At 44.4% G+C, this 72,089-nt stretch overlaps 1 protein-coding gene across 1 annotated transcript; it reads right to left on the reverse strand.

Annotated features, from left to right (window-relative positions):
• Positions 1-2,327: 2,327 nt before the first annotated feature.
• LOC125509371 (pentatricopeptide repeat-containing protein At5g04810, chloroplastic-like) lies at positions 2,328-6,003 on the reverse strand. Its single transcript, XM_048674339.1, has 3 exons — positions 5,277-6,003; positions 2,698-4,093; positions 2,328-2,567 (listed from the first exon to the last, which is right to left on the reverse strand). The coding sequence occupies exons 1-2, from the start codon at positions 5,695-5,697 to the stop codon at positions 4,062-4,064; spliced, it is 453 nt and encodes a 150-aa protein (XP_048530296.1). The 5' UTR covers positions 5,698-6,003; the 3' UTR covers positions 2,328-2,567; positions 2,698-4,061.
• Between the last annotated feature and the right edge of the window lie 66,086 nt (positions 6,004-72,089).

Consider the following 72,089-nt stretch of genomic DNA (forward strand, 5'->3'; position numbering starts at 1 on the left):
GATGAATGCTTGCGATGTATGAGTTGGACCGTGTGTTGCTCCGTGTCCGAGTTGTTCCTTGCACGAAGCCCCTCTTTTGCCTTGCCACCATCATGTGGGAACCCGGAATCCGGGAGCACCCCATCTGTTTGCATGACACACTCGCACCCACTTCCTTTTGCACCGGTATCCCCGTGAGCTACCGGATCATCGGAATGTTGCCGCGACATCATTTCCGTTTCGTCGCCGTGGCACCCCTTTCTTTCTACCACGATGACACAAATGCTCTCATCACGCTCATGTCAACTTTTAATAAAAATTGCATTAAATTTGCACATGTCATCTTCATCATGTTAATAACATTTAAAATGTTCAAAATTGTTGTTTGCACTAAATTGCTAATGCATATGGGGTTTTACCGGAATTGTTGTTTGATGTTTCCGGCCCCATTTAAATTGCTTAGCTTGTGTAGTTTTCTTATGATTCACCCTCTTGCCATGTTTAACAACATTTAATATTGTTGAGTACCTAACCGAGAGAGAACTAAATAATTGATGTGGTGTTTCGTCAATATGCATCCCGATGCATATTGAGCTCCATTTAAAATATAGTATTGTTTGTTGCACTTTGCCATGCCATGCCTCATTAAACCGGACATGCATCATACTTGGTTGTGCATCATGCCATGTTTACGTGATGGTTGTTTACTTTGTTGGTTGCTTCTTTCCGGTGTTGCCTCTTCGGGCTAGTTCCGATAACGTCGCGTTTGTGAGGATCCGTTCGACTACAACCGTTTGTCTTCTTCATGGACTTGTTCTTCTTCCTTGCGGGATCTCAGGTAAGATGACCATACCCTCGAAATCACTTCTATCTTTGCTTGCTAGTTGTTTGCTCTTTTGCTATGGCGCGATACCTACCACATGCTTTATCATGCCTCCCATATTGCCATGTCAAGCCTCTAACCCACATTGTCCTAGAAAACCGTTGTTTGGCTATGTTACCGCTTTGCTCAGCCCCTCTTATAGCGTTGCTAGTTGCAGGTGAAGATGGAGTTTGTTCCTTGTTGGAACATGATTATTGTTAGGATATCACAATATCTCTTATTTAATTAATGCACCTATATACTTGGTAAAGGGTGGAAGGCTCGGCCTTATGCCTGGTGTTTTGTTCCACTCTTGCCGCCCTAGTTTCCGTCATACCGGTGTTATGTTCCTTGATTTTGCGTTCCTTACGCGATTGGGTTATAATGGGAACCCCTTGACAGTTCACCTTGAATAAAACTCCTCCAGTAAGGCCCAACCTTGGTTTTACCATTTGCCACCTAAGCCTTTTTCCCTTGGGTTTTGCAGACTCAAGGGTCATCTTTATTTAAACCCCCAGGCGAGTGCTCCTCTGAGTGTTGGTCCAAACTAGAGCACCGTGCAGGGCCATACCTTGGCAACTTGGGTTACTCGGCTCCTGTACGCTTAGCTTACCCCATGTGCCCTGAGAACGAGATATGTGCAGCTCCTATCGGAATTTGTCGGCACAGCGGGTGGTCTTGCTGGTCTTGTTTTACCATTATCGAAATGTCTTGTAACCGGGATTCCGAGTCTGATCGGGTCGTCCTGGGAGAAGGAATATCCTTCATTGACCGTGAGAGCTTGTGATGGGTTAAGTTGGGACACCTCTGCAGGGATTTGAACTTTCAAAAGCCGTGCCCGCGGTTATGGGCAGATGAAAATTTGTTAATGTCCGATTGTAGAAAACTTGTCATTTAACTTTATTAAAATGCATCAACCGCATGTGTAGCCATGATGGTCTCTTCTCGGTGGGGTCCGGGAAGTGAACACGGTGTTAGAGTTATGCTTGAACGCAAGTAGTTTCAGGATCACTTCTTGATCATAGATTCTCGAACGTGCCTTGCCTTTTCTTCTCGCTCTCATTTGTGTATGTTAGCCAACATTTATGCTAGTGCTTGCTGCAGCTCCACCTCACATACCTTTTCCCTACCCATAAACTTAAATAGTTTTGATCTCACGAGTGTGAGATTGCTAAGTCCCCGTGACTCGCAGTTTACTTTCAAAATCAGTTGCAGGTGTCGATGAAACCATGTAGGTGACGCAACCGAGCTCAAGGAGGACCTTGATGAAGATCATGTTTGTTATGTTGTTTCCATTTCCAGTTGATCAGTAGTGAAGCCCAGTTAGGGCGATCGAGGATCTGTAGCATTAGGGATAATCTTCTTTTATTTTGGTTTCATAGTCGGACCTTGTTTGTATCTGAATGTTGTAATGCTTTATTCATATATTGTGTGAAGTGGCGATTGTAAGCCAACTCTGTACCTTTCTTATTCAGTACATGAGATGTGTAAAGATTACCCCTCTTGTGACACTGCCTTCAATGCGGTTAGGCCTGTCGTGCTCCGACACGTGGGAGATATAGCCGCATCGAGGGTGTTACAAGGGGTTAGGAAAAGAATTTGTACACGGGGGTAATTTTTCTGGACTCACAAAAATATGAGGAATTTGAAACTAGCAGCTCTGCTTGCTCCTTTGGCCCAGAGCACCTTGCTATAGAGGATGGCTAAAACTCAGATGTGGAGTTCCCTGCACATGACATACTGTGTCAATGCTTGCAGCAACAGAAAAAACTCACATACCATAGAACTTGCACAGTAATGTATCAACCACCAAACAGTATGAAGCAAATACAAACAAGAGGGGGAGGAGTTTATACCTAATCTTCTTGAGCCCCTCCTTAAGAAAAAGCATCATCCAAGGTAATCGTCTAAACAAGAACACTCCTTAAGATTCTGGAAATGGACCAACACAGTAGTAGTGAAGCTATGCGGGGATCTTTGTGAAGCAGTTTATCGCTTCTTGGAGACACCAACAGTCTTTCCTCTCCTTCCCCAGTAGTGATGCAGACCACGATGGTTCCTGGGAAAGAGAGCAAGGTTTCAAGCATAAGTGATCGCTCATACATCCATGCACTAAGGGAAAATGCTACTGCTGCAATAGTGAAGTTTTAAGGAATCAGCCATCAGGCATCAGCATACATCTATTGGAAACAGAGCATTGATATATGGATCAGCTGGGTCACATACAAGGTACACTAGAATGGTATAAATGAATACATTGACAATCATCAATACCAGATTGCAAGACATAACAATTATGTACCTAAGAAAGTCGACAATGGCATATGGCAGGATATGAAATCTGGATACAAGTAATGGACAAACTAGTTCCAACAGATTGACTGAATTGAACTGCTATATAACCAAGTTAGAGCTGGCAGAAGTTGTAGGTAAATAAACATCCATAGAGCTAACAGTAGCAAAAGATGACTTCGGTCTCTGCTTGGCTAATGAATCAGTACATCTTCAAGCGAAAAATCATGAAGATCACACTACGATGTCCCTAACAATAGTACAAGCTCAGAGGTGTAACAATATTTCGTAATATACAAGCCTTAGCTACAACTTTCTACTTAACATGCAAATAAGAATCAGCCACTTATTGCTTATTTCATGCTTCAAATTTTATTTTCAGTTTTGTTAGGATAATTTGTATGCATAGGTACAGTCCTATACTTGTTTGGGAAGTCAAGATATTCATGTCAACAATTATATAGAGCCAAACAATCATTTAAGCATAGAATGCATGTCATTTCTATATATAACTAAAGCATATTCAGCAAGCTACCGAAGCCAACAACTATGATTACTTAAGAAGGAAAATAGTCATCATAAGCCTATATTTCTTCAGGTTGGGCTCATGCACCACGAAACAACTTTAAAAATATAGAACCAATCGAGTAGGGGAAATTGATATGTACTAGAGTTGCCTTAACTAATATATTGTGCTAGCTAGTGTAATGAGATGGATGTAAACTCAGAATCTTTCTTAGCTTAAATAAGAGAAGATGGAAAAAAGCAGAGTCGAAGCAGGGGTGGATTGGAAGAAGTATCGCTTTGTTGAAGCGATGCGAGGCTTGGCTTGGGTGACTAGCAGGTCCAATGCTGAAATGTTATTGAACATCAGGAGCGACAGCGACAGCCCCACTGAAGAAACCACATATGATCCTTTGTTGCGGCATCAGAAAACATGTGAGTAGCGAGCGCAGCATCCTGTAAGTATGAGGAAAACGAAATTGTTACAAAATTCAGTACATATGAAAGAGATATGCATCCTTGAGAGGCCAGACAGACAGACACAGAAATAGCCTGGCGTATGTATGCATCTATGTAATGTATAATAAGAAAATAGCAGGGGCGGATGTATCTGTACTTGTGCATTCCAGATGCAGATGTGCAGACTGAATTTTGTTCAGACTGAATACATACAGACAGATAGACGGTAAATAATACTAGATGGGATGGGATCGACCATGAGAGTAGTTGATTCATTCTGTAGTAATATATTAGCTAGCGATTCCAGGGGATCCTGCTTTTCGTTCGGCGTCGAATCGGTTCACCACCTTAATCATGACCGAGCGCATATATTTGTGCTGCTACAACATTCATCGCTGCCACACTCCACAATTAAAAAAGCAGAGCCCAAAAAGGCACAAAAGAAAGACCCTATCTCCCCAATTCATTTATTTATTTATAGATACATACATATATATATATATATAATATGTGATCGATTATTAAACAACAAGGCCACATTCTTGCGCTGCTCGCTGCTGCCTTGTCACCAAGACAAGAGGAGCAGTGCTGCTGATTACTCTAATATCAGTGTGGCAGCAGCAGATGGGTGATGATTACCTTCAAGACATACTTTGACCATCAGTCCCTATGAGCAGTGCTTAACAAAAGGCACTGCTGCTGCTATAGAATAATTTCACGCTTAAACTAGTGGGGTCAAATTCTTGACACAAATATGGGTAAAATGTTCCTATAGTGTTGCTTATGCTTAAGATTGTCTGACTTGGCTATGCAGCAAATTGTGCTCCTTTGGTCCTCAAAGTTATCAGTGAGAGACTGCTGATAAGCCAACCTATACTATAAGCATGTACCAAAGTGGCAAATGATCAACCTATACTATAAGCATGTAACAACTCCCAACTGCTGCTTCTTTCTTGTACTAATAACTGTACTAAAGAACGCTGGAACAAAAGAGCCGGGTGGGCTATCTGAGGGCGAGAGGTTTGGAATGTCCTGCGATGATTCATGTGGGTAGCAGACACGGATGATCAACTGAACGAATTGGTTAAGCAACCAACCAGAATCTTTTACAGCGGGGAAACCAAAGCAGCCTGTGCATGAGGGAGGGAGGGAAGGGAAGGAGAGCAGATCGGAAGAGTACCTTGGCGGCCATGGCGGCGTCGGCCAAGCAGAGTGGAAGCAGACGGACGGAGGTCCTGTCCCAGCGAGAAGCCGCCCACCTTGGGGATCCTCTCGAAGGCGGAGACGATGGCCTGCCAGTCCTCAGGCCGCGACTCCACCACCCTGCGGAACTCGCAGCAGGCCTCGTCCCTGCCGTGATGCCACGGCGACGGCGCCTCCTTCCCTTGGCCGTGATCCACCCAACGCGCCCGGTCTTCCACCCCTTCCTCCCGTCGTCGAGCCGCACCATGAGCGACATGCCCTGGAAGTACACCCCGTCGACCTTCGCCACGCGCTCCGTCGCGGGCTCGGTGTCCGTGTATGTAGAGGAAGCAGAAGCCGGCGTTGAGCTCAGGATCGTCGTGGGTGCGCACGAGCTCCACCTTGTCGAGCTCGGCCATGAGCCCGACGACCCCATCCCCCACGACGACAAGGTCAAGGCAAGCGAAGGTGGAGGGCCTGGTGGAGAAGGAAGCGAGGGGCTCGGGCTAGCGGAGGGCGGGGAGTCGTGAGGAGAAGACGACAGGGGGACATGATCGAGAGGAGCGGTTCGGAGTTGCGATGCTCCGCCGGAAGGGAGGGGATCGAGAGGAGCGGGTGAGGATGGCAGCGAGCTCCGCCGGATGTAGTTGGCGGTGGATCTGGAAGGGGAGGAGAAGAGCACAGAGGGAAAGAAAGGAGGCGGGGGGTGGATGGAAAATGACCACGGGGGAAGAAACCTAGGGTTTTGTGGTTGGTGTGGAAGGCTGAGGACTGCCGTTGGATCCCGCAGCATCCGACGGTGCTTGATGCATGATCCACGTGAGACGTCTACGGACCAATCAGAATGTAGTATGACGTTATGACCATCTAAATTGATCATAGTTGACTAAAAATAATGTGTTAAAATTATGTCAGCTATTTTATGACTTGAGAAATTCAAAAAGAAAATAGAAAACCTTCACATTGTGTTACCAAAATGTGAATAAGTTTTCAGAAAAAAATAACAAACATGAAAAAAGATAAATATCTTTAAAAAGGTGTCGTGAGAAAAGTGTTTTTTGGCAAAAAAATCATTTTCCATTTTCTGAGAGCCAAAAATGAGCTTTTTGTGAAGGACCTACCAAATATTTGTTGCACAATTGGACCAAATCAATTTTGTAAAATACTAGGCCATATTTAATGAACAATTTACCAAATTGTTGGGTCTCAAAAGTTTTGATCCACCTCTGGTGAAAAAGACAAATTTCCGCCGATTCAGTAGGAAGTGGGTCAAATTTGAATTGCAGCCGCCTCATAGTTTGCTCTTTATTTTTTCTAAAAATCATTTCTAGGTACATAAGTATCTATTTAATCAGACAAACAATAAAAAATTTCCAAGATTCAACCACTAGCTACGAATGGTCATGCCCGCAATTTTGACCACATTTTGAAATGGGTGTGGAAAATTCAAAAAAAAATAAAAAAAAAATTGGAAAACCTTCGCATCGTGTCATTATATGTGACAAAGTGTCCAGGAAAAATAATAAACTTGTAATACTGCAATTATTTAAAAAAGTGTTCTCAGAAATGAGCTATCATGCGTGAAGATTCATGGTTTTCAAGCCAAATGATCAATCTTATGGCCACATTCATGGCATAGTTTGTTCAAATGATCTCATATTGTGCACAAGGGTGCATCTTGGAATTCCAAACAATGTTGCCTAATGGAGTTTTCATTTTCTTTTCATGGAAAATACATTTTCCATTTTCCGAGTGCCCGAAATGAGTTTTTTTTGTGAAGGACCTACCATATATTTGTTGCAAAATTGGACCTAATCAATTTTATAAAATATTAGGCCATATTTAATGCACAATTGACAAAATGGCTGGGTGTCAAAAGTTTTGATCCACCTCTGGTGAAAAAGACAAATTCCCGCTGATTCAGTAGGAAGCAGGTCAAATTTGAACTGCAGCTCCCTCATAGTTTGCTCTTTATTTTTTCCAAAAATCATTTCTAGGTACATAAGTATCTATTTAATAAAAGAAACATCAAAAAATTTCCAAGATTCAACCACTAGTTAGGAACGGCCAAGCCCGTCGTTTTGACCGCATTTTGAAACAGGCATAAAAAATTCAAAAAATTCTGAAAAATTGGAAAACCTTCGCATTGTGTCATTATATGTGACCAAGTTTATAGGAAAAATAATAAACTTGTAATACGACGATTATTTTAAAAAAGTGTTCTCAGAAATGTGCTATCATGCGTGAAGATTCATGGCTTTCAAGCCAAATGATCGATCTTATGGCCACATTCATGGCATAGTTTGTTCAAATGATCTTATATTGTGCACAAGGGTGCATCTTGGAATTCCAAACAATGTTGCCTAAGGGAGTTTTCATTTTCTTTTCACGGAAAATACATTTTCCATTTTCCGAGTGCCCGAAATGAGTTTTTTTGTGAAGGACCTACCATATATTTGTTGCAAAATTGGACCTAATCAATTTTATAAAATACTAGTCCCTATTTAATGCACAATTGACAAAATGGTTGGGTGTCAAAAGTTTTGATCCACCTCTGGTGAAAAAGACAAATTTCCACCGATTCAGTAGGAAGCGGGTCAAATTTGAACTACAGCTGCCTCATAGTTTGCTCTTTATTTTTTCCAAAAATCATTTCTAGGTACATAAGTATCTATTTAATAAGAGAAATATCAAAAAAATTCCAAGATTCAACCACTAGCTTGGAACGGTCAAACCCGCCGTTTTGACCGCATTTTGAAACGGGCATAAAAAATTCAAAAAATTCAAAAAATTGGAAAACCTTTGCATTGTGTCATTATATGTGACCAAGTTTCCAGGAAAAATAATAAACTTGTCATATGACAATTATTTTAAAAAAGTGTTCTCAGAAATGAGCTATCATGCGTGAAGATTCACATTCATGGCATAGTTTGTTCAAATGATCTCATATTGTGCACAAGGGTGCATCTTGAAATTCCAAACAATGTTGCCTCATGGAGTTTTCATTTTATTTTCATGAAAAATACATTTTCCGTTTTCCGAGTGCCCGAAATGAGTTTTTTTGTGAAGGACCTACCATATATTTGTTGCAAAATTGGACCTAACCAATTTTATAAAATACTAGGACATATTTAATGCACAATTGACAAAATGGTTGGGTGTCAAAAGTTTTGATCCACCTCTGGTGAAAAAGACAAATTCCCGCCGATTCAGCAGGAAGCGGGTCAAATTTCAATTACAGCTGCCTCATAGTTTGCTCTTTATTTTTTCCAAAAATCATTTCTAGGTAAATAAGTATCTATTTAATCAGAAATACATGGTTTGGTGGCGAGACATCGAGGTTTGTACGGTGGCTGAGGGCTCCAACTCTAGAGCACGTAAGCTCGCATGCCCGCCGCATGGTCACCGCATGAACATGGCGTTGCCATGCGTTCTGGGTGGCCTAGGAATGTCTAGTGGGTTGGGCACTCCCCAGGTAGGTGGTCGGAAGAAAATTACAACATAAGATTCTCATGACTATGCTGAAAGATGAATTAGTAGCCAAAGTTTGATTAGCGGTACGGGAAATGCACATGGCCAATGGGCATGAGTTTTGGCTAAGGATGATCATCTACTAAGAAGAATGTCTTCACAAATTTTCAGCTCAAAAGGAGGATCCTAGGTGGTACTTCCTTGACAATGCTTCTAGGTGGACAAAAACTTTGGAAATTCGCCAAGGAAGATTTACTAGGCAAATGGAGCTTAATTTTGTCATGAGGCAATGATTTGGATAGGAAATAGTGCCCAAAATTTTTGAGGGCAATCAAGAATATATAAATAGCACTTCCTTCACAAAGTGTTTTTCTGAACAGAATAGGAAAATGAATATTGTTGAATTATTTTTGAACTAGGAAAGGAAGGTTTTCTACATATTTGACAAAGATATGACCCAAAGAATTTATGAGATTTTTTTGGGAATTTTGGGAATGGCAGAAATATAGGTTGCTTCACAACCTAGGGCAAAAACTGACACATTGACATGACACATAGGCAAAACTGATGAGGTGGCGCCTAGTCATAGCAACCCACCATAACTTACAAGGTTATGACCATCTATATTGGTCATGATCAGCCACAAATAAGGCAGCGGACCAGTGCTATCTGCTTTATGAGCATTTCGTGTAAGGAAATTACGACCTTTATAACCAAAATGGTCGTTATAGTTTAGGGTTTGGAGCCCCCCGAACAGCTTTTGACCAATTGGTGTGAAATGGTCATAGATCTATGACCAATTCTTTCAGGTTCACTAACAGAAGGTCACTAGTTGACATATTTCTTGTAGTGTAGATAGGTTGTCTGTAACGGGATTCTCAGCTCCCTTTCTACCAATAATATGCAAATCAAATTCTTGTAGCAAGAGAACCCATCTAATAAGTCTAGGTTTTGCATCTTTCTTTTCCATAAGGTATTTAATAGCAGCATGACCAGTGTGAACAGTTACTTTGGAATCAACAATATAAGGTTTGAACTTAACACATGCAAATACAACTGTTAAAAATTCTTTTTCAGTGATAGCATTATTTCACTGGGCACTGTCTAGAGTTTTACTAGCATACTGAATAACATTTAGATTCTTATCAACTCTTTGTCCTAGAACAGCACGAACAGAATAATCACTAGCATCACACATAATTTCAAAAGGTAAATTCCAATCAGGTGACTGAACAATAGGTGCAGAAATCAAGGCTTTCTTAAGTATTTCAAATGCTTCTACACAATCATCATCAAAAACAAAAGGAACATCTTTTTGTAAGAGATTAGTGAGAGGCCTAGAAATTTTAGAGAATTCTTTAATAAACCTCCTATAGAAACCAGCATGACCAAGGAAACTTCTTATACCTTTGATATCTTTAGGACACGATATCTTTTCTATAGCATCTACTTTAGCTTTATCAACTTTAATACCTCATTCAGAAATTTTATGCCCCAAGACAATACCCTCATTAACCATAAAGTTGCACTTCTCCCAATTCAAGACGAGATTAGTTTCTTCACATCTCTGCAAAACTCGGTCAAGGTTGCTTAGGCAATCATCAAAAGAAGTTCCGTAAATGGAGAAATTATCCATGAAAACCTCAACAATCTATTCACAAAAGTCAGAGAATATAGCAGTCATACATCTTTCAAAGGTAGCAGGCGCATTGCATAAACCAAAAGGCATACGTCTATAAGCAAAGGTACCGAAAAGGCAAGTAAAAGTGGTTTTCTCTTGATCATCTTTTGACACAGGTATTTGAGAGAAATCAGAATAACCATCTAGGTAGCAAAAATGTGTATGCTTGGATAATATTTCTAGCATTTGATAGGTAGAGGGTAATGATCTTTTCTAGTAGCTTTATTTAATTTGCGAAAATCAACTACCATTCTATAACCTATAACAATTCTTTGTGGAATCAATTCATTCTTATCATTAGAAACAACAGTAATACCTCCCTTATTGGGGACACAATGAACAGGACTTACCCATTGACTATCAGCAATAGGATAAATTATACCTGCCTCTAGGAGCTTTAGTATTTCATTTCTTACAACTTCCTCCATCTTAGGATTTAAACGATCAACAACCCATTTAGCATCTTTCTCCAATTTAATTTTGTGCTGACATAATGTGGGACTAATACCCTTAAGATCATAAAGAGTATATCCAATAGCGGCACGATGCTTCTTCAAAGTTTTCAGTAATTTATTTTCTTCATGCTCTTAAAGGTTAGCAGTAATAATAATAGGATATATCTTCTTTTCGTCAAGATACACATATTTCAGAGTATGAGAGTAACATTCCAAATTTTCAATTAGGAATGTTATACATAGGTAATCATATGCATATCATATTTTATTTGCATTTTGGTTTTGTGATCCTAAAATCTTAAGCAACTCAAGGACCCACGGAGAGAGTTGGGGATTTTATTGTTTTCATATTTGAATTTTCTCAAATATTGAAAAGTGGATCACTTTGGTTTTAATTATTTCTCTCCAAAAATATTTCAATATCAAAATATATGAGAGGGGATAATATGACTTCTCCAAAACAAAAGAAATATGTGAGGAAAAAATGTTAAAATCAAATAAATATTTTTATTTGGTTTTTATCGCTATTTTGTTTGCATTAGAAAAATATGCATTTTAGGCCAAGAAAATGTTCAATTTGTTCTAAATATTTTATTTAGACGGCGAAAATTGTTTTTGGCATTTTTAGTTTTTTATTTTTATTTATTTAGGATTTTTCTCAGCGGAACCTTATTTAAAAAAACGAACCGACCTTGGGCCATGCCCGAGCCGGACTCTGTCTGTGCTCAGGCCTTATAAGCCGTCGAGGTCCGCCCGAGCCGCCAGCCCGCCCGCGCTCCCGAACCCTAGCGCCACCCTACCGCCGACCGCCACCGCACTGGCCAGCACCGCCGCTGCAGATCTCGCCGGATCCGCCGCCGTCGTTTTTTCGGTTAGGTAAAAACCGATCGGTTTTATTTTACAAACCCTAGATCTGTTAATTTTTCTGTTATTCGGTTTATTTATTTAGCGGACGTTCGTCCTTTCGTTCGTTTTAATGAACGTTGTTCGCCGGTTAGGTTCAGACAGCAAACGTTCGTTCGCTAGTCTTTTCTTTTTATTTTATTTTTGGCCAGGGACCTATCCACGATTATTTTTATCGTAGATTGGCCCCTGAACTTCAAACCCTCGCCGTTTCTAAACCATTTCTCCAAATCCAGTGAAACCAATGCCAAAATATTCGTCTCGAGCCCCTCTTTCTGTTTAATCCACTTGTACAAGGTTTTGACAATTTAAAATTTGGTTCCAAGCAGATTTGGATTCAAAGTTCTTTTGACCATAGTTTCAGTTCCGTAGCTCCGATTCGATTGATTCCTTTCTACAGATTGAATCTCTTCAGTTGAACTTTCAGATTTGATCTTCTTATTTGAGTTTTACCCGTTCGTCTTTGCTTGATTGCTTATGTATGCTATTGTTGTTTGCAATAGAATTCCTGGAGTGCGCATCGTCCTACTATGAGTCTCTAGGTTTTGCGGATCATCAGCAAGGCAAGTAACACTTTGATCATAACCCTTTATTACCCAGCTTTTATGCATTAGCTCAAACCCTCAAACATTGCATGAGTAGGATACTTAACATGTGGGTATTGGGAAGTAGATGATGAGGTAGAACCTATCATCCTTTTTATTATCAAACCCTTGGGAGTTACTTCTACGTTATGCTTATATTGCCATGCTATGCTCGTAGACGTGGATTGGTTTGAGTTATCCATGACAGATGTGAGATTGTTAATTAATGGTTAACTTAAGGTGGCTACTTAAATACACATCTGGGTGGATTGGTTGCGGGCACCTAGAGAATCCAGTGTTGTCCTAGGATATCCCGGAGTACCTGTGTGATCATCCTATGGTTCGCCACCCAGGCTCAAAGCGTTCATAAGATTTTCATGCTAGAAACATTCGTGTGCAGCCACAAGCCATTATGGGCTCTGGCATAGTTGAGTATGTTGCACGACCTCTTTCGGTGGTGGGCTAGCAGATGTAGGGGAAAGTAGGTGTAACTGTCCACCCGGAGTAAAGAGTTAATGCCTCTAAAAGACTGTGTCTCGGTCATCCATTTCTCAAACACCATGTAGTGCGAGAAATCCAACGGAGGAGATTGAGTCTTGTGGGGAAAAGTGCGCAAACCTCTGCAGAGTGTAGAAACTAATCATGATAAGCCGTGTCCCCGGTTATGGACATCTGAAGTATCTGGTTCTTGGATTATCATGTTGATCTCATCACTCTAAATTAATTTGTTGGTTTGTTAATACTGCTTAATTGGGATTGAGTTGGAGCAACCTTCTCAATGTTTAACAACTACCATGATAGTTAAACAAATTATATTACATTGTTGTAGGAAAAAATTGGGTTTTCGCAGAACACTGTAACCATAGAGCCTCCACCGGCCATATATGCATGTAGTGATAGCTTTTATTCTGTTCGTTACTCTACTATGCTACATTGCGAGCATATTCCCTGTGCTGACCTATATTCGGGCTGCAACATATCATGTTGCAGACTTTTCAGACGAAGAGTAAGGTGCGCTAGGTCGTTGTCGTGCACTCAGCTATGCCGTTGGAGTTGATGGACTCACTTTATCCTCCAAGCCTTCCGCCGTTATCGTAATTAGATGGCCTTGAGCCATATTTAGTGTAATAAGTTATCTTTTGAGACATTCGATGTAATAAGTGTGTGACTGCAACTCTGTTATAAATCCTTCGAAGTACTGTGTGTGTCAGCATCACCGATCCAGGGATGACACTTATACACAGAGATCCGGCGCCGATGTCGAGTCGCTACAAGATGGTATCAGAGCACACGCTGAATGTAGGACACGACCACTAAGATGAGCCATAGGTCACTCTTCTCTACTCATTTCTGACTTCTCTCCATCTTCTACTCTATAGGATGGCGGACACAAGGTACAAGGTTGCACAACCGGATGAAGACACACCTTTTGGACGACACTTGAAGGAAGTCACTAGGTACCTGAACATAAGAATACCAAGCTTCACCGGGACCTACACCGCCACTTTACCAGAAGAGGAGCGTTTGATGATTTGAGTTCAAGTTCCAGGAAGGACATTCATGCCAGTCACTGAGCCCATAGAGTTTTCCTTTGATGCACCAACCTAGAGTCTAGGAAAGAGCATGGCATCCCACATCGCCATAGGATGCATCGGCAAAGTTTATCACAAGGATCTTAAGGACACTATCTACCACATATGTGGGCACTGAGATGAGCAATGGGAGATGATCAGCACCAAGAAGGACATGACCATTGCAGCTTACATCCAGGAGTTAAACCAGCAGATTCGTCGCCAGGAGAACCAGATGTGCACTAGTATGATAGATCAGAAGAAGGTGATGACCCGGAACATGGAGCTAGAAGAAGAACTCAAGTCTACACGCGACGGATACGAGGAAGAAATCACAATACTAGTGGAGAAGAATGACGATCTGACAAGGAAGATAGGAGTATTTATGGGAGACCCTGCGCTAGGAGGAGATGACGACCATCCCAAGGACTACATCATCATCGAAGACACCGACTCCGATCCCAATAGTAGTGATGATGATTATGAAGACGAAGCTGGAGTGGATATCATGGAGTCTTCCACCGATCAAAATTTCTCGTGGACCACCATATTATTAGTAATATTTCCCCCATGTATATATTAGTACTCCGAGCACTGTAACGGTAGTTAGATCGATTATATGCCCTTGTTTGAATTGATTTGCTGTGATATGAATGTGTTTGTCTCATGTGCATATGGGTAGTGTTTTCTCACTAGACCTCATTTGATTCTAATCTCTTCCCTCTAACCCATCAGATGCCTCCGAGACGTGAACCCGAATTTGCTTTCCCACCGGAGCTCACCCAGTTGATCTAACAACAGAATACCCTGATGTAGTTGTTAGTCTAGAACCAAGGCAAATCCAACAACAATAACAACAACCCGCCACCACCACGTCCAGTTCACAACTTAGCCCATTTTCTAAGGTTACAGCCGCCGGTGTTTTCAAGTAGCACCGAGACAATAGTTGTAGATGATTGGCTACGCAGGATTGGAAGGGAGTTGACCACCGCAGGTTGCACAGATGCTGAGAAAGTGTGTTTTGCCGCACACCAATTGGATGGACCTGCAGCCTCATGGTGGGAGAACTACACAGCCACTTTCCCTATAGCCAATGTCACTTGGGAGCAGTTTCAGCAAAGCATTCTGCATTGCTCATGCCTCAACTGGAGCTATGAGCATGAAGAAGCGTGAGTTTCGCAACTTGCACCAAGGAAACCGTACTGTGGGGCAGTAGGTGGAAGAGTTTAGCAAGTTAGCTCGCTATGCCCCGGATGATGTGGCCACAGATGCCGCGAAGCAGGAGAAGTTTATGGAAGGGCTGAATGATGAGATGAGTATGCAGTTAATGGCGGCAACATTTAACAACTACCAGGATTTGGTAGACAAGGCTCTTATGATTGAAGGGAAGCAGCAGCAGATTGGGAGTCACAAAAGGAAGAATGGACAAGGGAAGTGTCGGTGTCAAAACCGGCGGATCTCGGGTAGGGGGTCCCGAACTGTGCGTCTAAGGCGGATGGTAACAGGAGGCAGGGGACACGATGTTTTACCTAGGTTCGGGCCCTCTCGATGGAGGTAATACTCTACGTCCTGCTTGATTGTTCTTGATGATATGAGTATTACAAGAGTTGATCTACCACAAGATCAGAGAGGCTAAACCCTAGAAGCTAGCCTATGGTATGATTGTATGTTGTCCTACGGACTAAAACCCTCCAGTTTCTATAGACACCGGAGGGGGCTAGGGTTACACAAGGTCAGTTACAAAGGAGGAGATATCCATATCCGTATTGCCAAGCTTGACTTCCACGCCAAGTAGAGTCCCATACGGACACATGACGAAGTCTTCAATCTTGTATCTTCATAGTCCAACAGTCCGGCCAAAGGATATAGTCCGGCTGTCCGGAGACCCCCTAATCCAGGACTCCCTTAGTAGCCCCTGAACCAGGCTTCAATGATGATGAGTCCCGTGCGCAGTATTGTCTTCGGCATTGCAAGGCGGGTTCCTCCTCCGAATACACCATGGAAGAGTTTGAATGCAAGGATAGTGTCCGACCCTGTAAAATAAGTTCCACATACCACCGTAGAGAGAATAATACTTCCATAAATCCAATCTGCTGACATGTTTTGATAGTATGACATCACTTCATGGCCCGGTTATTATTCGAACTGCTTTTCTCAACCAGCTCCGCACACATCGCGAGGCGGTTTTCTCGATACGTCTTGTCAAAGCAGAGATCGTGTTCCCCTTACCACGGGATTCTCATCAATACGAACGTGGGTAACCCAACTGCGCCATCAATTACGGCGCCTGGGGCATAAGCGGTTTTGCTAGGCAAGTGGGGAGACTCATCGCCTCCTCTGCCCTTATAAAAGGGACAAAGATCTACCTTTTTCACCCACGCCTTCTTCTTCCTCGCTTACCCATTCCCGCACACTCGAGCTCCAGCGCTCAAGCTCGTGTTCTTCTTCTCAAACCACTCCAATCATGTCGGGAGCAGGAGGCAAGTGGATGGTATCCTCCGCCACGGAGGAGAATGTCAAAAAACTACGGGAAGCTGAATATCTGGCCGCGGATATCGCGCACCGGCTGCCCGATGCAGGGCAGATCGTCCCAATGCCCGAACCCCATGAGAGGGTAGTTTTTCTTACCCATTTCGTCCGCGGACTGGGATTTCCCCTCCACCCGTTTGTCCGTGGTCTCATGTTCTACTATGGGATGGATTTTCATGATCTGGCCCCCAACTTCATCCTCAACATCTGGGCGTTTATCGTCGTGTGCGAGGCCTTCCTCCGCATCAGGCCCCACTTCGGCCTATGGCTGAAAACCTTCAATGTCAAACCGAAGGTGGTGAGCGGCCAGCAAGCAGAGTGCGGAGGCGCCATGGTGGGCAAGATGTGTAATGTCACCTGGCTCGAGGTAGCCTATATGGATACCATAAAGGGGTGGCAATCAGGGTGGTTCTAAATCACCGAGCCGCGCGACTCCAACTGGGTGGCGGCCCCCAAATTTCGATCTGGAATCCCCGCGCGGCTTACCTCCTGGAAAAAGAAGGGCCTGTCCTGGGGATCTCCGATAGAGTTGACCGGAGTCCATACCTGCATCCAGAACATGACAAGCAAGAAAATCAAGCTCGTCAACGTGGTCCAGGTTATGCTCTTCCGCCGGATCCTTCTGTGTCAATGGCGGGCATTTGTTTTGTGGGAGTTCGACTCGGCCAAACACCAGACGCTGCGAGAGCTCTATGACACGACGCACGAGGATGTCTGGAGGGTGCTGTTTAAGAGTGCCGAGATCCCTCCCCCCCTCAATGAGGACCGCGGACTCAGCGCAAAGCACCGCGCCAATCCGATAAGATTTTTATATTTCTCAGGGTATTTATTTACCCCGGTTTAGTTGTGTGCAGGATCTGAACTTCCATGTCATTAACAGGACTGGATAGAGACGCGGAGTAGCTTGATAGCCCAGCCCCGCTGCCCAAAGATCCTGTAGACGCTCTTCTGACGAAGATGCTGACTCCGGCACCCTACGAGGTGCTGGAAAAGACCAAGAAGAAGGCGCCGGGGACCCGAAAGGGTCTTTGGCGCAAGGTTGTATCGAAGTCATCGGACGATGACTCCGACGCGCACTCCTCCCACGAAAACGAGGAGGAGGAGAAAAGTTCTCCACCCTCAGCCAGGGGAGACAAGAAAAGGAAGGCCGACCCATCCGGGAGGCCGAAGGCTCCAAGAAGGGAAGGACCCTCCTTCCGGACTGTGCCACGACGGCCGCCGACAGCGGCGACGAGTGGCTGCCCAGGGACAAGCCCCTGGCGAAGTCGTAAGTGTCCGGGCACCATAGTACTTCATGATATGTTTTATTGTACAGCCTTTCCTCATGCCGAACATGATTATGCAGTCCGTCCCGAGCTCATCTCGACATACCCTCGTCGAGCGGCTCTTTGAACTCGTCGGATATGAACAGCGGTTCTGTTCCGACCGCTTCCACCCCTCGCCCTACGGACAACGCCGAGGTGTTGTCTAAATAGGTACCAAGCCAACGGGAGGTGGTCCTGGGGGCGCCCCACGGCGACTTCCTAGACCCTGGGTACCAAGGGAGCGAGGCTCCTACGGGCTTCGAGTTCGGGCCCTAGCCGGACACTGCGCCGGAACCCTCGATGGTTCCGGACTCCGGCAGGCGGTCCCCCGTCAAAGGGGGCCAGCCATCCGTGCCAGTGTCCTCTGTCCAACCAAAGGCACCGGACAACCTGCTGGAAGCGCTTCGCAGCGCTTCCATCGAAGAAGAGCACCGCACTATCATAAGTGCGGTTGTTAAGAAGGTTCAGTCCGCCAAGAACGGGCTGGCCAAAGCTTGCACCGGCCTCCTAACAGGCTTTGAGGTAAGCATTCAAAATATAAAAATATTACCGCATAGGTAGTAGCCCCTGATGCTCTGTTCGGCATTCACGAGGAAAAGCCGAATAGAGTATCAAATGATAACTCAGGAGTATAATCAAAGTATGTCTATGTGTACATGCAGGCTTCCCTGCTGGCCGCTGCCGCACGTTCTGCAGAGGTCTCTACGCTGAAGCAGGACTTGAAGCGGTCCGAGCATGAGCTCAGCCTGACCAAGAGGCAGCTCGAAGAGAGCAAAGGTAAGTAATACCCCTGTCTATATAGTGGAAGAGAAGTTCTGGTATAAAGTAATAGGATCATCATGGATTTTTCAGGGGCCACAACCGAGGTGGCGACCCTGAGGAAGGTGTTGTCCGAGGCCGAAGACAAAGCGGCCAAGGAACGCATTGAACAGGAGAAATAAGAAGCCCGAGTGGGCGAGGTGGAGCAAGAGCTCGAGGCTCTCGCCAGAAAGCACGAGTCCTTGGAGCTAGACTCTAAAACGCGAGAGTCCGAGCTCGCGCAGGCGCTTGAAAGCGTCCGGAGCGCCAAGGCCGAAGCCCACAAGGTCCTCCAAGAGATTGATGAGGCGAAGAAGACAGCAGCGGGTAAGGCATTCAATTTGCAAAGCAAGCATGTGAAGGAGAATTTCCTTTTTCTTACCCGAGTTCGGAGCTCTCCAGGAGCATTTGCAGATCTTCCCCGCAGTGTGCTGGATGCCACAGAATTTTATCGGGCCGAGGAGGGGAGCTCAACGGAGAAGTTGTTCTGGTCTCAGTATACTGGGACTAAACACCCCATGGCCTTGAGCGACCAGCTGAAGCAGTAGGTCGAATTTCACAAGGCGGCTGAACAGGCCATGAGGGGCCTTATAGTCCGGATGTGGCCTGGCGAGCCCCTGTCTGGCAGCTACTTCGGTCTGGTGCGACGGCTGGTGGAAGCCTGCCCATGGCTTGAGGTCATCAAGCGGTCCGTAGATGTGAATTTTATCTCTCGAAATAATTTCAACAACAATGCTTATAAAGGCAATTTTAATCCTAGGACTTTTCCTTATAATTCTCTAATAATTATGGTAATTCCTATGGAAATCCTTCTTATAATAATAATAGGAACACCTATGATCTTGAGAATAATATTAAGGAATTTATCAACATGCAAAAAGTTTTCAACACTACCATAGAAGAAAAGTTGAATAAGATTGATGATTTATCTAGAAGTGTTGATAGAATTTCTCATGATGAAATTTTTTGTGCCTAAGGTCGAGGAATCAATTAAAGCTCTTTATGTTTCTAATAATGAAAGTAAGAAAAGAACTGCTATGCTTAGAGCTAAAAGAGAATTTAAAAAAAAGCGTTTTCTAGTGATTACTTTCGCAAAAGTGGTGATGATCTTAAAATGATTGGTGTTTCTTCTATTGATTCCTTGTTTAGTAAAGTTAAGATTGATAAAAAGGGACTGGAGAAGAGTCAAATTTAGCTAGAAGGCGTCCCGATAATTCGGAGGGTGAAAATCTTGTTGAGAAAATTGATAAAAGTGGGTTTGAAGAGGTCAAAACTTTAGCTAGTGATGTGCGCACTCTTTTGGATTACAAAGAATTTAATTATGATAGTTTCTCTTTGATTGATTGTATTTATTTGTTGCAATCCATGATAAATTCACCCCATTCTTACGAACAAAATAAAGCTTTTACTAAACATATTGTTGATGGTATGATGAAAGCTCTTGAGTAAAAATTGGAATTAGAAGTTTCAATTCCTAGAAAATTGCATCATGAATGGGATGAAGGAAATATAACCTAGAGGCAATAATAAAGTTGTCATTTATATTTTCTTATACCATGATAAATGTTTATTATTCATGCAAGAATTGTATTAACTGGAAACTTGATACATGTGTGGATACATAGACAAAACACAGTGTCCCTAGTAAGCCTCTACTAGACTAGCTTGTTAATCACGGATGGTTAAGTTTCCTAACCATAGACATGTGTTTTCATTTGATGAACAGGATCACATCATTAGGAGAATGATGTGATGGACAAGACACATCCGTAGCTTAGCATAATGATCGTTAAGTTTTATTGCTATTGCTTTCTTCATGACTTATACATATTCTCTGACTATGAGATTATGCAACTCCTGAATACCGGAGGAACACTTTGTGTGCTATCAAATGTCACAACGTAACTGGGTGATTATAAAGATGCTCTACAGGTGTCTCCGAAGGTGTTTGTTGAGTTGGCATAGATCGAGATTAGGATTTGTCACTCCAAGTATCGGAGAGGTATCTCTAGGCCCTCTCGGTAATGCTAATCACTATAAGCCTTGCAACCAATGTAACTAAAGAGTTAGTTGCGTGATGATGCATTACAGAACGAGAATAGAGACTTGCCAGTAACGAGATTGAACTAGGTATGACGATACCGATGATCGAATCTCGAGCAAGTAACATACCAATAACAAAGGAAATAATGTATGTTGTTATGCGATTTGACCGATAAAGATCTTCGTAGAATATGTAGGAACCAATATGAGCATCCAGGTTTGTCTATTGGTCATTGACCGGAGATGTCTCTCGGTCATGTCTACATAGTTCTCAAACACGTAGGGTCCGCACACTTAACATTCGATGAAGATTTGTATTACGGGTTATATGTTTTGGTGACCGAAGTTTGTTCGGAGTCCTGGATGAGATCACAAACATGACGAGGAGTCTCGAAATGGTCAAGAGGTAAAGATTCATATATTGGAAGGTTATATACGTGCACCGGAATGGTTCTGAAGAGGTTTGGGGTTTTCTCGGAGTACTGGGAGGTTACCAGAACCCCCCAGGAAAGTTAATGGGCCTAATGGGCCATAGTGGAGGAGAGGAGGTAGGCCACGGAAGGTCGCGCCCCCCTTTGCCCAATCTGAATTGGACAAGGGGAGGGGGCACGACCCCCTTTCCTTCTACCTCTCCCCCCTTTCCTCTCCCCCCTCTCTGTTGGAAGGAAGGGGGGCCGAATCCTACTAGGAGTAGGGCTCCCCCCTAGGCGCGCCTCTCCCTGGCTGGTGTAACACCCAAGATGCGGCTATATATATCTCCCACGTGTCGAGGCATGACTTAGAGGCATAACAGCATTGTGGTATTGTCGCAAGAAGGGTCATCTTCACACAATCCCATGTAATGAACAAGGAAGTAAATAGATAGTTGGCTTACAATCGCCACGTCACACAAAGATCAAATAATACATACACCATTTAGAGTACACACATAGTCCGACTACGGACGGATCCAAATGAAAAGAAGACAACACCAAATGCTAAATCCCGATCGTCCCAACTGGGCACCACTACTGATTGTCTAGAAAGGAAACGTAGTAACGACCAAGGTCCTCATCGAACTCTCAGTTGAGCTCGGTGGCATCACCTGCACTGGTACCATCAGCACCTGCAACTATTTTGGTAGTATCTGCGAGTCACGCGGACTCAGCAATCTCAAAACCTGCGAGATCAAGACTATTTAAGCTTATAGGTAGGATGTGGTTATGAGGTGGAGCTGCAGCAAGCACTAAGCAAATATGGTGGCTAACATATTAGTACAAGAGTAAGGCGAGAAACTACGTAACGGTCGTAAACTGGAAGTGATCAATAAGTGATCCTCAACTACTTACGTTCAAACATAGCCCCACCGTGTTCTCTTCCCAAACCTCGTCGAAAAGAGACCATCATGGTTACACACGCGGTTGGTGGCTTTTAATTAAGTCAAGTGTCAAGTTCTCTACAACCGGATATTAACAAATTCCCATCTGCCACATAACCGCGGGAACAGCTCTCGAAAGTTTAAACCCTGTAGGGGTGTCCCAACTTAGCCCATGACAAGCTCACGATCCGCGGAGACAATCCTCCATCGCGGGCCCCCCCGATCAGAGTCGTAATCTCGATGCACAATATATTTTGACAATGGTAAAACTAGTCCAGCAAGACCTCCCGATGGACCGACCTAGCCTGATAGGAGTAGCGCGATCTTGTTCTTAGGGTACACCGGATGAGCTAAGCGTATAGGTACCAACATACCCCAAGTTGCCAAGGGGCGGTCCCGCACAGTGCTCTAGTTCGGATCAACACTCATGAGGAGTGATACGTCTCCAACGTATCTACTTTTCCAAACACTTTTGCCCTTATTTTGGACTCTAAATTGCATGATTTGAATGGAACTAACCTGGACTGACGCTGTTTTCAGCAGAATTGCCATGGTGTTATTTTTGTGCAGAAATAAATGTTCTCAGAATGACCTAAAAGTCAACGGAGATTATTTTTGGAATATATAAAAAATACTGGCGGAAGAATCCACGTCAGGGGGCCCACACCCTGTCCACGAGGGTGGGGGGCGCGCCTACCCTCTGGGCGCGCCCCCTGCCTCGTGGGCCCCCTGATGCTCCACCGACCTCAACTCTAACTCCATATATTCGTGTTCGGGGAGAAAAAAATCAGAGAGAAGGATTCATCACATTTTACGATACAGAGCCGCCGCCAAGCCCTAATCTCTCTCTGGAGGGATGATCTGGAGTCCGTTCAGGGCTGCGGAGAGGGGAATCCGTCGCCATCATCGTCATCAACCTTCCTCCATCACCAATTTCATGATGCTCACTGCCGTGCGTGAGTAATTCCATCGTAGGCTTGCTGGACGGTGATGGGTTGGATGAGATTATCATGTAATCGAGTTGGTTTTGTTAGGGTTTGATCCCTAGTATCCACTATTTTCTGATATTGATGTTGCTATGACTTTGCTATGCTTAATGCTTGTCACTAGGGCCCGAGTGCCATGATTTCAGATCAGAACCTATTATGTTTTTATGAATATATGTGAGTTCTTGATCCTATCTTGCAATTCTATAGTCACCTATTATGTGTTATGATCCGCTAACCCCGAAGTGATAATAATCGGGATACTTAGCGGTGATGACCATAGTTTGAGGAGTTCATGTATTCACTATGTGTTAATGCTTTGGTCCGGTACTCTATTAAAAGGAGGCCTTAATATCCCTTAGTTTCCAATAGGACCCCGCTGCCACGGGAGGGTAGGACAAAAGATGTCATGCAAGTTCTTTTCCATAAGCACGTATGACTATATTTGGAATACATGCCTACATTACATTGATGAACTGGATCTAGTTCTGTGTCACCCTATGTTATAACTATTGCATGAGGAATCACATTCGACATAATTATCCATCACTGATCTATTGCCTACGAGCTTTTCATACATTGTTCTTCGCTTATTTACTTTTCCGTTGCTACTGTTACAATCACTATAAAACCAAAAATATTACTTTTGCCACCGTTACCTCTACTATCCTATTACTTTGCTAGTAAATACTTTGCTATAGATATTAAGTTTCCAGGTGTGGTTGAATTGACAACTCAGCTGCTAATACTTGAGAATATTCTTTGGCTCCCCTTGTGTCGAATCAATAAATTTGGGTTGAATACTCTACCCTCGAAGACTGTTGCGATCCCCTATACTTGTGGGTTATCAAGATTATTTTCTGGCGCCGTTGCTGGGGAGCATAGCTCTATTATTTGAGTCACTTGGGATTTATATCTGCTAGTCACTGTGAAGAACTTGAAAGATCAAAGAACCAAGATTTTTCCCTCAACTACGAGGGGGGGGTAAGGAACTGCCATCTAGCTCTACACTTGATTCACCTTCTGTTTTGAGTAAACTTGCGACACCTACTGCTGCTATTGATTCCGATAGGTCGCATGTTATTGATGATGCCACTTCTGCTATGCGTGATATTTATGATGAAACTACTTCTATTCTTGATACTACCGTGCCACTAGGTGAATTTCTTGATGAACAACTTGCTAGGGTTAGAGAGAATGAAATTATTGAAAGTGATAATATTGATGAAAGTGATGATGAACATTCTTCCCCTATATATGAATTGCCTGTTGTGCCTGAGGGTTATGTTATGGATGAAGAAACTGCTAGAGATTTATTAGCTTGCAATGATAGATCTGATCTTAAGAAATTATTATCTAAGCTTAAAGAAAAGTCTTTGAATGCTAGAATGAAATATGACCCTGCTTTTGCTACTTCACCTATCTTTATTACTAATAAGGATTATGATTTCTCTGTCAATCCTGAGTTAATTACTTTGGTTGAATCTGATCCTTTCTATGGCTATGAATCTGAAACTGTTGTGGCACATATTACTAAATTAAATGATATAGCCACCCTGTTCACTAATGATGAGAAAACTCATTATTACTTTATCCTTAAGTTGTTTCTGTTCTCATTAAAGGGTGATGCTAAAACATGGTTTAATTCTCTTGATCCTGGTTGTGTGCGTAGTCCCTAGGATATGATTTATTACTTCTCATCTTAATATTTCCCCTCTCATAATAAACAAGTTGCCTTAAGGGAAATATATAATTTTGTGCAAATTGAAGAAGAAAGTCTCCCACAAGCTTGGGGGAGACTTCTCGGATTACTTAATGCTTTGCCTGATCATCCTCTCAAGAAAAATGAAATACTTGATATCTTTTATAATGGACTAACCGATGCTTCCAGTGACTACCTGTATAGTTGTGCTGGTTGTGTTTTTAGGGAAAGAACTGTTGATCAAGCTGAATTGCTATTGAATAATATGTTGAGTAATGAAAATGATTGGACACTTCCTGAACCAACATCTAAGCCAACTCCAAAGAAAAGGGGTATTCTATTTCTCAATCCTGAAGATACCTAAGAGGCAAAGAAATCTATGAAATAAAAAGGTATTAAAGCCGAAGATGTTAAGAATTTACCACCTATTGAAGAAATACATGGTCTTGATAACCTGACACAGGTAGTAAAGGTAAATTCTCACTATATATTTGATGAAGGTGATATTCCTCGTTATAAGTCTGCTAGCCAGTGCTTAGATGAGTTTGATAATTTTATTGTTAAACAAGAAAACTTCAATGCTTATGTTGGTAGACAATTGAAACGCAATGCCGATATGCTTGAACACTCAATTGATTATATGTCTAGAGTTAAAGGTGAACTTAAACTTACTAGTAAACATGATTCTATGGTGACCACTCAAGTAGAACAAGTACTTAAGGCTTAGAATGATTTGCTCAATGAATTGAACAATAAGAAAAATGATAATGCTGTTAGAGCTATGACTAGAGGGGGTAAAATGATTTAGAAACCTTTGTATCCTGAGGGCCACCCTAAGAGAATTGAGCAAGATTCTCAGAGAACTAATGTTGATGCACCTAGTTCTTCTAAGAAGAAGAAAAAGAAAAATGATTGGAGTTTGCATGCTTCTAGTGAACCAGTTTTTGACACACCTGAGAATCCCAATGATATTTCTATTTTTGATGCTGAAACACAATCTGGTAATGGACATGAACCTAGTGATAATGTTAATGATGATGTTCATGTTGATGCTCAACCTAGCAATGACAATGATGTAGAGATTGAACCTATTGTTTATCTTGATAACCCACAATCAAAGAATCAATGTTATGATAAGGGAGACTTTGTTGCTAGGAAGCACGGTAAGGAAAGAGAACCATGGGTTCAGAAACCCATGACTTTTCCTCCTAAACCATCCTAGATAAGGATGATGAGGATTTTGAGCGCTTAGCTCAAATGATTAGACCTATCTTTTTGCGTATGCGTCTGATATGCTTAAAATGACCCTTATGCTAAGTACATGAAAGATATTGTTACAAATAAAAGAAAGATACGGGAGGCTAATTTCCACCATGCTTGATAATTACACTTTTAAGGGTGGAATACCAAAGAAACTAGGAGATCCCGGAGTACCAACTATACCATGCTCTATTAAAAGAAACTATGTTAAAACCGCCTTATGTGATCTTGGAGCCGGTCTTAGTGTTATGCCTATCTCTTTATATCATAGACTTGATTTGAATAAGTTGACACCTACTGAAATATCTTTGCAAATGGCTGATAAATCAATTGCTATACCTGTCGGTATTTGTGAGGATGTGCCTATTGTGGTTGCAAACATTACTATTTTAACGAACTTTGTTATTCTTGATATTCCCAAGGACGATAGTATGTCGATTATCCTTGGTAGACACTTTTTAAATACTGTAGGGAATGTTATTGATTGCAACAAAGGCAATGTCACTTTTCATGTTAATGGTAATGAGAATACGATACACTTTGCGGGGAAACAACCTCAAGTCCATAGTATCAATTCTATTGGAAAAATTTCAACGATTATTATTGGAGGTTTTGAATTTCCTCTTCCTACTGTCAAGAAGAAATATGATATTCTTATTGTCGGGGATGTGCATATCCCCATTGAGGTAACCTAGTGTTATTCGAAATTTCTCCGGTTTCATGTTATTCGAAATGAGTTTGTTAACAAGACCTGATCAACCTTGTTAGTGGATTCCTTTTGATGAGCATGAGATGGATGAAGTTAGAAAGCACAACTTTCTGTACCCTCCTTTTACTTTCTGTTATTTATATTAAATAAAGCAAAAATAGTATTTTCTGTCTGTTTTCTGAATTATCCATGCAATAAAAAATACCCTAAAAACAAAAGTTCTCCAAATGCCCTGAAAATTTAATATGGTTTTTTCTATAATATTTGAGAATATCTGGCACTGAGAACACACCAGGGGGACCCACCACGTGCCCACGAGGGTGGAGGGCGCGCCCCCTGCCTCGTGGACCCCACATGGGTCCCCTCCACTTATCCTTGCACCCACACACTTCGTCTTGCTCTAGAAAAAATCATCCACCAGCTCAAACCCAAGTTCTTGCTCATCTTGCTGCCATTTTCGATCTCCTTGCTCAAAGCTCCATTCACAAAACTGCTTTGGGGGATTGTTCTTTGGTATGTGACTCCTCCAATGGTCCAATTAGTTTTTGTTGTAGTGCTTTATTTATTGCAAATTTTTGCTTCTTAGGTGACCCTCTCTTGAGCTTGCATGTCAAATTTATGTGGCCAAAAGTAGTTTTAATGCATGATATAGCCTCTAGGCACCTGTAGGAGTAGTTGCTATCAATTTTGTTGAGTTTGATTCACTTTTATTTTGAGTCACTACAAATTTCAGAAATTTTTCAGAGGAAGAAATATGTTTAGGAAAATGTAGCAAGGTGGTTCATCAAGGAAGCAAGGCCCAAGGCCCGCAATACGCGAGCCGTATAATGAACTACCAAGGGAGGCTCAAGTGCGGCCTTGTGAATGGCCGTCAGAGGATTTCATGGTCCAGGAAGGCATCAAGGAAGAATTTGACGCAGATGTGCATAACGCTGATCTTGAGAGCTTCGAGGCAGATAAGTGCCGACAATACCTCTATTTAACTGATTCATTTGTGAGAAGGTTTAAGTTTACATCCTCGCGCAATTCTCACAATGTCCTATTTGATCTTTATGATAAATCTTATACCATGGACCTAGAAGATTTTAATACTGCTTGTAAACTCCCGCAGTGGGGTAGTGCTACTGAACCTCGCAAATCTGAATTTAAAGAATGTCTTGCTAGTATCACTGTGGGGGAATCTAGAGAAATAACACAAACTACCATAGGGAGCATTCATTTTCCTACCATACATTATTTTGCTCTCTTCGTGGGTAGATGCATTAACGGTAAGGATGAGCCATGTCACATGTGTGTTCCTGATCTTAGTGTTCTCAGGAGTATTGTATTAGGAGATAGACAATATAACTTGGGGGCCATTGTTGCACATAGGTTGCATAATAATAGTATTAATGGAGATTTCTTTGGTGGAATTTATGCAACCCGTTTAGTTGATTTTCTTGAGATACCCATACATCGAGATGATATTGAGTTGCCTCCTGCTTATTTAGATTATAATGCTATGGTTCTTCATTAGTTTGTTGAGAGGGACGATCAGTCCCTCCAGTATCGACTAATCTTTGACAGACGACGTACCTATCATGTCGCTCTCCCTGCTCCTACTTTCTTTGAATTTCAGGCAAAAGGGAGATATGTTCTAACCAGGGAGGAGGCGAACGAGTACGAGAGGAGGACGGAGGCAGCCCACCTCCAAGCTGCAGCCCTTCAGGCAATAGCCGATGCATCTCAGTACGACCCCAGCTTCAACTTCGGATATCCACCAGGCCATGCATGGGCATAGACCAACTTAGGACAAAAGCCTAAGCTTGGGGGTGTACGTATTTCTCACCGACATTACATTCATGTTCACACACTCATGCCAGTTGTCAGTGCTCATACTTTTTCATTGTATGATCCATGCCAGTTTAATTTCTTTTTAAGCTTTCTTCTTGTGTGTTTGAAAAACCTTAGGAAAAACCAAAAAAATTAGTTGTAGCCTTTAGCTACTTTACTTTACATGCCTATAACAGTAGTAATTAAAAAGAAAACCCCAAAAGATTTCTCGTTCTTCTTTTGCTTGTTGGGAGCTTTCCCATGTAAATAGTTTTGTTTTTTTCTTTTTCTTTGGGGGTCGAGAGGAGAAGACCATGATGAAATTGTTGACTGGCTCTCATATGCATTATTGTTGATCTAACAAAGAGCCCATATTACCTTGTCTTCTCTCGTGAGTTGAATGCTTGCAGATTCCAGCTTAGTCCAATGCACGTGCACTATTATTATTATCCACACTATTCGATCATGCAAGTGAAAGGCAATAATGACGATATATGATGAACTGATTGAGATGAGAAAAGCTGGTATGAACTCAACCTCTCTTGTTTTTGTAAATGTGATTAGTTCATCATTCCTGATTCAGCCTATTATGAATGAAACATGTTTGCAATGACAAATAGAGATTATAGTTGCTTATGCCATGCTTAATTTGCTAGGAGTTTATAATGGTTTACCTTGCGTGCCAACATGCTATTAAAATGGTTGTGATGTGGTATGATAGGGTGGTATCCTCCTTTGAACGATTCGAGTGGCTTGACTTGGCACATGTTCACGCATGTAGTTGCAACAAAATCAACATAGCCTCTACGATATTTATGTTCATGGTGAATTATATCCTACTCATTCTTGCATTCGGTGTTTATTAATTTTAATGCATGTTCATGATTGTTGTCGCTCTCTAGATGGTCGCTTCCCAGTCTATTTCTAGCCTTCACTTGTACTAAGCGGGAACACTGCTTGTGCATCCAATTCCATAAACCCCAAAGTTATTCCATATGAGTCCACCATACCTTCCTATATACGGTATCTACCTGCCATTCCAAGTAAATTTGTATGTGCCAAACTCTAAACCTTCAAATAAACATTCTGTTTTGTATGCTCGAATAGCTCATGTATCAACTAGGGTTGTCTGTATCCTCCATGCTAGGCGGGTTATTCTCAAGAGGAGTGGACTCCGCTCCTCACTCACGAGAAAATGGCTGGTCACCGGGATGCCTAGTCCCATGCTCAAATCAAATCAAAATAATTCCAAACAAAACTCCCCCAGGATTGTTGTTAGTTGGAGGCACCCGTTGTTTCGGGCAAGCCATGGATTGATGCTTGTTGGTGGTGGGGGAGTATAAACTTTACCATTCTGCTTGGGAACCGCCTATAATGTGTGTAGCATGGAAGATATCGAGATCTCTCGGTTGTTATGTTGACAATGAAAGTATACCGCTCAAAATATTATTCATCTCTATTTCAAAACCAAGCTCTCGCACCTCTACAAATCTCTACTTCCCTCTACGAAGGGCCTGTCTATTTACTTTTATGTCGAGGCATCACCCTTTTATTAAAAAGCACCAGTTGGAGAGCACCGTTGTCATTTGCATGTATTACTATTAGTTTACATTGAGTATGAATTGACTGGATCTCTTTTACCATGAATTACAATTTCCAGTCAGCCCTTGATCTTCAGGGGTGCTCTGCATTTATGTTTTGCAGTCTCCGAAAGGGCTTGCGAGATACCATCTTGTTATATCATATTGTGATTTTTTGAGAAAGTGTTGTCATCCGAGATTTATTATTATTGCTCGCTAGTTGATTATGCCATTGATATGAGTAAACATGAGACCTAAATGTTATTTTGAATATGGTTAGTTCATAATCTTTGCTGAAAAATTGAATGCTGGCTTTACATATTTCTTCTGGATAACCCATGCAGAAAGGTAGAACTGGCAGATTCACAATGTAGAACGGAGAACTCATCAAGAGCACTCTGGTTGTGATATTTTGGTTCGAATAGCTTCTGCCATATTGGATTATGGTATTGGAAGAACGATATACCACAGACCTCGAGGACTATCACAAGGTTACTAATATCTTAAGGGAACTAGCAAATACTAACAACGTGAAGTAGGGTGAATCTCGGGTTCAAAACCCAGGAGTAGAATACCTACTAACTAAATAACATCACGAGATGCTTTCGAGAATGGTGGCCAGAATCATCACACTGGGGATACGAAAGCATTGCTAAATTCTCGTGGACACCTAGGGTCATAATACTAACTCCGACATACACGTCAAGGCAACGGAGTACCTCAACACACCGATTAGTGTGGTTAATCTGGCCGAAAGGGGCCGCGGGAACGGAAATAATGGATTTGCAAATGCATCAGACTATGTAGAAACCTGGGATGACTCGGACAGCATAACGGCTGTAAATGCTAAAAAATATTTGAGACATCCTGCAAAATAGTGGCATAACCACTCAACATCACAATATCAAGGTTTTGAGACCAACTATGAACACACGGAAGTAGTAGAGACTAAACTGAGGCTTGAATCCATCAATCCTATAAGTCTCTATCATAGTAACTCATCATCCTGATAGATAGATGAGAAGGCCTAGTTCTTAATCCCCGTAGAAGAGAAGAGGATGACTTAGATTAGAAGGGCATAAGGTAAAGGAGTAAAAAGAGCCTTACGTTCCCTTCCACAATCAATTCCCTTACATAACTAATGCATTTCTAGACACAACTTCGACCGGTTTGGCTTGGTAATCCTACAGGCAGTTAGGCTCTGATACCAAAGCTGTCAGGACCCCGATTCTAGGTCACACCGATCTAGCCTGTAACACCTCATATCACTTTGTGGCTTCATGCACGGTATTCCCACGGTGTCGCCTTACCATGGCCCGGGACTGTTTGCGCCTTTTGGCTCACGTATACGATAGTGTCGCTAGCATCCATATGACAAAGAACTCGGGCCGACATGACTAGTCGTAAACCCAAAGTGGCACTAACTTACGGAGATAGGCATACATGAATCAACATTGAGCATGTCGGTCAGCAGCGTGCGAATCCAGGCTGTAGCACTGGGCTAACAGGACTCCGGGAACCCGGACTGTAGCAGGCTAGGTAGGACTCCGGATGTCGCCGCATGACATTTCCCCAAAGGGACAGATAGAGGAACGAAGTGAATCACATGCCGGCCAGTCAAGTGTTCCGGAGCAGTAGTGTTGGGCTAGCAGGACTCCGGTGAATCGGGCTGTAGCGGACTACTATGGCTCATGGAAGCACAAGACTACATTTCCCCATAAGTGAGGCTACCAAGGATAAACAACTAGGTTGTCGGATCCCACACATACCAAGCATTTCAATCATACACACAATATGCTCGATATGTGCAAATACAACATGGCATCACAACAAGACTCTACGACTCAGAGTATTTATTCATTACGTTCCGAGGAGCGAGATATTACAAACATGGGTCTCATGACGCAACATACAGAGCATACAAGCAACAAGCACAAGCGGAAGCTTAACTTGTCTGAGTACAGACAACTACAAATGAAGAAGGCTGAGGAGCCTGACTATCTACAAGACCTTCCCAAGGGTACAAGATCGTAGCTGAGGTAACGAGCTAGACGTCGAAGTCCACACGGAACTACTAGCGAGACTAAAGTCTCTCTGCAAAAACATAAAATAAGCAAACATGAGTACAAATGTACCCAGCAAGACTTACATTAGAACTAACTACATATGCATCAGTATCAACAAAGGGGTGGTGGAGTTTGACTGCAGCAAGCCAGCTTTGACTCGGTGGCTATCCTGAACTACGACTGCAAATAACTCTTTGAGGTGGCGCACACGAGTCCACATGTTCACCATATCAATACACCACTATGGATCCGCTCCCCTACGAGAACGCCATCCATAGCACTCACACTTATCTTGCGCATTTTAGAGTATCCACTTTCACTTGTCTATGAACTATGCAAGGGGTCCAAGTTTCCATATCCCGAGGAATCCGGCTATTCGAATAGATAATGATAACCCTGCAGGGGTGTACTTCTTCACACACGCTCTCGCCACTTACCACCATGTACACATCGTGTATCTCGGCAACCTTCAAGCGGAAGCCTGGCGAGGGAGTCGGCCACGACCTGACTAACCAACAAGTCTCTAGTCCAGGTTTATCGCCTATTCGGGTTCCATCCGCAAGGAGATCCGTCCGGGGTGTCGCTCACGGCCCCAAACGATGTGAGCAGGGTTCCCAAGCCCACCATCCCGGTGCCACTTGGTACACCGTGCCACTATTCCTAGTCTGTCCCAAGCCCACCTGTACCGAGTGCCACTTAGTAGACTACTAGCACTACATACAAACACCAGAAACTAGTTGCAACTCCTGGACAGAGATCAGGTTGATTAATAAGTCGAGAGGGGCACTTAAGCATTCCAACGTGTGGTAGTAACTGTTCATGGATCACAAACACAGAACCCAGTTCCTGAGGACGGTTTCAATGAGACATGGCCTCTCATCGCTACCTTTACCAAATCGTGTTCACACACTTAGCTCTCAACAGTAGGACATGTTCACCACATTCCAATTCATCCCCGATGAACCAGACCTGACTCGACTCTAAGCAGTAGCAGGCATGACAACAAGCATGAATGAGTAGGCACATCAGGGCTCAAACAACTCCTACTCATGCTAGTGGGTTTCATCTATTTACTGTGGCAATGACAGGTCATACAGAGGAAAGGGTTTCAGCTACCACCGCATGTAACAGTTGAAACGTTGTTGTCCTAATGTAGTAAAAGAGAGCAGGAGTGAGAGAGTAGGATTGTATCAGAATGAACAAGGGGGTTTTGCTTGCATGACACTTCTAAAGATAATATAGCTCTTCATCGGTGTCATCAAACTCATCGTCGGAAGCACATTAATTGAGAGGGGACAATCACCGGCAACTAAGAAAGAACACAATCAATGCAATGCCACAATATGATGCATGATCATGACATGGCAATATGCTGTGATTTGAGCTAATGCTGACTGGGTTTGACCCTGTAGTAGGGCCCGCTGTCAGTGGCTATTAGGGTTGCTTAGGTGGCGGGGTTAGCGTCTAATGACGGCCACGTCGACACTCGCCGGAGCATGGCCGGTGATGTCCACAGCCGACGGCGGAGGCACGCCAGAATCGCGGCTCTGACGTCCATTAGACACGCGGATGGCTGCTGAGGGTGGCTGGCGCTCGCGCGCATCTAACGGAGCAGGTGGGAGGCCGTGGGGTGGACGGAGCTCGCCGGAAGTGAGCTCGCGGCGGCGCAGGAGTTCGGGTGTGGACGGGGTCGATGCTACGGGGCCCTAGGGGGATAAACTGGCAGGTGCTACGCGCTCCTGGGGGATCACCGAGCATGGTGACGCGCTTAGGCGCGGGCTGCGGTGGCCCTAGCCACGGCGGTGAAGAACCATGGCGGCAGTGAGCTTTCAGCTCCGGTGGACAGCGGGGCTAGAGGAGGAGAACGACGGCGAGGAGAGAGGGGTTCGGTAGAGGAGCTCACGGCGGGGTCGTCGGTGCTCTCAGCGTGCTCGGGGATGGCCTGGTGACGACGAATCGGTTGACGACGACCGTCGGTGCAGAGGGCGAAGATGGCGTCGACGACGGTGCTCCAGGCGTCCGGCGTCATGTGGCTCAGCGGAGAGGACCGGGGCGTCACGGCGTAGCTCGGGGGCGCGTCGGAGAGGCTCGGAGATGGTTGTGGCCGTGGGGGAGCCGTCGGTGGCAACGGTTGCGTTCGGTCGCGCTCGTGGAAGGGACTAGAGGGCGAAGGAGAGAGCAGAGAGTGAGGGAGAGGAGCGAGGGGATTCCAGGGGGTGCGTGGCGTCGTATGGAGTCGTCCAGGGCGTCGGCAGAAGCAGGAGGTGGCCGGAGTGCGACGGGCACATGCCCTCTACCTACTGGCAGAGGTGGAAGAAGACCTCGGCGCCCCTGGTGGGCTGGGCCGATTCTCTCCTGGGCCAGGTTAGCAGGTAAGATTCTGCTCTGTTTTATTTTTCTGTTCTGTTTTCTTTTATTTATTTATTTGCCACTGTTTAAATTCAAAATAGAATTTAAACTCATGCCAAATCTTTCTGAAATATTTTATGTTGCAGAAATGGACCTAGCCACATGCCCATAAATTATTTCAGGAGCATTTGAAGATATATTCTAGGTATATGAATATAAATTCAAATTCAAAATACAATATGATTTAAAAATCAGTGCCCAAAATTATTCTTCAAAAATGTTCATTATTTTGGTTTGGATCAAGACCATTGCCAAAAATATCAAACATCAATGAAGAGCACTTTGGGTTCATTGAATGCAATTTTTAGGGTTATTTGCCCTTCTTTTAATTAAATTTTTGAGGCTTTAAAATTTCCTCAGTTCAACTTGTTAGAATTTAGACATGATGCAACACAAGATGCTAGCACTAGGCATTACCCAAACTAGGGATGTGACAAGCCCGTAATAGAACATGAGGTCGCGGACGAATGGATGGAGGGGAAACCCCAATCCACGGACGAAATGGGGGAGGAAAACCACCCTTTCGTGAGGTTCCGGGGTAGGGACGATCTGCCCCGCGGCTGGCAGCCAGTGCGCGATATCCGCGGCTAAGTATCCGGCTCCATGTAGCTTTTTGATGTGTCCCTCCGCGACGGAGGAGGCCATCCACTTGCCTCCTGCTCCGGACATGTTTGGAGAGAGTTGAGGAGAAGGATGCGGACTTGGGCGCTGGAGCTCGAGTGCGCGAGAATGGATGAGCAAGGAGGAAGAAGGTGTGGGTAGAAAAAGGTGAGATCTTATCCCTTTATAAGGGTGGACGAAACTATGCGCCCCCCACCAGCCTGGTAAAACTCGCTTATCCCCCAAGCGCCGTAATTGGTGGCGCGGTTGGGTTGCCCACGTTTGTATTGATGAGAATCCCGTAATAAGGGGAACACGATCTCTGCTTTGACAAGACGTGTCAAGAAACCGCCTCGCATTATGTGCGGGGCTGGTTAAAGAAAAATGGTTCAAATAATTACCGGGCCGTGGCGTGATGTCATGCTGCCGAAACGTGTCAGCAGATTAGATTTGTGGAAATATTATTCTCTCTACGGTGGTATGTGGAACTTATTTTGCAGGGTCGGACACTATCCTTGTATTCAAACTCTTCTGTGGTGTATTCGTAGGAGGAACCCGCCTTGCAATGCCGAAGACAACACTGTGCACCGGACTCGTCGTCATTGAAGCTTGGTTCAGGGGCTACTAAGGGAGTCCTGGATTAGGGGGTCTCCGGACAGCCGAACTATGTCCTTTGGCCGGACTGTTGGACTATGAAGGTGCAAGATTGAAGACTTCGTCCCGTGTCCGGATGGGACTCTACTTGGCGTGGAAGGCAAGCTAGGCAATACGGATATGTATATCTCCTCCTTTGTAACCGACCTTGTGTAACCCTAGCCCCCTCCGGTGTCTATATAAACCAGAGGGTTTTAGTCCATAGGACAACATACAATCATACCATAGGCTAGCTTCTAGGGTTTAGCCTCTCTGATCATGTGGTAGATCAACTCTTGTACTACTCATATTATCAAGAATAAATCAAGTAGGACGTAGGGTTTTACCTCCATCAAGAGGGCCCGAACCTGGGTAAAACATCGTGTCCCCTGCCTCCTTTTACCATCCGCCTTAGACGCACAGTTCGGGACCCCCTACCTGAGATCCGCCGGTTTTGACACCGACAGCCACATAACCGTGGGCATGGCTCTCGAAAGTTTAAACCATGCACGGGTGTCCCAACATAGCCCATGACAAGCTCATGATCCGCAGAGACAATCCTCCATCGCGGGACACCCAATCAGACTCGGAATCCCGGTGCACAAGACATTTCGTCAATGGTAAAACAAAACCAGCAAGACCACCCGAATGTGTCGACAAATCCTGATAGGAGCTGCACATATCTCGTTCTCAAGGCACACCGGATGAGACATCCTACGAGTAAAACCAACCCTCGAGTTTCCCCAAGGTGGCCCCGCAGTCTACTCGGTTGAGGCCAACACTCAGAGGAGCACTGGCCCGGGGGTTGAATTAAGAAATCCTCGCGGTTCAGAAAATCCCTAGGCAAGTTTTAGTTCTTATTAGGCAAATGCTAAAACCAATCTTGGGCCTTGCTGGAAGAGTTTTATTCAAAGCGAACTGTCAAGAGGGTCCCCTACCCCTCACCATGTTAGGGACGCAAAATCAAGGAACATAACACCGGTATGACGGAAACTAGGGCATTAAGAGTGGAACAAAACACCAGGCATAAGGCCGAGCCTTCCACCCTTTACCAAGTATATAGATGCATTACTTAAATAAGAGATATTGTGATATCCCAAGATATCCATGGAACAACCTGCAACTAGCAACGCTATAAGAGGGGCTGAGCAAAGCGGTAACATAGCCAAACAATAGTTTGGTAGGAATGGTGAAAAGGTTAGGGGCTAGCATGGCAATTTGGGAGGCTTGATAAACTAGTGGTAGGTAGTGCGACATAGCAATAGCATCGAGACAACTAGAATAGCAAAGATAGTAGTGAGATCCAAGGTGACGGTCATCTTGCCTGAAATCCCGCTAGGAAGAAGATCGAATCCATGAAGAAGAAGATGAACCAACGTAGTCGAACGGATCCTCACAATCGCAACTTTACCGGCAACTATCAAGGAGAAGCACAACCGGAAAGAAGCAAACGACATGGTAAACAACCAAGCATAATCATGGCATGATGCACAATCAAGTATGATGCATGTCCGGTTTAATGAGGCATGGCATGGCACGGCAAATTGCAACAAACAATACTACAAATTAAGTGGAGCTCAATATGCAACGAGTAGCATATTGACGAAACACCACAACAATTATTTAGTTCTCTCCCATTTATGTACTCATCAAAATTAAATGTTGGTTAACATGGCAAGAGGTGAAGCATAAGTAAACTAGACATTTAGGCAAGTTTTAATGAGGCCGGAACAATAAACAACAATTCCGGTAAAACCCCATATACATATTTAGCAATTTAAAGGAAACAACAATTTTAAGCATTTTAAGTGTTGTTATCGTGATGCAGATGACCTGTACAAGTTTTATGCACTTTTATGCAAATGTTGACATAATATGATATGACGCATTTGTCACTGTGGCGGAACGGAAGGGATGCCACTACAACTACAACGGAAACGATTCCACGACAACATATCCATTGATCCGACAACTCATTAAGAGATACTGATGCAAGCGAAAGTCTGGATGTGCGAAACATGCAAGAGTGACGGGGAGTGATCTCGGAAACCGGGTGTCCCATGTGTGAATGGCATGGCAAACAAGGAACAACATGCAAGCGACATATCGAGCACGGTGCAAGCACGGGCATCTCATACAACACACATGCATTCGTTCACGGGCGTCATCTCGGGGTTATACCTTCGAAGTGTGCAAACGAGACGGTTCGGGTTCGGTGCAATGTAGAGGAAGTAGGCGTTCTCGGGACGGTTGTAGTGGAAGTAGTGGTACATGGTTCGTAGTGGGAAGTAGCGGTGCTATCGGTCATCGGCGATCATCGGGACGGTAGTGGAAGTAAAGGTACATGACGTGTTATTGAGAATCACGGTGGCGGTAGTTGTACACATGTTGTAGGCGAACTTGATGGAACCAATGTCCTCGAGGGTAGTCATGGTACTTGTGGCCTTCGGACTTGCTGGTCTCGGTTCTTGCAACGGTAGTGGTACATCTTGTAGTGGAACTTGGCGCATCCAAGGTCTTCAGCGTAGTGGTACACATCCGCAGACGAACATGGGTGTCGTGGTACTTGGCAAAATTCTCGGAGAAGATGCTTGACGGTCCGGGTACGGGTCTTGGCGTGTCGTTCTTGCCGATCCAAAACCAAGCAAGACAAAAGGAGGTGATGGTGCAGCGGGAAGCAGCCAGAGATGCACGGGGCAGCGAAGAAAAACTTGGTGCTCGATCGTGGGTGCTGGAGCACACAGTGGACATGGAGGAAGGATGTCCCTGGCCTTGAATTCGCGGTGGAGCTCGGGTCAACGGCGACGAAGGAAGAGGGCGCGGGTGCGAAAAGGCAAGGCCATCAAGGCCATGCGGAAAGGGTCGATCAGGCGGTAGGGCGACGAGAAGGCGCACGACTCGGTGACGAGGAGGACCAGCAGGTCCAGGGGTGGAAGTGACCAGCGGGAGGCGGTGCTGGAGATGGTGGTGGTGGCCACGACGCATGGGCTCACCGGATCCAGTGCGAGGAGGGTGGGAGCGGGCGGCCGGCATGGTCGTCTCACCATGAACCCAAGGCAAGGGAGGAGCGGGCTTGGGGCGGCCTACAGGTGGCCGGAGGCTAGCCAGGGTGAGCGCCGGTGGCGTCGGCGCGGGGCGGATGGAGCAGCTCTGGTAGAGAGGCTTGAGCAGGGACGGATGCAGTGGAGAGGAAGGAGTGTGGGGGATCGGGCGTCGGGCACGAGGGGATCAGGCACGGGGTATCGCTGGAGAAGGAGTTGAGGGACGGCAGCGGCAATAAGGTCATGGAGGAGGCACAGGGGTCCTGCCGATGGGGAGAAGTAGAGGCGGCAAGGCGGCGGACGGAGGTCGCCGGTAGAGGGACCGTGCGCGGGGGTGCATGGCCATGGGGATCAGGATCCCTCTCATGTGTGTGGTGACGACGCGAGGGGAGAAGAGGGGATCGAGGGAGAGTGAGGTTGTGCGGGCTAGGGTTAGGAAGGGGTGGTTGGGCTATCTCTCTCTCTCTTCTCTTATTTTCTATTAGCAGAAAAAGGAAGAAAGAAAAGAGAGAAAGGAAAGATTAGGGAAGGAACTTGGGCATGCGGATAATTTTTCTGGACTCACGAAAATATGCATGTTCACAGAAAATTAGAAGCAGTAAGATTGCAGGAATTAAATTCAAACTCATTTGAATTTAATTCAAATGGGTTTGAGCTAGGACTAGGTTTTTGAAGTGCCCCAAAATATTGAGACTTAAGGAGGAGCCTTAATAAAAGAGATAAGAATTGTTGGCAAAGTTTGAGGCAAGTAATTGAGATAGAAAATGCATGGAACTAAAACTGCAGGTGTGTTATGGTGATTCCAAAGTTAATGGAATATTTGATATAGCTCCCTAGTATTGGGAGGATATGTTATAAAGAGAAGTCACCATGTGAATTCCCTCGATTTAAATAGATCAAAAATCTATGCAATTTATTTAGTTGAGTTTTAAAAATGAGATGGCATGATGACATGATGCAATACAAAATAAATAGAGCAAGCAAAATGAAACACAAAGTGATCACGAAATATATGGAAGTCTTCTGGAGCGTCGGTCTTAGGACGTCACAAGTGACCTCTGAAACAAGACGATGATAATAGGAACACCTTTGATCTTGAGAATAATATTAATGGATTTATTAACACGCAAAAAGTTTTCAACACTACCATAGAATAAAAGTTGAATAAGATTGATGATTTATCTAAAAGTGTTGATAGAATTTCTCATGATGTGGAAAATCTCAAGATGAAAATTTTTGTGCCTAAGGTTGAGGAATCAATTAAAGCTCTTTATGTTTCTAAGGATGAAAGTAAGAAAAGAACCGCTATGCTTAGAGCTAAAAGAGAATTTTTAGAAAAAGCATTTTCTAGTGATTACTTTTGCAAAAGTGATGATGATCTTAAAATGATTGGTGTTTCTTCTATTGATTCCTTGTTTAGTAAAGTTAAGATTGATAAGAAAGGGACTGGAGAAGAGTCAACTTTAGCTAGAAGGTGTCTCGATAATTCAGAGGGTGAAAATCTTGTTGATAAAATTGATAAAAGTGGGTTTGAAGAGGTCAAAACTTTAGCTAATGATGGGCCCACTCTTTGGATTAGAAAGACTTTAATTACGATAGTTTCTCTTTGATTGATTGTATTTCTTTGTTGCAATCCATGATAAATTCACCTCACGCTTATGACAAAATAAAGCTTTTACTAAACATATTGTTGATGCTATGATGAAAGCTCTTGAATAAAAATTGGAATTAGAAGTTTCAATTCCTGGAAAATTGCATGATTAATGGTATGAAGGAAATATGCCCTAGAGGCAATAATAAAGTTGTTATTTATATTTTATGATAAATTTTTATTATTCATGCAAGAATTGTATTAACCGGAAACTTGATACATGTGTGGATACATAGACAAAACACAGTGTCCCCAGTAAGCCTCTACTAGACTGGCTCGTTAATCAAAGATGGTTAGGTTTCCTAACCATAGAGATGTGTTGTCATTTGATGAATGGGATCACATCATTAGGAGAATGATGTGATGCACAAGACACATCCGTTAGCTTAGCATAATGATCGTTAAGTTTTATTGCTATTGCTTTCTTCATGACTTATACATATTCCTCTGACTATGAGATTATGCAACTCCCGAATACCAGAGGAACACTTTATGTGCTATCAAATGTCACAACATAACAGGGTGATTATAAACATGCTCTACAGATGACTCCGAAGGTGTTTGTTGAGTTGGCATATATCAAGATTAGGATTTGTCACTCCAAGTATCGGAGAGGTATCTCTGGGCCCTCTCGGTAATGCACATCACTATAAGCCTTGCAAGCAATGTAACTAAAGAGTTAGTTGCATGACGATGCATTACGAAATGAGTAAAGAGACTTGCCAGTAACGAGATTGAACTAGGTATGATGATATCGACGATCGAATCTCGGGCAAGTAACATACCGATGACTAAGAGAATAACATGTGTTGTTATGCTGTTTGACCTATAAAGATCTTCGTACAATATGTAGGAACCAATATGAGCATCCAGGTTCCGCTATTGGTTATGGACCGGAGATGTGTCTCGATCATGTCTACATAGTTCTCGAACCCGTAGGGTCCGCATGCTTAACGTTCGATGACGATTTGTATTATTGATTATGTGTTTTGGTGACCGAAGTTTGTTCGGAATCCTGGATGAGATCACGGACATGACGAGGAGTCTCGAAATGGTCGAGAGGTAAAGATTCATCTATTGGCAGGTTATATACGGACACCGGAATGGTTCCGAAGAGGTTCGGGGTTTTTTCGGAGTACCGGGAGGTTACGGGAACCCCCCGAGAAAGTTAATGGGCCTAATGGGCCATAGTGGAGGAGAGGAGCAAGGCCACGGGAGGTGGCGCCCCCCTCCTCCTTGCCCAATCAGAATTGGACAAGGGGAGGGGGAACGGCCCCCCTTTCCTTCTCCCTCTCCCCCTTTCCTGTTTCCCCCCTCTCTGTTGGAAGGAACGGGGATCCTACTAGGAGTAGGACTCCCCCCAGTTGCGCCTCTCCCTGGTCGGTGTAATGCCCAAGATGTGGCTATATCTCCCACATGTCGAGGCATGACTTAGAGGCATAACCGCATTTTGGTATTGTCGCAAGAAGGGTCATCTTCACACAATCCCATGTAATGAACAAGGAAGTAAATAGATAGTTGGCTTACAATCGCCACGTCACACAAAGATCAAATAGTACATACATCACTTAGAGTACACACATAGTCCGACTACGGACGGATCCAAATGAAAAGAAGACAACCCCAAATGCTAAATCCCGATCGTCCCAACTGGGCACCACTACTGATCATCCGGAACGGAAACGTAGTAATGACCAAGGTCCTCGTCAAACTCCCACTTGAGCTCGGTGGCATCACTTGCACTGCTATCATCGGCACCTGCAACTGTTTTGGTAGTATATGTGAGTCACGCGGACTCAGCAATCTCAAAACCCATGAGATGAAGACTATTTAAGCATATAGGTATGATGTGGAGCTGCAGCAAGCGATAAGCAAATATGGTGGCTAACATATGAGTACAAGAGTAAGACGAGAAACTACGCAACGGTCATAAACTAGAAGTGATCAAGAAGTGATCCTGAACCAATTACGTTGAAACATAACCCCACCGTGTTCTCTTTCCGAAGCTCGTCAAAAAGAGACCATCACGTTTACACACGCGGATGGTGGTTTTTAATTAAGTCAAGTGTCAAGTTCTCTACAACTGGATATTAACAAATTCCCATCTGCCACATAACCACGGGCACGGCTCTCGAAAGTTTAAACCCTGCAGGGGTGTCCCAACTTAGCCCATGACAAGCTCACGATCCGCGAAGACAATCCTCCATCGCCGGAGCCTCCGATCAGACTCGGAATCCCGGTGCACAAGATATTTCGACAATGGTAAAACTAGTCCAGCAAGACCTCCCGGCGCACCGACCTAGCCTGATAGGAGTAGCGTGATCTCGTTCTCAGGGTACACCGAATGAGCTAAGCGTACAGGTACCAACATACCCCAAGTTGCCAAGGGGCGGCCCCGCACGATGCTGTACTTTGGACCAACACTCATGAGGAGCATTGGCCGGGGGGGGGGGGTTGATTAAGTCCACAGGGTCCGGAAAGTCCCGATGCAAGTTTAAGTTATTGTTAGGCAAATTGTAAAACCAAGGCTGGGCCTTGCTAGAGGAATTTTATTCAAAGCGAACTATCACGAGGGGCCCATAAACCCTCATCGTGTTAGGGACGCAAAATCAAGGAACATAACACCGGTATGACGGAAACAAGGGCGGCAAGAGTGGAACAAAACACCAAGCAAAAGTCCAAGCCTTACACCCTTTGCCAAGTATATAGATGCATTAATTAAATAAGAGATATTGTGATATCCCAACATATCCATGTTCCAACATGGAACAACCTGCAAGGCACCTACAACTAGCAACGCTATAAGAGGGGCTGAGCAAAAGCGGTAACATAGCCAAACAACGGTTTGCTAGGAAGGTGGGTTAGAGGCTTGACATGGCAATATGGGAGGCATGATAAACAAGTGGTAGGTAGAGCGACATAGCGATAGAACGAACAACTAGCAAGCAAAGATAGAATTGACATCGGGGGTAATGATCATCTTGCCTGCAAAGTTCTCAGGGTTGTCGAAAGCTTGCAACTCGTAAACGTACTCGACAGGATCCTCAATCACGAACTCATCTCCCGACTCTACCCAAAGCACGAACACAAGCAATGGAATAACAATCAATCATGGTGCAATGCACAAGCAACATGATGCAAGACATGGCATGGAATACAAGATATGATGTGCAATGCATGTGGGTACTCCGTGAGGGAAAATGATGATCATGGCATCAACTTGGCAAATCAAGCATGGCACTGGAAATATTGAGTGATTTCGGTCGAAATCGATATAAAGATTACCGGAAACGGATGCACGGTTTGCAAATGACGAGCAAAACAAGAACAATGCAAAACTACGCTTAACAGCAACATAGCACTTAAGAGGCATCATGACACTATGCTACAACACTCCAACATAGCAAAAAATCACTTGGCAGTGAAGTACAAGTGAAGCTCTACAAATCATGAACACTGAGCTCCTGCTAGAACTCACTAGAACAAGCCTAAAATAGCATGGCAGAAATGCAAATGACAATTAGGTTACAGACTTAGTGAAATACTAAATATGGCATAAACTGCATCAGGTAGCAATGTTTAGAGCTAGCAAACAACATGCTACAGGATCATAAAACGGAAAACATGGGCATGGCATGCTAGTACTAAAGAAAATGAACAAAACTTCCTTACTAAACTTGAGCCAAAGATGCACAGAAAAGATGGTAGCATCAATGCAAACATGGCAAGTGATATGAACAGATTCAGACTTAGTAGAAAAACATGGCATGGCAAAAACAGATTCATGATAGCAACTTTGCAAGCTCATGCCACTCCCACAAAGCATTTCATGGCATCACAAGGTAACCAACAGTAAGAAGACACATTTATGAAGCTAAACATGGCTAGAGCAAGTTCATAGGGTGCATGGATCACCAGCAAAACACATGGCAAAAATGCACTTCCTGTTAACAAACTGGTAGTAACAATATTTAGCAAAAGTAGAGCATGGTAATGACAAGCTACTCTACCCCATAATTTCAACCAGAGGCATGAATGGGTAGGGCATAACCATTTCTTCAAAACACCATTACTAAACTTCATCAAAATATGCATGGATCTACTTGTGGCAACACGTCAACATAGTAACATAATGTATCAGGAAAAGACTTAGCAGACATACTAAGCGTCTGAAATCAGCAACATCATGTGGCCTACTTTGCATGCTTGTCCTAGTCACCACAGAGCTCATAAAAATATAAGGATTGCAGCACTGTAAAGATGGCACGGAGATGCTCCTAAAACATGTAGACATGATGCTCAAAGGATGCACACACAAAATGCTATGAAAATAACAAATCAGCAAGTCATGATGGATTCCAGTAGGCAACATCATTTAGCACTTTTGCAACAAATATTAGGGCATCAATATGGACATTAGCATGCATGCAAATGACACTAGCATGAAGAGCATCACGAGACGAACATTAGGTATATCATATGCGAAAATCAGAGTTACGATCATGGAGATATGGCAGGTCAGACATGTGCACATGAGGTGAAAAACTTCAGGGACTTGGAGCAAATTTTACCTCCGTATCTAGGGTTTGACCCGGCACGGAAATCAAGGCGGCTACAGATCTCAACAGCAGCGAGGTGGAAGATGGCCGGCGAGGTCAGGGCGGCATATCCGGCGAGCGGCGGGGAGAGGTCCGGCGACGACTGCGGCCGGCGGCGAGGCGGCAGAGCGGCTGCGGGGCGCGGGAGGCGACTTGGGCGTGCTGCGGCTAGAGCAGGAGGTGGGTCGGGTGGTGCGGCGTGCGGCGGAGGCCAGCGGGAGGTTGCTGCGCCGGCGGGCGGCTCGGGCGGCGGTGCGAGGCGTGCGAGCCGGGAGGGCCTGCCCCGGGCCGCGCAGGCTAGTGGCGATGGGAGCGGGTCCGTGACACGTGGGGGTCTGTGGTTGGTGCGGGCAGCGGCGGCGGACGCGTCCGGCGCCGTCCGGACGTGTCTGGCGCGGAGGAAGAGGGTGGAGCTAGGGTTTGGACCACGAATTTCGAGGGGAGAGGCATATTTATAGGTAGAGGGAGCTAGGAGAGTGCAAATGAGGTGTGGTTTTCACCCACATGATCGTGATCCAACGACAGATAGCATGGAGGGGGTTTAGATGGGCTAGTGGGATGTTTTGGAGGGGTGTTGGGCTGCAATGAGAGAGGGGTTTTACGGTTACCCGGTTAACCGTTGGGGCATCAAACGACCTCCAAATGGAACGAAATTTGATAGGCGGCCTACCGATGATGTACCAAGGCCACTCGACAAATCTTGGCCCATTCCATGAACGTTTTTCTCCTGCTAATGAAACGAGATCTGAGAGGTGCAACGGGTGCATGTGTGAGTGTGGGATACCGAAGCGGACAACGGGGAAAAAGACCGGATGCATGAGATGAACACGAATGCAAATGAGATGCACATGATGACACGAGATGAAATGCATGACATGACCAAAACGCAAAAAAACGAGGACAAAACCCAACCACGGAGATATAACATATAACTTAGCCGGAAAAGGCAAGAGTTGGAGTTACAATTATGGAATGTTACATCCGGGGCGTTATAGCCGGCCACCTCCTCCCCCTCTCCTTTATATACGGGGGCGGGGGCACCCCAAAGACACTCCAAGATTTCTCTTAGCCATGTGCGGTGCCCCCCTCCACAGTTTACTCCCCCGTTCATAGCGTCGTAGTGCTTAGGCGAAGCCCTGCATGTATCTCATACCATCACCGTCACCACGTTGTCGTGCTGACGAAACTCTCCTTAGACCCTCTACTGGATCAAGAGTTTGTGGGATGTCATCGAGCTGAACGTGTGCTGAACATGGAGAGGTGTCGTACATTCGGTACTTGGATTGGCTGGATCGTGAAGACGTTCGACTACATCAACCGTGTTAATCTAACGCTTCCGCTTTCGGTCTACGAGGGTACCTGGACACACTCTCCCCTCCCGTTGATATGCATCTCCTAGATAGATCTTGCATGATCGTAGGAAATTTTCTGAAATTGCATGCTACGTTCCCCAACATGGGAACCTACTATCAAAGTCAAAATTAAAAATTATGAGTGTTTTGCTTTGTGTGACTTGGGTGCTAGTGTTTCTACTATTCCAAAATCTTTATGTGATGTGCTTGGTCTTACCGATATTGAATCATGTTCTTTGAATTTGCACTTGGCGGATTCTACTATTAAAAAGCCTATGGAAAGAATTAATGATTTTCTTATTCTTGCAAATAGGAATTATGTGCCCATAAATTTTAATTTTCTTGATATTGATTGCAATCCATCTTGTCCAATTATTCTTGGTAGACCGTTTTTACGCACTATTGGTGCCGTGATTGATATGAAAAAAGGCAATGTTAAGTTCCAATTTCCTTTGAGGAAGGGTATGGAACACTTCCCTACAGCAAGAATTAGGCCACCATATGAATCAATCATGAGGGCATCTTATGGATCTCGAAACAAAGATGACAAAACTTAGATCCTTGCTTTATGCCTAGCTAAGGGTGTAAAACTATAGCGCTTGTTGGGAGGCAACCAAATGAATAAAATTTATTTTGCTTTTCCTTCCTGTTTTTGAGTGTTAGAGCAATTATGCTACTGTTATGATTGTTTTTTTATGTTTTAATTAGTGTTTGTGCCAAGTAAAGCCTTTAGGATCTTCTTGGGTTATAGTTGTTTGATCTTGCTGAAAAAACAGAAACTTTTGCGCTTGCAAAAACAATTCTCATTTTTAACCAGAGAGAGATAAAATACCCATTCCTTTTGCAGTAGATCAATATACAAATGTCTCAGGTCGTCCTAATTTTTTAGAATTTTTGGAGGTACAGAAGTATTCGAAACACCTAGATTGCTACATACTGTTCTGTTTTTGACAGATTCTGTTTTCTTTGTGTTGTGTGCTTATTTTAATGGCTCTATGGTTTTCTTTCATGAGTTTTTGCCATAGAAAAGTTGGAATACAGTATATATAATGCAAGAAAAAAATATTAATTGGTTTGATACAATACTTATAGTAGTGATTTGCTTTCTTATACTAACGGATCTCACGAAGCTTTTGTTGAGTTTTGTGTGATTGAAGTTTTCAAGTTTTGGGTTATCTTACGATGGATGAAGGAATAAGGAGCAAGAAGAGCCTAAGCTTGGGGATGCCCTGGCATCTCAAGCTATTATCCAAAAGAGAGCAAGCAACTAAGCTTGGGGATGCCCCCGAGTGGCATCCCTCTTTCTTCTAACGACCATCGGTATTTTACTTGAAGATTTATTTTTATTCGTCACACACTATGTGTTTTTCTTGGAGCGTCTTGTATAATATGAGTCTTTCCTTGTTTTATTTTGTGTTTTAAATATGGATTCCTTTCTGAACACACCTATTTGCGAGAGCCAAAATTATGTCATGACTTATTAGAATTGCTCTCTATGCTTCACTTAAATTTTGTATGAGCTATGGACTTGCTCTAGTGCTTCACTTATATCTTTTTGAGCACAGTGTGATTTAAATTTTTTGAAGAAACGCTCTCTTGCTTCACTTAGATTTATTTGAGAGTTAGTAAAATTTTCAAGAAATTCTTTCTTGCTTCACTTAAATTAATTTGGGAGAAAGAAAAATTATGCTCATGATCTTCACCTATATTTGTTTGAGCTTATCAAAAGCAACATATGAAAATTAGTCCCAAAGTGATAGATATCGAAGAAGGATATAATAAAAACTTCATGAAAATCATTGGACAAAAAAAATCGATTCTTAGTAATAGTTTTGAGATATGATGATGTGATATGTGAGTTATGTTGATGAGTAATTATGCTTTAGTAAGAATATTGGTGTTAAGGTTTGTGATTCCCTATGCAAGCACGAAAGTCAATAATTATGTAATCAAATTATATCATACTTGTGGTGCATTATTTTGTGTTAATTATTCTTAATGCTCTCTTATGAGATTATTCGTTTCTTGGTTGGTCGCTTCTCAATCTTTTGCTAGCCTTCATTTTGCACTAAGTATGATCACTACTTGTGCATCCAAAAACTTTTAAACCAGTTTTGCCACATGAGTCCACTATATCTACCTATATGCGGTATTCTTTTGCCATTCTAAGAAAATTTGTATGTGCCATCTCTAATTTTCAGAATAAACTTCTCTTTTGTGTGTTCGTTTCGCTCGCGAGGCGGTGAGGGGTGGCTAATATTTTCCATGCTAGATGTGTTATTCTCACGATGAGTGTTTATTCACTTGTCATTGCACGAGAGTAAGGCAATGGTATTAGGGATGCCCAGTCCCGAAATGAAAAATGAATTTACTTTATGTTGTCAAATAATAAATTCCTTTAAAAGTGTTGGTATGGAGGGCAACCGTGGATACGACTAGCCATGGAAAGTGAAAGTATGGTTGAAAAAGGACTAAACTTTATTTTCTGTTTGGGAATCACCTATGATACATCTAGCATGGAAAGTGTTGGGAACTCTAAGCGTTTTCGTTGGTGGGAAGGATACACCTCCCAAAATGTTTTTATCTCTATGTTTTTCGCTTTGAGCTCTGGCACCTCTACAAATCCCTACTTCCCTCTGCGAAGGGCCTTTCTTTTACTTTATGCAATTTTTATTTTGAATTTGAGTCTCCATCTTCTCTTATAAAAGCACCAACTAGGAGACACTATGATCGTACTTGAGCATTGGGTGCAGTTAATATGCGAGTGTGTTTCATGAATGGACCAATGATTGAGCATGATGGGCTAGGGATAGCTTATTTTAGTGTTGATATTTTGAAAGACATGGTTGCTTGTTGATATGCTTGAGTATTTAAGTTATCATGTAAAAACTAGACTATTGCTTTGAACAATATAAAAGTCCAAATGCCCATGCTATGAAGAAAAGAAATATGATATGACATGATAGGCAGCATTCCACATCAATTTTTTTGTTTTTATCACTTACCTACTCGAGGACGAGTAGGAGTTGAGATTAGGGATGCTGATACGTCTCTAAGGTATCTATAATTTTTGATTGTTCCATGCTGTTATATTATCAATCTTAGATGTTTTATAATCATTTTATAGTCATTTTATATCATTTTATGGTACTGACCTATTGACATAGTGCCAAGTGCCAGTTGCTATTTTTTGCATGTTTTTTACATCGTAGAAAATCAATACCAAACGGAGTCCAAATGTCACAAAACTTTATGGAGTTTTTTTGTGGACCAAAAGACACCTGATGGGCCAAGGCTGCGCCTAGGGGGTGCTCTGAGGAGAGCACAACCCACCAGGGCGTGCCAGGACGCCCAGGCGCACCTTGGTGGGTTGTGCCCACCCCGGGTGTCCCCCGGACCGCCTATTTGCTACATAAATACCCCAATATTCCATAAACCCTAGGGGAGTCAACGAAAATCAATTCTAGCCGCCGCAAAGTCCAGAACCACTAGATCCAATCTAGATACCATCACGGATGGGGTTCACCACCTCCATTGGTGCCTCTCCGATGATGCGTGAGTAGTTCTTTGTAGACCTTTGGGTCCGTGGTTTGTAGTTAGATGGCTTTCTCTCTCTCTCGTTTGATTCTCAATACAATGGTCTCTTGGAGATCCATATGATGTAACTCTTTTGCGGTGTGTTTGTTGGGATCGGATGATCTTTGAGTTTATGATCAGATCTATCTTTTTATATCCATGAAAGTATTTGAGTTTCTCTGATCTCTTTTATGCATGATTGCTTATAGCCTCGTATTTCTTCTCTGATATCTGGGTTTTGTTTGGCCAACTTGATCTATTTATCTTGCAATGGGAACAGGTGCTTTGTAGTGGGTTTGATCTTACGGTGCTTGATCCCAGTGATAGAAGGGGAACCGACACATATGTATTGTTGCTACTAAGGATAAAACGATGAGGTCTATCTCTAGATAGATAGATCTTGTCTTCATCATGTCATCGTTCTTATTGCATTACTTTGTTTCTCCATGAACTTAATACACTAGATGCATGATGGATAGCGGTCGATGTGTGGAGTAATAGTAGTAGATGCAAGCAGGAATCGATCTACTAATCTTGGATGTGATGCCTATATAATGATCATTGTCTGGATATCGTCATGATTATTTGAAGTTCTATCAATTGCCCAACAGTAATTTGTTTACCCACCGTTTGCTATTTTTCTCGAGTCCCCCGGGTCTCTTTCTCATACTATTTGCCTTTGCGATCTATTTTCCTTTGCTTTTATTTACAGATCTACCAAACCAAAAATAAAAAAAATACCTTTCTGCAATTTATTTTATTTGGTGTTCGATCTATCAATATTTACAAATCTCTCACGTCTGTTTGCCCATCTTGAGGCGCCGCTACCATAAAGGGATTGACAACCCCTTTTACACGTTGGGTTGCGAGTAGTTGTTATTTGTGTGTAGGTGTTATTTACGTTGTGTTGCTTGGTTCTCCTACTGGTTCGATAACCTTGGTTTCACATCTGAGGGAAATATCTAGCGCCATTGTGCTGCATTATCCCTTCCTCTTTGGGGAAATACCGACGTAGATTCAAGCGACATCAAGTTCAAAGTTGGAGAATATGTTCTTATGTACAACTCTCATTTCAGATTCTTTGCAGGAAAAATCCTCTCCAAATGGGAAGGACCCTATGTTATCGAGGAGGTTTACCGATCTGGAGCTATCAAAATAAATAATGCCGAAGGTACTAAGCCGAAGGTTGTTAATGGGTAAAGAATAAAACATTATATCTTAGGTACGCCCATTAATGTTGAAAGCAATATTTCCCAAACAATGACACCGGAAGAACACATAAAGGAGACCTTACGGAACACTCCAGAATCATGAAAAAGAGGAGGTACGTGATAAAGTAAGTAAACGGACTCTGAAAAATCTGCAAAAATATTTTCTGTCCGTTTTGGAATATAATTTTTTTTAGCAAAATAAGAAACTACCGGGAAGGTGACCCTGGTGGGCACCAAGACACCAGGGCACGCAGGTGGATTGTGCCCACCTCGGGTACCTTTTGGACTCCGTTTTTCTCCCGTTTGCTTGTTTCCCAAGATAAATAAAATCTTTATATACCCCCCGAACCTATTGACCACCGTATCGCAAAGAAATCTTTTGTTTCTTTTCTTGCTGTTTTCGGTCAGATCTGTTGAGCCAGGCATCATGTCTTCTCCTTCCTCCAACAACGTGGAAGGGGATGCTTGGTTGATGAAGATCGAGCTGAAGAGAGAAGAGCCCGTAGAAGCTGTCAAAGGGGAATAGAGCACGGAGGCTACCGGAGATCAATCGCCGGTGGTTGAGTAGGCCTGGCCTGCTGAGGAAGAAGAAGATATCAATAAACCTTACTATGATCATCTCACCCCCACCGACATCGAAGCCTTTCGGATCATCGAAACGGTTCATGTGCAAAATAAATATCTCACCCATGAAAATATTCTGTTGCAAGAGCACATCATCGCCCTCCGGAGCGTCATCCCTAGATTGGAGAATATCTTGATCATGAAGGACAAGATCGCCTCTAGTTCATCACCACCACTTCCGTCTTCATCACCAAAAGAAAATTAAGTATCGGGTATGGGCACTCCCCTTGTCTTACGCCAATCTTGGGGGAGGTGCCCCAGTATCATATCACCCCCACTATCTTTTGCCTTTACTTATTTTAGTTCGGTCCTTAGTTATCTTTTGCTTTAGATGAATAAAAGTTTAGTTCGATCCTTTCTTTTTGAGAATTTGCTTAGTGATCTATCTTTGTAATCATGTGCCAAATATATAATAAAGTTTAGTTTGAGTTTTTGCTTTCTTTACTTTCATGTTTCAATAAAAAGAAAGGAAATGAATGGAAAGGATAATATGCCAATCTTATGGTAAGTAATGACACCACATAAGGAAAAGTATAAGTAGAAAATTTTATTAGAGATTTACAAATATAGCATTGGTCAATGATGCAATTCATGAAAGAATTAATAAGGGAAGAGAAGATTCACATGCAAATATACTATCTTGGAAATCTTTTGTGATTGTGAGCCCCCATCAAAATATTATATGCCAAAATTGTTGACGTTGGACCATGAAGACAACGCAATGATTTATGTTTGTTCATATTCACACAAAAGTTATATTGTCATAGATCCTTCAACATATGGTGCTTGCCGCCCATCTTTGCTAGCAAAAAATTCCGCACCAAGTAGAGACACTTCTGGTGCATCTGAAAACCCTTAAACCCAAATATGATTTTCAAGAGTCCACCATACCTACCTAGGGATTGAGTAAGATCCTTCAAGTAAGTTGTCATCAGTGCAATAAGGCAATAGAAATTGCTTGTGAAAGTGTTAGATCATTTAGTGTAAGAGAAAATTGAGCGGCGTACGAACTTGTGATAGCAAAGAATAAAAATGACAGACTGCATAATAAAGGTTCCTATCATAAGGGGCAATATAACGTGACGTTCTTTTGCACCAAGGGGTTGAGCATACAAACAAATAAGCGCATGGCAACCTCTGCTTCCCTCTATGAAGGGTCTATCTTTTACTTTTATGTATTTACTTTCATGTAAGAGTCAGAGTTTCTCTCTGTATTCCTTTTTATTATTTCTCTTTTGGCAAGCATCATGTGGTAGGGAAAGATCTGGGCACATATGTCCAGTTGAATATAGGTAGCATGAGTTATTATTGTTGACATCACCCTTGAGGTGAATACGTTGGGAGGGGAAATTATAAGCCCCTATCTTTCTATGTGTCTGGTTGAAACGTTTTGCTCATGTGTATGCGGTGAGTGTTAGCAATCATAGAATACTATAAGATTGTTGAGTATGTGGACTTTCCTAAAGGCTCCGATACGTGACCCTTCCTAAAAAGATGATGAGTTGTAGTTGCAAAGTTGATTGAGAACATAGTTTGTCGGTTTCCAATAGAGTTTATGCTTTATACTTCGATGTTGTGATGAATTGTTACTTATTCATGAGTCTATCATAAAAGTTTTATGTTAAGGTTTGTTGTTGTTATAACAATTCGCATGATGCTTAGATGTCAGTATTTTGTTTTTATAGACACCTCTCTCTCTCTCTCTCTAAGCATGTGGACATGTTTTTTGATTTCGGTTTTTGCTTGAGGACGAGCGAGGTCTAGCTTGCGGGAGTTGATATGTCCATTTTGCATCATGTTTACCTACTATTATTTATAATGTTTTTATATATAATAATGCTTTTTGAGTAATTCTAATGCCTTTTCTCTCATAATATGCAAGGTACACACAAAGAGGGAGAATTCCGGCAGCTGGAAATCTGGACCTGAAAAAGCTACGTCAGGCTACCTATTCTGCACAACTCCAAATGTGCTTAAACTTCACAGGGAATTTTTATGGAATAAAAAATAAATAATGGAGCAAATAACCACCTGAGGGGGGCCACCTGGTGAGCACAAGACACCAGGGCGCGCCTGGCCCCCCAGGCGCGCCCTGGTGGGTTGTGCTCAGCCTAGCCCACCTCCGGTGCCTATCTTCTAGTATATAAGTCATTTTGACCTAGAAAAAAAATAAGGGGAGGACTTCCGGGATGGAGCGCCGCCGTCTTGAGGTGGAACTTGGGCAGGAGCACTTTTGCCCTCCGGCGGAGCGATTCCGCATGGGGAACTTCCCTCCCAGAGGGGGAAATCATCGTCGTCATCATCACCAACAACTCTCCCATCTTGGGGAGTGAAATCTCCATCAACATCTTCAAGAGCACCATCTCCTCTCAAACCCTAGTTAATCTCTTGTGTTCAATCTGTGTACCGGAACTATAGATTGGTGCTTGTGGGCTAGTAGTGTTGATTACATCTTCTAGTTGATTACTATATGGTTTATTTGGTGGAAGATTATATGTTTAGATCCAATATGCTATTTAATACCCCTCTGATCTTGAGCATGATTTTCATTTGTGAGTAGTTACTTCTGTTCTTGAGGTCACCGGAGAAATCTTGTTGCAAGTAATCATGTGAACTTGATATGTATCCGATATTTTGATAGTATGTATGTTGTGATTCCCTTAGTGGTGTCATGTGAACGTTGACTACATGAAACTTCACCATATTTGGGCCTAAGGGAATGCATTGTGGAGTAGTAATTAGATCATGGGTTGCGAGAGTGATGGAAGCTTAAACCCTAGTTTATGCGCTATTCCATAAGAGACCGATTGGATCCAAAAGTTTAATGCTATGATTAGAATTTGTTATTAATACTTTTCTCATAGTTGCGGATGCTTGCGAGGGGGTTAATCATAAGTAGGAGGTTTGTTCAAGTAAGAACAGCACCTAAGTACCAGTCCACCCACATATCAAATTATCAAAGTAGCGAACATGAATCAAATCAACATGATGAAAGTGACTAGATGAAATTCCCGTGTACCCTCAAGAACGCTTTGCTTATCATAAGAAACCATTTTGTCTTGTCCTTTACCTAAAAAAGATTGGGCTACCTTGCTGCACTTTTGTTATTACTATCATTACTTGCTCATTACAAATTATCTTGCTATCAAACTACTATGTTACTTACAATTTCAGCACTTGCAGACATTACCTTGCTAAAAACTACTTGTCATTTCCTTCCACTCCTCGTTGGGTTCGACAATCTTACTTATCGAAAAGGCTACAATTGATCCATATACTTGTGGGTCATCACAGGTTCCGGCGGGTTTTCAAGGTCCGGCTTCAATGGAGGTGGCTCAAACTCTGGCTATCAGAATCAGGGTCATCAGTAGTCTGGCCAGGGGAACAACTAGTCTGAATATCAGAGTAACCCCAAGCAACTTAACAGTGGGAAATATCATGTCTTCACTACAAGTACCTGCAAGCGTGATCAGAAGGTTCATAAACGGGCGGTTCATGCAGTTGAGCCGGCTATTCCACATTATTTGAGGTGGTCCGAGCACACAATAACTTAGAGCCGGGCAGATCACCCGCCCTGGGTTGAAAATCCAAGTCAGCTAGCTCTTGCGGTCGCTCCTCAGGTGGGAGGTTATAAGTTCACCAAAGTGCTTATGGATGGTTGTAGCAGCATTAACATTCTGTATTATGATAGTTTTTGATGAATGAATCTCACGGAGAAGGATCTTAAGCCATCTTCCCTAGTCTTTCATGGTGTTGTGCCAGGCAAGTCGGCTTACCCTGTAGGGAAGATTGCTCTGGAAGTCGCCTTTGGTGATGAATATAACTACAGAGGAGAAACTTTATGGTTTGAGGTAGTCAAAATTAAAAGTCCATATCATGCACTATTTGGACGACCAGCTTATGCTCGATTCATGGCCCGCCCTTGCTATGTTTATCTGCAGTTGAAGATGCCAGGGTCAAAGGGGACGATTACAGTTCATGGAGATCAGAAAGTCGCCCTAGAGTGTGAGGAAGGTGATGAAGGAAATATGCCCTAGAGGCAATAATAAAGCTATTATTTATTTCCTTATATCATGATAAATGTTTATTATTCATGCTAGAATAGTATTAACCGGAAACATGATACATGTGTGAATACATAGACAAACAGATTGTCACTGGTATGCCTCTACTTAACTAGCTCGTTGATCAAAGATGGTTATGTTTCCTAACCATAGACATGAGTTGTCATTTGATAAACGGGATCACATCATTAGGAGAATGATGTGATTAACTTGACCCATTTCGTCATCTTAGCACTTGATCATTTTAGTTTACTGCTATTGCTTTCTTCATGACTTATACATGTTCCTATGACTATGAGATTATGTAAATCCCGATTACCGGAGGAACACTTTGTGTGCTACCAAACGTCACAATGTAACTGGGTGATTATAAAGGTGCTCTACAGGTGTCTCCGATGGTACTTGTTGAGTTGACATAGATCAAGATTAGGATTTGTCACTCCGATTGTCGGAGAGGTATCTCTGGGCCCACTCGGTAATGCACATCACTATAAGCCTTGCAAGCATTATAACTAATCAGTTAGTTGCAGGATGATGCATTACAGAACGAGTAAAGAGACTTGCCGGTAACGAGATTGAACTAGGTATTGATATACTGACGATCAAATCTCGGGCAAGTAACATATCGATGACAAAGGGAACAACGTATGCTGTTATGCGGTTTGACCGATAAAGATCTTTGTAGAATATGTGGGAGCCAATATGAACATCCAGGTTCTGCTATTGATTATTGACCGGAGACGTGTTTCAGTCATGTCTACATAGTTCTTGAACCCGTAGGGTCCGCATGCTTAAAGTTCGGTGACGATCGGTATTATGAGTTTTTGTGTTTTGATGTACCGAAGGTAGTTCGGAGTCCCGGATATGATCACGGACATGACGAGGAGTCTCGAAATGGTCGACACATAAAGATCGATATATTGGACAACTATATTCGGACACCAGAAGTGTTCCGGGTGATTTCGGAGAAAACCGGAGTGTGCTGGAGGGTTACCGGACCCCCCCCCCCGGGAGAAAAAATGGGCCTTATGGGTCTTAGTGGAGAGAGAGAGGGCTGGCCTAGGGCAGGCAGCGCGCCCCTCCCCCTCTGGTCCGAATTGGAGTAGGATAGGGGGGAGGCGCCCCCCTTTCCTTCTCCCTCTCCCCCTTCCTTTCCCCCTCCTAGTAGGAGTAGGAAAGAGGGGAGTCCTACTCCTACTAGGAGGAGGACTCATCCTCCTGGCGCGCCATAGGGGGCCGGCCGGCCTCCCCCTTGCTCCTTTATATACGGGGGCAGGGGGCACCTCTAGACACACAAGTTGATCACTGATCCCTTAGCCGTGTGCGGTTCCCCCCTCCACCATAATCCACCTCGATCATATCATAGCGGTGCTTAGGCGAAGCCCTATGTCGGTAGCAACATCATCACCGTCAACACGCCGTCGTGCTAACGGAACTCTCCCATGAAGCTCTGCTGGATCGGAGTTCGTGGGACGTCATCGAGTTGAGCGTGTGATGAACTCGGAGGTGCCATATGTTCGGTACTTGGATCAGTCGGATCATGAAGATGTTTGACTACATCAACCGCGTTCTCATAACGCTTCCGCTTATGGTCTACGAGGGTACGTGGACGATACTTTTCCCTCTCATTGCTATGCATCACCATGATCTTGCGTGTGCATAGGAATTTTTTTGAAATTACTACGTTCCCCAATAGTGGCATCCGAGCCTGGTTTATGCGTAGATGTTATATGCACGAGTAGAACACAAGTGAGTTGTGGGCGATACAAGTCATACTGCTTACCAGCATGTGATACTTTGGTTCGGCGGTATTGTTGGATGAAGCGGCTTGGACCGACATTATGCGTACGCTTACGCGAGACTGGTTCTACCGACGTTCTTTGCACATAGGTGGCTGGCGGGTGTCAGTTTCTCCAACTTTAGTTGAACCGAGTGTGGCTACGCCCGGTCCTTGAGAAGGTTAAAACAGCACTCACTTGACAAACTATCGTTGTGGTTTTGATGCATAGGTAAGAAGGGTTCTTTCTCAGTCCATAGCAGCCACGTAAAACTTGCAACAACAAAGTAGAGGACGTCTAACTTGTTTTTGCAGGGCATGTTGTGATGTGATATGGTCAAGACATGATGCTATATTTTGTTGTATGAGATGATCATGTTTTGTAACCGATTTATCGGCAACTGGCAGGAGCCATATGGTTGTCGCTTTATTGTATGCAATGCAATCGCCCTGTAATTTCTTTACTTTATCACTAAGCGGTAGCGATAGTCGTAGAAGCAATAGTTGGCGAGATGACAACAATGCTACGATGGAGATCAAGGTGTCGCGCCGGTGACAATGGTGATCATGATGATGCTTCGGAGATGGAGATCACAAGCACAAGATGATGATGGCCATATCATATCACTTATATTGATTGCATGTGATGTTTATCTTTTATGCATCTTATTTTGCTTAGATCGACGGTAGCATTATAAGATGATCTCTCACTAAATTTCAAGGTACAAGTGTTCTCCCTAAGTATGCACCGTTGCAAAAGTTCGTCGTGCCGAGACACCATGTGATGATCGGGTGTGATAAGCTCTACGTTCATATACAACGGGTGCAAGCCAGTTTTGCACATGCAGAATACTTGGGTTAAACTTGAAGAGCCTAGCATATGCAGATATGGCCTCGGAACACTGGAGACCGAAAGGTCGAGCGTGAATCATATAGAAGATATGATCGACATATTGATGTTCACCATTGAAAACTACTCCATCTCACGTGATGATCGTACATGGTTTAGTTGATATGGATCATGTGATCACATAGATGATTAGAGGGATGTCTATATAAGTGGGAGTTCTTTAATAATTTGATTAACTAAACCTTAATTTATCATGAACTTAGTACCTGGTAGTATTTTGCATGTCTATGTTGTTGTAGATAGTTGGCCCGTGCTATTTTCCGTTGAATTTTAATGCGTTCCTTGAGAAAGCAAAGTTGAAAGATGATGGTAACAATTACACGGACTGGGTCCGTAACTTGAGGATTATCCTCATTGCTGCACAAAAGAATTACGTCCTGGAAGCACCGCTAAGTGCGAAACCTGCTGCAGGAGCGACACAAGATGTTATGAACGCCTGACAGAGCAAAGCTGATGACTACTCGATAGTTCAATGTGCCATGCTTTACGGCTTAGATCCGGGACTTGAACAACGTTTTGAACGTCATGGAGCATATGAGATGTTCCAGGAGTTGAAGTTAATATTTCAAGCAAATGCCCGGATTGAGAGATATGAAGTCTCCAATAAGTTCTACAGCTGCAAGATGGAGGAGAATAGTTCTGTCAGTGAACATATACTCAGAATGTCTGGGTACCATAACCACTTGACTCAACTTGGAGTTAATCTTCCTGTTGATAGTGTCATTGACAGAGTTCTTCAATCACTGCCACCAAGCTACAAGAGCTTCGTGATGAACTATAACATGCAAGGGATGAATAAAACAATTCCCGAGCTCTTCGCAATGCTAAAGGCTGCGGAGGTAGAAATCAAGAAGGAGCATCAAGTGTTGATGGTTAACAAGACCACCAGTTTCAAGAAAAAGGGTAAAGGGAAGAAGAAAGGGAACTTCAAGAAGAACGGCAAACAAGTTGCTGGTCAAGAGAAGAAACCCAAGTCTGGACCTAAGCCTGAGACTGAGTTCTTCTACTGCAAACATACTGGTCACTGGAAGCGGAACTGCCCCAAGTATTTGGCGGATAAGAAGGATGGCAAGGTGAACAATGGTATAACTGATATACATATTATTGATGTGTACCTTACTAATTCTCGCAGTAGTGCCTGGGTATGTGATGCTGGTTCTGTTGCTAATATTTGCAACTCGAAACAGGGACTATGGATTAAGCGAAGATTGTCAAAGGACGAGGTGACGATGCGCGTGGGAAATGGTCAAAGGACGAGGTGATCGCAGTCGGCACACTACCTCTACATATACCTTCGGGATTAGTATTAGACCTGAATAATTGTTATTTGGTGCCAGTGTTAAGCATGAACATTATATCTGGATCTTGTTTGATGCGAGATACTTATTCATTTAAATCAAAGAATAATGGTTGTTCTATTTATATGAGTAATATCTTTTATGGTCATGCACCCTTAAAGAGTGGCCTATTCTTTTTGAATCTCGTAGTGGAGATACATATTCATAATATTGAAGCTAAAAGATGCAGAGTTGATAATGATAGTGCAACTTATTTGTGGCACTGCCATTTAGGTCATATTGGTATAAGGCGCATGAAGAAACTCCATTCTGATGGACTTTTGGAATCACTTGATTACAAATCACTTCGTACTTGCGAACCCTGCCTCATGGGCAAGATGACTAAAACGCCGTTCTTTGGAACTATGGAGCGAGCAACAGATTTGTTGGAAATCATACATACTGATGTATGTAGTCCGATGAATATTGAGGCTCGCGGCGGGTATCATTATTTTCTCACCTTCATAGATGATTTGAGCAGATATGGGTATATCTACTTGATGAAACATAGGTCTGAAACATTTGAAAAGTTCAAAGAATTTCAGAGTGAAGTGGAAAATCATCGTAACAAGAAAATAAAGTTTCTATGATCTGATCGTGGAGGAGAATATTTGAGTTACGGGTTTGGTCTTCATTTAAAACAATGCGGAATAGTTTGGCAACTCACGCCACCCGGAACAACACAGCGTAGTGGTGTGTCCGAATGTCGTAATCATACTTTACTAGATATGGTGCGATCTATGATGTGTATTACTGATTTACCGGTATCGTTTCGGGGTTATGCTTTAGAGACGGCTGCATTCACGTTAAATAGGGCACCATCTAAATCCGTTGAGACGACTCCTTATGAACTGTGGTTTGGCAAGAAACCTAAGTTGTCATTTCTTAAAGTTTGGGGTTGCGATACTTATGTGAAAAAGCTTCAACCTGATAAGCTCGAACCCAAATCGGAAAAATGTGTCTTCATAGGATACCCAAAAGATACAGTTGGGTACGCCTTCTATCACAGATCCAAAGGCAAGACTTTTGTTTCTAAGAATGGATCCTTTCTAGAGAAGGAGTTTCTCTCGAAAGAAGTGAGTGAGAGGAAAGTAGAACTTGATGAGGTAACTGTACCTACTCCCTTATTGGAAAGTAGTTCATCACAGAAACCGGTTTCTGTGACACCTACACCAATTAGTGAGGAAGCTAATGATAATGATCATGAAAATTCAAATCAAGTTACTACTGAACCTCGTAGGTCAAGCAGAGTAAGATCCGCACCAGAGTGGTACGGTAATCCAGTTCTGGAAGTCATGTTACTAGACTGTGACGAACCTACGAACTATGAGGAAGCGATGATGAGCCCAGATTCCGCAAAATGGCTTGAGGCCATGTGAGGGAGTCCTGGATTAGGGGGTGTCCGGATGGCTGGACTATACCTTCAGCCGGACTCCTGGACTATGAAGATACAAGATTGAAGACTTGGTCCAGTGTTCGGAAGGGACTTCCCTTGGCGTGGAAGGCAAGCTTGGCGATACGGATATATAGATCTCCTACCATTGTAACCGACTTTGTGTAACCCTAACCCTCTCCGGTGTGTATATAAACCGGAGGGTTTTAGTCCGTAGGACAACATACAGAACAACAATCATACCATATGCTAGCTTCTAGGGTTTAGCCTCTCCGATCTCGTGGTAGATCTACTCTTGTACTACCCATATCATCAATATTAATCAAGCAGGACGTAGGGTTTTACCTCCATCAAGAGGGCCCGAACCTGGGTAAAACTTCGTGTCCCTTGCCTCCTATTACCATCCGGCCTAGTCGCACAGTTCGGGACCCCCTACCCGAGATCCGCCGGTTTTGACACCGACATTGGTGCTTTCATTGAGAGTTCCTCTGTGTCGTCGCCGTTAGGCTTGATGGATCCTACGATCATCAATAGCGATGCAGTCTAGGGAGAGACCTTCCTCCCCGGACAGATCTTCGTCTTCGGCGGCTTCGCACTGCGGGCCAATTCACTTGGCCATTTGGAGCGGATCGAAAGCTATGCCCCTGGCCGTCAAGTCAGATTTGGAAGTTTAAACTACACGGCTGGCATCCGTGGGGACTTGATCTTCGACGGATTCGAGCCACTGCCGAGCGCGCGGCACTGTCACGACGAGCATGATCTAGCTCTGCCGCCGAACAGTGCCCTGGAGGCCGCATCCGCATCGGCTTCGACCCTTAATTCGGAGCCAACTGCGCCGATCGAGGATGGGTGGTTGGACGCTGCCTCGGGGGCTGCGATCCCAATGGCGATCGAGCCGGACACCAGCCCCGCACTCCGTGAGAATCGTGACTCCAAGGAGCCGGACTCCTCTCCGGACTCCGAGCCCTCCGCGCCCCTGCCGATCGAATCCGATTGGGCGCCGATCATGGAGTTTACTACCGCGGACATCTTTCAACACTCGCCTTTCGGCGATATTCTGAAGACACTAAAGTCTCTCTCTTTATCAGGAGAGCCCTGGCCAGACTACGGTCGGTAAGGTTGGGATATGGACAATGAAGAAATTCAAAGCCCACCCACCACCCACTTTGTAGCCACTGTTGACGATTTAACCGACATGCTCGACTTTGACTCCGAAGACATCGATGGTATGGACGCCGATGAAAGAGACGATGAAGAACCAGCACCTATTGGGCCCTGGAAAGCCACCTCGTCATATGACGTATACATGGTGGACGCACCAAAAGATGAAGACGAGGAGCGGAAGGACGCACCGAAGGCTTGTTCCCTCGAGAAGCAGTCAAAGCGGCGACGCAACCGCCGCCCCAAATCCCGCCTCGACAGAAATAATGATCACACAGACCCAGCGCTGGAGCAGGGCGAACCGCTGCCGGACAACGGTAATCCGGATAATCAAACCGAACAAACAAATTCTATCAAAGATAATGGTCCGGGCGACATAACGCCGGACAGGCACCCGGAGCAGCAGAATGGCCGTAAAAGGCTTGTTGCCACCGCGAGGAGTCTTAAAAAGCAGAAGCAAAGGCTCAAGGCTGCGCAAGACACACTCCAAATCAGATGGAGTAAAATACTCAACACAGCAGCGAGGTACGGCGACAATCGCCCCTCCAAGAGCTACCCAAAGCGGAAGCTGCTACCTGAATTCAATGAGGAGGCCTCAGACCCCCCACAACCAAACATCAAAGTAGCCACCTGGCCGGATAGACGACCCTTCTGCCAACACAAAGTGGCATACAATGTCACTCACAATACAACACGCGACCCATGCGAGGGCTCGCACCCAAAGGACGGCGCAACAAGATCCATCTATGGACCACGCAAGCGCGCCCCAACATACAATGCAACACAACAAACATCCGAACAACGCGGTACACCCAGCTACAAGGGTGCCGCACACCCCCTATGTTTCATCGATGAGGTGCTGGACCATGAATTTCTAGAGGGATTCAAACCCGTAAACATAGAGACATATGACGGAACAACAGACCCTGGGGTCTGGATTGAGGACTACATCCTTCATATCCATAAGGCTCGAGGAGATGATCTCCACGCCATCAAGTACTTACCCCTCAAGCTCAAAGGGCCAGCTCGTCACTGGCTTAAAAGGGCCTCCCCCGAAAGCTCCATTGGAAGTTGGGAAGAGCTTGAAGACTTGGGCAAATTTTCAAGGGACTTATGTCCGACCTCCGGATGCAGACGATTTGAGTCATATAACTCAACAGCCCGGAGAGTCAGCCCGAAAGCTTTAGAACAGGTTTCTTACTAAAAAGAACCAGATTGTCGACTGTCCGGACGCCGAAGCCTTGGCAGCTTTTAAGCATAGCGTCCGTGGCGAATGGCTCGCCAGATAGCTCGGCCAAAATAAGCCGAGAACGATGGCCGCATTAACAAGCCTCATGACCCACTTTTGCGCAGGTGAGGACAGCTGGTTAGCCAGATGCAGCACCAGCGACCCCAGTACATCTGAAGTTAGAGATGGAAACGGGAAATCACGGCGCAATAGCAATAACAAACACCGGAATAAAGAAGACAACACGAAGGGCACGGCAGTAAACGCCGGATTTAAAAGCTCTCGGCCAGGTCAGCAAAAGCCGCCCTCTAAAGGCACCAGGGATGAACTGTCCAGCCTCAACAAAATTCTGGACCAAGTATGTCAGAACCATAGTACCCCTAGTAAACCTGCTAATCATACCCACAGAGAATGTTGGTTCTTCAAGCAGTCTGGCAAGCTCAACGCCATACACAAGGGGGAGGATACACCAAGTGAAGACGAGGACGAGCCTCCCAAGCAAGACACTGGGGAACAAAAGAAATTTCCACCAGAAGTGAAAACAGGAAATGTGTTACACGTGATCAAGGGAAAAAACAACGCGACACTCCCAGGAAAATATACCCAAGTGCCTGTCACCGCGAAGTCCTGCCACTGGTCGTCTCAACCGATCACTTTCGACCATCGCGATTACTCAGCAAGTATCCGACGCGCAGGATGGGCTGCCCTGGTATTAGACCCAGTAATTGGCGGATATCACCACACGAGTCTTGATGGACGGTGGCAGCAATCTAAACCTAATATACCAGGATACAATCCGCGGGATGGGGTTAGACCCAACAAAAATTCGCCATAGCAATACTACCTTTAAAGGAGTAACGCTAGGCCCAGGGGCTCGTTGTACGGGCTCCCTCCTACTACAAGTTATATTCGGCTCCCCCGATAACTTTTGTCGTGAGCATTTAACCTTCCACATTGCTCCGTTCCAAAGTGGCTATCAAGCACTGCTCGGACGCGAAGCTTTCGCTCGCTTTAATGCAATACCACACTACACCTCCCTCACACTCAAGATGCCCGATCCACGTGGCATCATTTCAGTGAACGGAAATATCAAGCACTCTCCGCGCGCCGAAGAGAGTGCGGCTGCCCTGGCAGCCGCACACTAAAGGCGCCCGGACCAGCGAAAGTATCCAATAGGTCGTTAAGACCTCAGACACAACTAATCAAGTCCGGCGCCGTTATTTATACCGAATAAGTGGTCACACCCCTATTTGTCAATACAAGGGGCTCAACGCGCGCAGACAAGTGGCAATTTTTTCTCATCTTGAATTATACATGGTTTCTTTAAAAACTATCTTTTTGCACGACAACTTTTTCACCTAAATTCCTCTCTTTTACAGACGATCATCATGCTACACCCGTCCAGGATACGGCACAATGGAGAATCAGGCGTAGACATGCAACAGGGACCCGCTCCAAGGATTCTTTTTAGATTAAGATCTTGTGTAAACCTTTTTTTACTGTCTCTTGTTGATACATATCCACCGTCGAGAAGGATGCTGACGTCTTGGCATGTGGCCACGCTAGAACAATGCACGTACCTGGACACAAGGGGCTTCTTACAAAGGCCATTATTTAGGCCCGGTTTATACCACAAAGACCGAATACCTTAGGGGGTGTTCGGCGTTGTGAGTTTGGCCTTATATGCATCTGCTCCGAATCATTGTCTTTGGTCAAATATTGGGTTTGACCGGCTCCTGTGTTTTGGTGCCTTACGTTCCGCTTTACCGGCTAAGGTAGCACCAGGAGAACTACTGCGATTGTGCCCTGGTTCATCCGGACGAGCACCTCAGTAGAGAAAGCCGAAAACTGACTGTCATGATATAGCGTGAGACTGGTCAACCACTCGATGACCTGTTGGAATGTTAGAATTCCTCCGCCTTAACGAAGGGCCATTTTCCGGCCAGGCATGTACGCACCCCGGGATCGGGAGAGTGCGGAGCCACCAGGGGCTATCTAGTAGCCCCACTGTCAAGCTCCTATGGCTAAGTGAAAGTGCTAAAGCATTCTAGTCTGGTTGCCTCGCTCGCTCCGCTATCACCTCCTTAATAGGACCAAGACGTTGGGTTAAGTGTGAACGCGTGTTTTTTGCAAGCACCTCTGCATTATATGCGTGGGGTTTGAAGCCGACGTCTGCAATCTTTCAGGTTATACACATGTATACATAAACGGCCGCCCAGGAGGCATCATATTACTTTCAGGCAAAAGTATAAAAATAGCCTTATAAAAATTTATAAAAGCATTTCGCTTACAATGAGATTACATATCACTCAAACATAATATTTTTTGAGCACTGGGTCTCTATCAAACGAGCACCCTCAAGAACTTCTTCAAAGTAGTGCTCAGCAGCCATTCGACCTATGGCCGAATCCCGCGCTGCAACTGTGGTAGCATCCATCTCTGCCCAGTATGCTTTAACACGGGCAAAGGCCATCCGTGAGCCCTCTATGCACGCCGACCTCTTCATCGCATTAATGCGCGGCACCACGTCAAGGAGCTGCTGCACCAAGCTGAAATAGCTGTTCGGTTTTGGCCTTTCCGGCCATAGCTGATCCACAACAGACCTCATGGCGAGTCCGGACAACCTATTCAGTTCGGCCCATTCGGCTAATTGGTCAGTCAATGAAAGCGGACACTCGGGAGAATGGAATTGTGTCCAAAATAGCTGGTCCACTTCACGGTCCGTTTGACCCTGGAAGTACTTGGTCGCATCGGCAGCGCTCGCTGCCAAATCCATATACACATCCTCCGAACTCCACAGCCGATCCAGAGAGGCATACCGTGGATCTCCGAACTTCCTCCGCAACATAAAGGATTTCCCAGTTACAATATCCCCGGCTTCCCGCAACTCCTCCTTCTTCGCCCTCATAGAAGAGCGGATGTCTTTTCTCGTCGCAGCAGCCTTCTAAAGGTCCGATGCCTTCGCTAGGTTTTCCTTTTCGAGAACCCGGCAACGGTCGGCGGCGGCTTTCAATTCTATGGCCATCCTGGCCATCTTATCTCGGCTCTCGCCATGCGCGGCCTTCTCAGTTTTCAACTCTTCGGCCACCTTCAAAGCAGCCGCATTACTAAACCTTGCTTGTTCCTTGGCTCGGGCAAGTTCTGCCCGCAAGGCTTCAACAGTGGCAGCTCCATCTGCAGTCACAACATATTAAAGATACTGGCATCATGCTGCTCCTACTATGTGGCGTTTACCAGATAATGACACTTACCCTGTGCCTCGTCAAGCCTTTTGTTAACAAGCCCGATGTCGGCGTCTGCCGCATCCAACTACCGTTTTAAATGGGCAAACTCGCTAGTCCGGCTAGCCACCGGAGCTTCCATCACCTGCACATAGAGGCAGTATGGCTATTACCTGAATATGATCCTCTGTTCATCGTCGTTTCCAACGACAACCAGAGTCTCAGGGGCTACTATCTACACAGGGCACACCTAGCATGTGCAGGACTATCATACATTATTTTACGCACCTCAAAGCCTGTCAGTAGACTCATAAAAGCTTCATGCAATCCGCTTTTGGCGGACGAGATTCTCTCCATCACCGTATTCATCAGCACATGGTGTTCATCTGAGATGGCCGCTCGCCCCACCAACTCCCTCAGAACATCCGATCGCACACCAGACGGTGCCGGACTCTTTTTTCCGCTCTCTTCGGGAGCCGGACACTGGGAGCTTCGGGGGTCAATGGGATTATATTCTGGCCTCACCGGACCCGGAGAGGCCCTCCGCGACGACACTTCAGGGTCGCCCGCTTCTGGAGCAGAGGAGTCCGGAGGGGGCGTTTTGCTCTCCATCATCTCTGGAAGAAGATCCCCTGAAGACGAGCTCATTTGAGAGGGGCTAAGGCCCAAACTGCAAAGATATATGCGGTGGTTATTTTCTCAGAAGAAAAAGATGGCATACCTGTACTATTAAAGTATTTTGGGTCACTTACGACTCGCTGGAGAATTGATCCCCCCGCGGACTTTGTACGGCAAAAGCATCCCCCAAGGTAGGACCCTCTGTGGGAGACTTCTTCTCCCGTTTGGAAGCTTCGTTGTCCGAATCCCCGGGTGCAGTCCTTTTTCTCCTCTGGTCGTCTTCCTTCATGGAGACGCTCGCTCCCTCGGTTAGAATGGGCAGCGGTGGGGGCCCGTGTCCGCCCGTATTATCCTCCCCAGTATCTTCCTTCAAGGGCTCCGGGCAAGGTGCAACCTGGAGCATCTTTTCCAATACCGGATTGTCCAAACCCTCAGGGAGGGGGGCCGAACACCGAATCAACTTCGCCTTTGTTAGCCAGTCCTGGTCAAAAAGCAAACTCTCAGAAATAACTTTGTAACAAATGAGAGATAGTATGTTCGGCCGGAAGATTCCTTACTTGTTCGGCGGCGCGGATACTGCTCAGGCCCACGTCCTCGGTGATTTCCGGACACTCTACCTGAGGTCCGAAGAATGACTTGTACATCTCCTCGTGCGTCAGGCCGAGGAAATTTTGAATGACACGCGGTCCCTCGGGATTGAACTCCCACAAGCGAAGGGGCCGGCGTTTGCAAGGCTAGGCTTGACGAACCAGCATAACTTGTATTACCGCAACCAAACTAAAATCTCCATTGAAGAGATCTCGAATGCGGCTTTGCAGTATAGGCACGTCCTTGGCTGGACCCCAGCTCAGACCTCTGCTAATCCATGACATCAGTTGTGGTGGAGGGCCCGAGCGGAAAACAGGGGCGGCCGCCCACTTGGCACTTCTAGGAGCCGTGATGTAGAACCACTCCTGTTGCCACAATTCAGACACCTCTGGAATGGAACCTTTGGGCCATGGAGCTCCCGTCATCTTGCATATTGAGGCACCTCCACACGCCGCATGTTGCCCCTCGATCATCTTCGGCTTTACTTCAAAGGTCTTGAGCCACAAGCCAAAGTGAGGGGTAACCCGGAGGAAGGCCTCACACACGATAATAGATGTTGTGATATGAAGAAAGGAGTCCGGAGCTAGATCATGGAAGTCTAGCCCGTAATAAAACATCAAACCCCTGACGAAAGGATCCAGAGCAAGGCCTAGACCTCGGAGGAAGTGGGAGACGAACACGACGCTCTCGTTGGGTTTGGGGGAGGGGACGGCCTGCCCTCGGGTAGGCAGCCGATGCACAACCTCGGCGTCAGATATCTGGCCTCCCTCAACTTTTTGATGTCTTCTTCCGTGACGGAGGAAGGCACCCATCGGCCTTGAAGGCTAGATCTGGACATGATTGAAGGTTCGGAGCACCTGACCTGAACTTTGGGTGTTTGAGCTTGAGGTGGGGGAAGGATTTGATTAAGCATGGGAGGGAAAAATAAAAGCCTTGTCCCTTTATAAAGAGGGTGAATATCAAGCGTCCTCTCCGTGGCCGTTTGGACTTGCCTATAGTCTAGGAGTCCTAGAAGCGGTTGGGTTACCCACGCCCGTATTGATGAGAATCCCGGAATAAGGGGACACGATCTCTGCTTTAACAAGACGTGCCAAGGAAACCGCCTCGCATGACACGCTGAGGTGGGATAATAAAATGATTCGAATAAAGGCTTGGCCGTGGTGCGTCACACTACGGAATACGTCAGCAGATTCGATTTGTGTAAATATTATTCTCTCTATGGCAATATGTGGAAACTTATTTTGCAGAGCCGGACACTATCTTTGTGTTCAAAATCTTCTATGAAGTACTTGGAGGAGGAACCCGCCTTGCAATGCCGAAGACAATCTGCGCGCCAGACTCGTCGTCATTGAAGCCTGGTTCAGGGGCTACTGAGGGAGTCCTGGATTAGGGATGTCCGGATGGCCGGACTATACCTTCAGCCGGACTCCTGGACTATGAAGATACAAGATTGAAGAATTCGTCCCATGTCCGGAAGGGACTTTCCTTGGCGTGGAAGGCAAGCTTGGCGATACGGATATATAGATCTCCTACCATTGTAACCGACTTTGTGTAACCCTAACCCTCTCCGGTGTCTATATAAACCGGAGGGTTTTAGTCCCTAGGACAACATACAGAACAACAATCATACCATAGGCTAGCTTCTACGGTTTAGCCTCTCCGATCTCATGGTAGATCTACTCTTGTACTACCCATATCATCAATATTAATCAAGCAGGAGTAGGGTTTTACCTCCATCGAGAGGGCCCGAACCTGGGTAAAAACATTGTGTCCCTTGTCTCCTGTTACCATCCGCCTAGACGGACAGTTCGGGACCCCCTACCCGAGATCCGCCGGTTTTGACACCGACATTGGTGCTTTCATTGAGAGTTCCTCTGTGTCGTCACCTTTAGGCCCGATGGCTCCTCCGATCATCAACAACGATGCGGTCCAGGGTGAGACCTTTCTCCCCGGACAGATCTTCGTGTTCGGCGGCTTTGCATTGCGGGCTAATTCGCTTGGCCATCTGGAGCAGATTGAAAGCTACGCCCCAGGCCATCAGGTCAGATTTGGAAGTTTGAACTACACGGCTGACATCCGTGGAGACTTGATCTTCGACGGACCCGAGCCACAACCAAGCGTGCCGCACTATCACGATGGGCATGACTTAGCTCTACCTCTGAACAGTGCCCTGGAGGCCGCGCCCGCAACAGCTCCGACCCTTAGCTCTGAGCCAACTGCGCCGATCGAGGGCAGGTGGCTAGACACCGCCTCGGGGGCTGCAGTCTCAACAGCGATCGAGCCGAACACCTACGGGGGCTGCAGTCTCAACAGCGATCAAGCAGTCAAGCAGGACGTAGGGGTTTACCTCCATCAAGAGGGCCTGAACCTGGGTAAAACTTCGTGTCCCTTGCCTCCTGTTACCATTCAGCCTAGACGCACAGTTCGGGACCCCCTACCCGAGATCCGCCGGTTTTGACACTGACACCATGAAATCTGAGATGGGATCCATGTATGAGAACAAAGTGTGGACTTTGGTTGACTTGCCCAACGATCGGCAAGCCATCGAGAATAAATGGATCTTCAAGAAGAAGACAGACACTGATGGTAATGTTATTGTCTACAAAGCTCGACTTGTTGTGAAAGGTTTTCGACAAATTCAAGGACTTGACTACGGTGAGACCTTCTCACCCATAGCGATGCTTAAGTCCGTCCGAGTGATGTTAGCTATTGCCGCATTTTATGATTATGAAATTTGGCAAATGGATGTAAAGACTGCATTCCTGAATGGATTTCTGGAAGAAGAGTTGTATATGATGGAACCTGAAGGTTTTATCGATCCAAAGGGTGCTAACAAAGTGTGCAAGCTCCAGCGAACCATTTATGGACTGGTGCAAGCCTCTCGGAGTTGGAATAAACGTTTTGATAGTGTGATCAAAGAATATGGTTTTATACAGACTTTTGGAGAAGCCTGTATTTACAAGAAAGTGAGTGGGAGCTTTGTAGCATTTCTAATATTATATGTGGATGACATATTGTTAATTGGAAATGATATAGAATTTCTGGATAGCATAACAGGATACTTGAATAAGAGTTTTTCAATGAAAGACCTCGACGAAGCTACTTACATATTGGGCATCAAGATCTATAGAGATAGATCAAGACGCTTAATTGGACTTTCACAAAGCACATACCTTGACAAAGTTTTGAAGAAGTTCAAAATGGATCAGACAAAGAAAGGATTCTTGCCTGTGTTACAAGGTGTGAAGTTGAGTAAGACTCAATGCCTGACCACTGCAGAAGATAGAGAGAAAATGAAAGATGTTCCCTACGCTTCAGCCATAGGCTCTATCATGTATGCAATGATGTGTACCACACCTGATGTGTGCCTTGCTATTAGTTTAGCAGGGAGGCACCAAAGTAATCCAGGAGTGGATCACTGGACATCGGTCAAGAACATCCTGAAATACCTGAAAAGGACTAAGGATATGTTTCTCATTTATGGAGGTGACAAACAGCTCATCGTAAATGGTTACGTTGATGCAAGCATTGACATTGATCCGGACGATTCTAAATCGCAAACCGGATACATGTTTATATTAAACGGTGGAGCTGTCAGTTGGAGCAGTTCTAAACAAAGCGTCGTGGCGGGATCTACGTGTGAAGCGGAGTACATTGCTACTTCGGAAGTAGCAAATGATGGAGTCTTGATGAAGGAGTTCATATCCGATCTAGGTGTCATACCTAGTGCATCGGGTCCAATGAAAATCTTTTGTGACAATACTGGTGCAATTGCCTTGGCACATGAATCCAGATTTCACAAGAGAACCAAGCACATCAAGAGACGCTTCAGTTCCATCCGCGATCAAGTCCAGGTGGGAGACATAGAGATTTGCAAGATACATACGGATCTGAATGTTGTAGACCCATTGACTAAGCCTCTCTCACGAGCAAAACATGATCAGCACCAAGACTCCATGGGTGTTAGAATCATTACTATGTAATCTAGATTATTGACTCTAGTGCAAG

This window comes from Triticum urartu, chromosome 1, assembly GCF_003073215.2.
Source record: "Triticum urartu cultivar G1812 chromosome 1, Tu2.1, whole genome shotgun sequence".
NCBI lineage: Eukaryota > Viridiplantae > Streptophyta > Magnoliopsida > Poales > Poaceae > Triticum > Triticum urartu.

Bases quoted from the DNA above. Each gene is read 5' to 3' on its own strand.
- LOC125509371 (XM_048674339.1), bottom strand. From the start codon at position 5,697: ATGGCCGAGCTCGACAAGGTGGAGCTCGTGCGCACCCACGACGATCCT. The intron at 4,094-5,276 runs GTACTCTTCCGA...TCATACTTACAG, and splicing joins ACGCCGCCATGGCCGCCAAG to GATGCTGCGCTCGCTACTCA.